The 72,089-nt window shown below is 35.8% G+C and overlaps 3 protein-coding genes and 2 long non-coding RNA genes across 5 annotated transcripts; all 5 read left to right on the forward strand.

The window, feature by feature from the left end:
• Nucleotides 1–8,110: 8,110 nt before the first annotated feature.
• On the forward strand, nucleotides 8,111–9,754 carry LOC138884240 (uncharacterized). Its single transcript, XR_011404419.1, has 3 exons — nucleotides 8,111–8,219; nucleotides 8,888–8,946; nucleotides 9,587–9,754. It is a non-coding gene; the product is annotated as an uncharacterized lncRNA (long non-coding RNA).
• Nucleotides 9,755–12,370: 2,616 nt separating this feature from the next.
• LOC104222215 (B3 domain-containing protein REM6-like) lies at nucleotides 12,371–23,936 on the forward strand. Its single transcript, XM_070163349.1, has 11 exons — nucleotides 12,371–12,706; nucleotides 12,910–12,984; nucleotides 13,410–13,540; nucleotides 13,678–13,906; nucleotides 15,532–15,606; nucleotides 16,398–16,472; nucleotides 16,757–16,887; nucleotides 17,039–17,330; nucleotides 22,658–22,897; nucleotides 23,014–23,562; nucleotides 23,866–23,936. The coding sequence occupies exons 1-11, from the start codon at nucleotides 12,475–12,477 to the stop codon at nucleotides 23,934–23,936; spliced, it is 2,100 nt and encodes a 699-aa protein (XP_070019450.1). The 5' UTR covers nucleotides 12,371–12,474.
• A 3-nt stretch (nucleotides 23,937–23,939) lies between these two features.
• LOC138882727 (uncharacterized) lies at nucleotides 23,940–24,917 on the forward strand. The gene has a single exon (XM_070163350.1). The coding sequence runs from the start codon at nucleotides 23,940–23,942 to the stop codon at nucleotides 24,915–24,917; it is 978 nt and encodes a 325-aa protein (XP_070019451.1).
• Nucleotides 24,918–36,608: 11,691 nt separating this feature from the next.
• Nucleotides 36,609–39,790, forward strand: LOC104239856 (putative B3 domain-containing protein REM15; the record flags this gene model as incomplete). Its single annotated transcript, XM_070163351.1, has 6 exons — nucleotides 36,609–36,686; nucleotides 36,874–37,174; nucleotides 37,373–37,506; nucleotides 37,718–37,947; nucleotides 39,329–39,545; nucleotides 39,653–39,790. Coding segments are annotated over exons 1-6 (1,098 nt in total), but the record flags the coding sequence as incomplete, so codon positions are not given.
• LOC138884241 (uncharacterized) lies at nucleotides 38,207–39,057 on the forward strand. The gene is made up of 3 exons (XR_011404420.1): nucleotides 38,207–38,282; nucleotides 38,410–38,543; nucleotides 38,864–39,057. It is a non-coding gene; the product is annotated as an uncharacterized lncRNA (long non-coding RNA).
• Nucleotides 39,791–72,089: the final 32,299 nt, after the last annotated feature.

A 72,089-nucleotide genomic window follows, 5' to 3' on the forward strand; every position in this document is an offset into this window, starting at 1 on the left:
AGCTACCTTTGGTATAAACACTTATTATAGTTGACTTAAAAATGACTTAGTTTGATAGATGTTTTTGTACATTTTAATAAGAAGCTAGATTATGTCTTACCTTAGGAGTGACAATTACATTTTGACAAAATAAATTCAATGTGATTTGTTTTTTGACTTGTAAAGTAAAATACAGTCAAGCATTTTAGTAAAAATGCAAAAAATTCATTGTCATTTCATAAATGAGCTCAATCTTATTTTACTTCTGCTTCAGTCACCCTTCATTTGATCACATGACATGCACATTATTTTTCAAGATTTTAGTTGTATTCAATGATCATGTAGTTGTAATTTGACCCTTTTAACAGGTTCGTTGCATACTTACATATACTTCCATATTTTTCAAAAGACAAATTGAGGATTTGAAATTTATTTGCAACATTCAAATTAATATATAATAATAATTGAGTTCACTAACATATATTTATCGATATTTAGTAGTTTTTTAATACATATATAAAATTTGGACAAAAGTTATTAAATTCACGCGAACCTATAAATTAAGGGTGAAATTCAAAAATAGCTAGATTTACAAGTGGTAATTGAAAAATAGCTACAGTTTCAAAAGTAATCGAAATTTAACCACTTTTCATGTAGAAATAAATCTGAACGAAAACACTGTTCAAAACCCGAAAAATATTCCAGCATAATATACTGGAGTTCCAGCATTGTATACTGGACTTCCAGCATAATATACTGAAGTTCCAACATAATATACTGGTCCAACATAATATGTTGGACGTTCAGACATAAATACTCCAATCTCAAGTGTTACACCCCAAGTTTTCATACGTAAGAGTACGTCGTAAGTCATTGATGTAAGCTCGGAAATGAGATTCTATTTGGAAGCAAATAAAGTAAGTTAATCATGTTACCTTGGAGGTTACAAATATTTAAGATCATGAATAACGAGTACCAAGAGGGTTGGAAATCTTAGAAGCTAAACCAATTGAAGAAAATAAGTTTCGTCGAAAGTCGACAAGTTTCGAATGTTATAACATGTACTTTGGGGTGAGACTAGGGTTATTAACATGATAAGGAGGTTATTCTATGAGTTATTTTAGTCGTATGATATTCATTTTCTACATTTTGAAGGCAAGCAAGTTGTGGAACAAGAGTTGGCAAAGGTCATCACAAGTTACATTCATAAATTTGCTGAAATTTAGGTCAAATGTATCTGAGAATTTCTCCAAATATACATGGAATCATGGGGTGTTCTACCTACAAAATTGAAGGTCTACGAGTCTAGTTTCTAACGCATTAAACCGTTCGTCAATACGACATTGGAGTAGAGAGATATTCGCGTTTTCGCGAGACCGCGCAAGCAGCTCCCAATGGGACCCACTTAGGCGGTGGTTGACCTACTTCAATTTATAAACGATTTGAACGCCTATTTTTGCTCATTTTTCAACTAAAATTCGTCTCCAAACTTCTCCTAACCCTCCTAAACATATACCACAAGGGTTTGAAGTGATTCCAAAGTGATTACACCATATTTCAACATCAAAACTTAGTTCTAGTGAAGAACAACACCTCTTTGAGGTTGTGTTGTCATTGAGGATTGTTGTGGGCTGTATTTGGATGAAATTCCAAGTTGTTGCTGCTGTCTAAGGTGAGTATAACAACCTACTAATTGTGCTTAAGCTTGCTTGTATGTTGGTTAAGTTGTTAGGATGATAAACTATAAGATAATACTTGGACTAGCTTAAGTCACTTCTATGGTGTTGTATTGCTATTAAGGGTTGTTGTAAAATGAATATAACTTGGATTTTGACTTGAAGTTACTGTAGGAGGTATGTATATTGTGTTCTTGCTTGTGCCTAAGGTTATCTTGATATTGATTAAGTTAAATGGATGGGCTAGACATGAACTAGTGAATAAAGTTGCTAGTTGGGGATAGTTGAAGTTGTGGATTATTTTCGTTGTTATAAATATATGGTATAAGGCTGGAATCATTGATTAATGACTTCATTATCAAGTTAATGATACTTTTATGTTGAAGTAAGAAGTCTATAAGGATTGATAAGGGGTATACGGATTCCAATCGGAGCTTGCCGCTCGTCGTAATGTAGTTGTGACTTGTTGTTGTTATATGGTGTCTTGATATTGATAATTATGTATTGATGGATTGCTCTGGTCATTGTTGTTTGTATATGGTATTGGAGGAGGCCCTTGTTACAAGGGAGATGCTGCCAAAATTTACGTAAACGAGCTACTAGCTTAAGTTATAGACTCAGCCTTTGCTCAGCACTGATTTTGAATCTCCTTATACTATGATAGATTGAGTTGACTTGTTTGAAGAGTTGCTTGGAAGTGCTTAAGGACTCAACGGGTTTAAGGTATGTTAAGGCACTTTCTTCTTTCTTTTGGCATGATCTAAAATGAAATGAACATAAACGATACGCTATTTCATAATGACTCTACTCCTAGCAACTAAGGTTGTCCATGTTGTTCTTTCCTTATAAAATTATTCTAAACAAGTGTGTATGATCCTTAAATCCTACTAAGGTTCATATTGATGGTAGGGATGTCCATAATGTTCTTAAGTCACTCCAAAAGGTTTAGAATGTGATTCCATTAGTCGAGCATGCATTATGTATATGTATCTATTTTACTCTACCGAGCCGCGCTATAGTCGGCCGGGTATGACACCTATTGTGCAACCACTGATCAGTTGGGTTTACCGAGCTCCACGTGGCCGGGTACGATTCTACCGAACCTTATGATGGTCGGGTACGCTTTTACCGAGTCTTCTTTGAGGCCAGGTACGATATGATGATGATGCCCACAGAGGCGAATGTTTTAAAAAGTTTATGTATATATATGTATTATGCATTTCATATCAATAACCCCCAGAGGCACTCAGATGTTACAGGTTGTATCTCCTCTATCTCTCTTTTTACATTACTATTCTTGTTTAAGCTTTCCTGCCTAACATACTCGGTACTTTATTCGTACTGACGTCCCTTTTGCCTGGGGACGCTGCGTTATGCCCGCAGGTCCCGATTGATAGCTTAACAGTCCTTCTAGTAGGCTATCAGCTCAGCGAAGTGTTGGTGCACTCCACTTGCTCCGGAGTTTCCTATTTGGTCAGTATGCTTTGGATATATATTGATTGGTATGGCGGGGCCCTGTCCTGACCTTTATGATTTTATGTACTCTTAGAGGCTTGTAGACATATGTCAGGTGTATGGATAATTGTATGGCCTTGTCGGCCTATGTTTCGAGTTTACTAATGGTCATGTCGGCCTTATAGGCCCGTATGTCACATATATTAGTTTGTATATCATGTTGGGTCTTCATATGTTGACTATTCCCTTATGTTTTATTCTTGTTATCTCAGGACGAGTTTTCTAGCTCATTTACTCATGATAACATGATAAGAAAGATATGTTACGTTGGTACTCGGTTGAGTAAGGCACCGGGTGCCCGTCGCGGCCCTTCGGTTTGGGTCGTGACAGAAGTGGTATCAGAGCAGTTCTGTCCTAGGGAGTCTACAAGCCGTGTCTAGTAGAGTCTTGTTTATGGGTGTGTTGTGCACCACACTTATAAGCAGGAGGCTACAGGGCATTTAGGTCTGTCACTCTTTCTTCTTACTCTAGATCGTGCAGTAGAGCTCAGTTGTAAGAATTCAAACTCCTAAATTCGACTTTAGTCGTAATACAACGATACCTACATCCACAAAGACAGTTGGTAAGAGATTGCATGTGGATGTGGAAGAGTTGAGTCAGAGGAACTCGATTTCACATCATGCTTATGATGAGTAAATATGAGGTCTTCAACAGATCATGTGTGTACTAAGATGTGTATGCTTCTTAATAAGGAGCCTTAAGGCACGGATATCTATTCACGAATATGGTGAAAATCTATGAGGAATTCAGAAGCTAGATACAAGTTTTAACAAGTAAAAGAAGTAAGGTGAAGAGGGGTACGAGGCACCCAGATAATGAAGATTATCAATATTTTCAAATCAGGCAGAGAAATATAAGCATTTTGGTACCTCCATCAATGACAGAGGTAAGTACAATTGGCCACACCCATCTCAGTTATGTTCTATGGGAGCTAACATATATTATTTAAGAGAAAGATGGGATATCAGGATCCAGTTGGAGTTAGAGTAACCCAAAAATTGTGGATAGGTTGTTATCATTAACTAACGTTTCCGAAAGATGGTGCAAATGTGGTAATAGATCTCCTTCTAAGACACCCAGATGGTGAACTCTAGAGTAGTACAATCAGATACGAATACTGGAATATTCAAAAATTTCAGAAGATAGGCAGTGGGATCCTAGAAGGGACAAATATTTACCTTAGTATGACTCTAGCCCCGAGTAAAAAAAGAATGTTAGGCATTCCCAAGAGCCAGTGAGATGAAGCTAGGGGAACTTATAGGGAAAGAACTTTTTGTTGAAGTTTTCAGAATAAAGTGATAGACAAAAGAAATATTATCCGGAGAATAAGAAGAAAATAAATGAAGCATCATGAGTAAGATGTGATATATGGGTAATAACAGTAAATCAAAATATGACACGATGATAGAGTCTATAGTCAAGTGAAGGAAAATACAAGAGGTGACAAGCCTTAAGGCAATAAAAGAGTATAAGACATAAAGTCATATTCTTATTTCGAGAATTGAGTTGGTGACTACAACGTGATTAACAGGAGGAAAGGTTAGACCCCAGAGTAATAAAAATCAGTATGGGCTGGTGAACAAGATAAAACCGAACATGAATTAGGGACTGGAGGATTTGGTAATGGTCGACATCGTGAGAATTTTCAAAGATCGTGCTCCAACAATAATAGAATAGACAACAGACGAATAACCTTTAAAGGTTATTTAGGAAGTCGCTTACCTAAAGCAAGCACTCTGAGCAGAGTTAATCTTAAGAGACTAAGTGTGCCAGTTACCGTAGGTGTCACCTTCGTGCGTAAGAAATTTAGTTATCTCTGGTACAGAAGGTTACCATAAGGTAATTAAGGTTCATTGATAATGTGAAAAGACGCCAAAGATGAAGAGGTAAAACAACTATAGGTAAATCGTCGTAGTACTAAATCTTAGTACTCCCCTGAAGGGGGAATATGGTGTGATATGATATTAAGTCGGAGTTAAGCGGTTCAGTTAACTATGGAATGGTAAAGGAAGAATGTGGTAAAAAAGGAGAAAGGGATGATGTTGCATTTATTCAGTTCCTGCAGATATGTTGCTACTCCAGAACATTATACAAGCACGACACCGGGGAGAGGCAGTAAAAGTTTCCGGCCAGGATGTTATTGATAAATAAGTGTGAATAGACACTTGATACATCAGGATCTAGTGGTGAGAGATAAGTTAAGACAAAGGATATATCCCAAGAGGGATTATGCAGAATATATATATATATATATGAGAATGGACCAACGAGTAATTAATAGTTGATTCAGGAAGAGCCCAGTTATGGCTAGACAAGAGGTCACGAATAAATCAATAGATCATGCAAGATAAATGTAGTGAACCGCGGTATAGTGAATTTAGTCTCGCAGATACGAGATCACAATCATTTGAAAAAAATTTCAGATAGGAGTTGAGGTAATTAAAGGTACCATTTTTAAAGTTTATAAAAATAAGAGAGAGTGCCACTAAGGAGACAATAAAAATTTGAGCTTAGAAAAAACCCTACGAGCACAAAGGCATAAATTTATGTAACTAAGGATTATTATAGGCGAGTAAGAATAACGAAAATTACCTTCGGGTGTACGATATGTCAAGCTCGCAACTTTACAAGAGCCAGAAGGTCTCCTTAAGTACTATAATGAAAGACTAGCTGAGGAAATAAGGAAGAAGGTTTCCACCTAAGCATAGTGAGCTAAAGAGTAAATGATCCTGTAACAACAGTCTCACTACAATATTGTATACACTCCATAAGAAAGTGGCACCTATCATGGCTAATGAATGGTAAAAAAAAAAGCCATCAAAGGTGATGTTTGAGATCATATGAGGTACAGGAAATTATAGTATTCGTGGGCAAAATGACAAGCCAAGAATTCATGCAACAAGTGATAGAACGACCATCAAAAATAATTGCTTACAGTTAAGGACAACTGAGAAGGCACCAAAGGAAATTTATGGTGCTATCAAGTTAAAGGAAGGTTGGGAGTAGTATAAATAGATCGGTGTAGGTCCTAAGGTAAAGTATTGTAGAGCAACAAGGTTTTAGGTAGATAGGAGTAAGGATATGAAAAGATGAGTGAGAAGGTGACGAGAATATGTATGTCCTCGGGATTAAACCCATCAAAACAAGGGAGCTGATGATTTCCATATGAATAAAAAACTCTATACAGCCTGAATGAACCCAGAGGAGTCTAAGACTAGGTGCATTTAGAAGAGATGGAATGTTGCCCTGGCGGTAGAATAAGGGTGTAATTGTGATAGATAAGAGGATGATTCTTAGGCCTTTGATTGAGTAATGATTTAACGAGAAAGGGATTTCATTAATTGCACGGGATTAGAATACCCCCATAAGATGAATCGCGTTGGGATGCAATGAAATACGGTTATTGAAGTATAGTATTATCCCTAGGTGGATCAGGAAAATCACTTCATATGTTCCCCGATAAGATGTGAGCCCTAGTAACAGTGTATTACGTAAGAAGTTGCAAGTTATCAATGATAGATTATAGATCAACATTAAGGTGAATAAACAATAGATGGGTACAAGTTCCAAAGTACGAGATGAGATTTGTTTGTTATTCTTAGATGAATAATAACGAGGAAGCACTAAAGGACTTAGATTTATACATATAGGATAAGCAGCGAGAGAGTAACCTGGAGTTAGGTAGCAAACCTCAGTAATAATAAACCGAAGTAAGTTTTATGGTATAGTATAACCTACCTAGATGTAGTAAATCCATAAGGATAGATATACAAGGCTATGAAACAAGAGATAGAAATAGTCTTAATTTCGTTAAAGTACCAAGCGAAAGACATCAGTACACCTATAGATGCCTAGAGGGAAAGCTTGTCATAATTCTGTATATGTTCATAAAGTGAGGCTTAGAGATTGGCTAAAAGATGGAGGAAAAAGAGAAGACGAGTCGCTAGGCACTCATACAAGGACACAATCGTACATACTGAATGACATGAGGTATCAAATGTTACGATGTTGGAAGAATTCCAACCACATGTCATGGTGTGACAAAGAGGTCTAAAAGGGGGGAATGCCCAAGCGTTTGGATTTATTCACAAAACAGCTGCTTATATGGAAAGATGAGCATTAAAGTATTCGTAATAGCCATAATTTATGAAACTGATAAGCGCATCAGTCAACATTCGAGGACGAATGTTCCAAAGGGGGGAATGATGTTACACCCCAAGTTTTCATACGTGAGAGTACGTCGTAAGTCATTGATGTAAGCTCGGAAATGAGATTCTATTTGGAAGCAAATAAAGTAAGTTAATCATGTTACCTTGGAGGTTACAAATATTTAAGATCATGAATAACGAGTACCAAGAGGGTTGGAAATCTTAGAAGCTAAACCAATTGAAGAAAATAAGTTTCGTCGAAAGTCGACAAGTTTCGAATGTTATAACATGTACTTTGGGGTGAGACTAGGGTTATTAACATGATAAGGAGGTTATTCTATGAGTTATTTTAGTCGTATGATATTCATTTTCTACATTTTGAAGGCAAGCAAGTTGTGGAACAAGAGTTGGCAAAGGTCATCACAAGTTACATTCATAAATTTGCTGAAATTTAGGTCAAATGTATCTGAGAATTTCTCCAAATATACTTGGAATAATGGGGTGTTCTACCTACCAAATTGAAGGTCTACGAGTCTAGTTTCTAACGCATTAAACCGTTCGTCAATACGACATCGGAGTAGAGAGATATTCGCATTTTCGCGAGACCGCGCAAGCAGCTCCCAATGGGACCCACTTAGGCGGTGGTTGACCTACTTCAATTTATAAACGATTTGGACGCCTATTTTTGCTCATTTTTCAACTAAAATTCGTCTCCAAACTTCTCCTAACCCTCCTAAACATATACCACAAGGGTTTGAAGTGATTCCAAAGTGATTACACCATATTTCAACATCAAAACTTAGTTCTAGTGAAGAACAACACCTCTTTGAGGTTGTGTTGTCATTGAGGATTGTTGTGGGCTGTATTTGGATGAAATTCCAAGTTGTTGCTGCTGTCTAAGGTGAGTATAACAACCTACTAATTGTGCTTAAGCTTGCTTGTATGTTGGTTAAGTTGTTAGGATGATAAACTACAAGATAATACTTGGATTAGCTTAAGTCACTTCTATGGTGTTGTATTGCTATTAAGGGTTGTTGTAAAATGAATATAACTTGGATTTTGACTTGAAGTTACTGTAGGAGGTATGTATATTGTGTTCTTGCTTGTGCCTAAGGTTATCTTGATATTGATTAAGTTAAATGGATGGGCTAGACATGAACTAGTGAATAAAGTTGCTAGTTGGGGATAGTTGAAGTTGTGGATTATTTTCGTTGTTATAAATATATGGTATAAGGCTGGAATCATTGATTAATGACTTCATTATCAAGTTAATGATACTTTTATGTTGAAGTAAGAAGTCTATAAGGATTGATAAGGGGTATACGGATTCCAATCGGAGCTTGCCGCTCGTCGTAATGTAGTTGTGACTTGTTGTTGTTATATGGTGTCTTGATATTGATAATTATGTATTGATGGATTGCTCTGGTCATTGTTGTTTGTATATGGTATTGGAGGAGGCCCTTGTTACAAGGGAGATGCTGCCAAAATTTACGTAAACGAGCTACTAGCTTAAGTTATAGACTCAGCCTTTGCTCAGCACTGATTTTGAATCTCCTTATACTATGATAGATTGAGTTGACTTGTTTGAAGAGTTGCTTGGAAGTGCTTAAGGACTCAACGGGTTTAAGGTATGTTAAGGCACTTTCTTCTTTCTTTTGGCATGATCTAAAATGAAATAAACATAAACGATACACTATTTCATAATGACTCTACTCCTAACTAAGGTTGTCGATGTTGTTCTTTCCTTATAAAATTATTCTAAACAAGTGTGTATGATCCTTAAATCCTACTAAGGTTCATATTGATGGTAGGGATGTCCCTAATGTTCTTAAGTCACTCCAAAAGGTTTAGAATGTGATTCCATTAGTCGAGCATGCATTATGTATATGTATCTATTTTACTCTACCGAGCCGCGCTATAGTCGGCCGGGTATGACACCTATTGTGCAACCACTGATCAGTTGGGTTTACCGGGCTCCACGTGGCCGGGTACGATTCTACCGAACCTTATGATGGTCGGGTACGCTTTTACCGAGTCTTCTTTGAGGCCAGGTACGATATGATGATGATGCCCACAGAGGCGAATGTTTTAAAAAGTTTATGTATATATATGTATTATGCATTTCATATCAATAACCCCCAGAGGCACTCAGATGTTACATGTTGTATCTCCTCTATCTCTCTCTTTACATTACTATTCTTGTTTAAGCTTTCCTACCTAACATACTCGGTACTTTATTCGTACTGACGTCCCTTTTGCCTGGGGAAGCTGTGTTTCATGCCCGCAGGTCCCGATTGATAGCTTGACAGTCCTCCTAGTAGGCTATCATCTCAGCGAAGGTGTTGGTGCACTCCACTTGCTCCGGAGTTTCCTATTTGGTCAGTATGCTTTGGATATATATTGATTGGTATGACGGGGCCTTGTCTCGACCTTTATGATTTTATGTACTCTTAGAGGCTTGTAGACAAATATCAGGTGTATGAATACTTGTATGGCCTTGTCGGTCTATGTTTCGAGTTTACTAATGGTCATGTCGGCTTTATAGGCCCGTATGTCACATATATAAGTTTTTATATCATGTTGGGTCTTCATATGCTGAGTATTCCCTTATGTTTTATTCTTGTTATCTCATGACGGATTTTCTGGCTCATTTACTCATGATAATATGATAAGAAAGATATGTTGCGTTGGTACTCGGTTGAGTAAGGCACCGGGTACCTGTCGCGGCCCTTCGGTTTGGGTCGTGACATCAAGTATATTATGTTTGAACTTTCTGTGTGTTGAAGTTCTAGCATAATATGCTGGAAGTTCATACACAAGTGGACCAATCTCCAGTATATAGAGTTGCAGCAAAATAGTGGCTATTTTTTAATGACTTTGTAAATGCTAATTATTTTTCAATTACCAATCCAAAAACTAGCTAGCACGTGCTATTTTCACATAAATTAGTAAAAATAGCATGGGCTAGCCAGTTTTCGGACTGGTCATTCAAAAATAGTCAGCGTTTGCAAAATCAATGAAAAATAACCATTATTTTGCTGCAACAGGGACCGATCCAGCATAATATACTGGAGATCGATGCACCTGTGTATGAATTTCTAGCATATTATACTGGAACTCCAACACGCGGAAAGTTCCAGCATAATATACTGGAGATTGGAGCACCTGTGTATGAACTTCCAGCATATTATACTGGACCGATATATTATACTGGAACTCCAGTATATTATGCTGCAGTGTTTTTCGGAGTTTGAGCAGTATTTTTGTTCAGATTTATCTTTACATCAAAAGTGGCAAAATTTTGATAACTTTAAAATTGTAGCTATTTTTAAATGACCACTTGTAAATCTGGCTATTTTTGAATTTCTCCTCATAAATTACTGGGTGGACTTATAATATGAACCTACTCCGGTAAGCTTTTTGTACATACCGTGTCATCTTGCATTTTGATTTGTATACAGTACATTCTACCATTTTTTCGAAAAGTGCGAAGATTTCATTCTGTCTATTCATAAATGAGCTCAACTTTGAATAACGTTATGAGAAAATGTTCTTTATTTATTCATCTAACATTCTTTCGATATAATCAAAGTTTTAAACTTTCTTGCTTTATACTTGAAAGCACTCCGAAGGAGGTTTTTTTAGCCACAAATGTGCAACACTTGTTTTAGACCATACAACAATAACATATTTGGTGTAATCCATATAATGCGAATTGAGGAGAGAGTATATACGCAAATCTTATTCCTACATTGTGAAAATAGAGACGCTGTTTCTATAATTCCTCGGCTCTAGAAAATATAAGCACAACATTAATAAAAAGAAACACGGTAAGAAACAATGGTAAGAAGCCATAGAAAGAAGCGTTAATAACGAGATAATAGGATGATCTAAATAAAAGAAATAACGTAAAATCAAATACCAATAAAATACTAGAGTACACACTAATACTACTGATATGAATAAAGAGAACACTAGGCTACTTAACCTTCTATCCTAATTTTCGACATTCGCACCTTTCTATTAAAATTTAAAAATCTTTCATTTATTTTTTAAATTTCATTGCAAATCAAATAATGCCACATAAATTAGGACAAAGGAGTACTAAACTTGCGATACTTGAGGCAAAATTGTAAATGATCTTTATCTTTACTGTGAGAATACTGAGAATAGCACATCAACTTAATACTAATGTTTTAGTTCATAGTACTTGTTTACAGAGTCCCCTAACATGAAAAGACCCCTGTACAACTCTATTGTTTCTGCTAAATTCTTTCTTTTTGCATGTAATGGAAAACAAATAGAGCACTTTTTCTCTACATTTCCTTGGCAGCCATGAAAATCTCTCCAAAGAAACCTCACTTTTTCAAACCAATTATGCCATATTTCAAGAATGGCCTTGTAAGTACTACTAATACTTTTCAACTTTTCATCTTTATTTTGTCTGCATGTGTGAGATAGAGGTAGAAAGAAGCTGAAGATCAAAACCATAATCTAAAATGAATCTTCTTTTATTGATTATTTGGGTAGATAATATTATTGTCACAGTAGAAGGTACCAAAGTTTAAACTTGACGAGATCAACCTTTAAGGTTCTTAGTACTGAGCTCATACCCATTCATTTCAATTTACTGTATGTGATAGTACTTTAATTGAGCATGCAGTTTAAGAAAATATGACAAACTTTTGAAATTTATGGTCTAAATCGAACTATAAATGTTTGTGTGGCTTGAAATGGAATAGACTAAAAAGAAATGTGGATCATATAAATTGAGACAGATGGAGTATTTGTTAGATATTTTAGTAAATTTTCACATGTATATATACTTTGTGTCAAAAATGTTAGGTTTGGTTGAACCCAATCAAATGCATACCTTAGCGCCATTGCACTTTTGAAACTATGAGTCTAGAATTATAATATTTATTGTAATATTTTAGTAAATTTTCACATGTATATTTGGATGTTCTGTAAAAAAAAATGATGGGTTCAGTTGAACCGTCAAATCCGCCTCTTGATTGCACCTCTTAAATGAGGATGTCAGTCATTCCGGGACAAGGCTGTTCTAATTTTACATATTTGTTATATTGCAGAAAATTCCTTTAGGTTTCTTGAAGTATCTGAAGGATCACGACCATATTGAACATGCAATACTGAGAATGGGTAGTAAGAAGTGGCTGGTGAAGGTGAACGGCCGACGACTAGAAGAAGGTTGGGAAAACTTTGCAGAGGAGCATGATTTGCAATTGGGAGATATGTTGGTGTTCGGACATGAAGGAGATATGGAGTTTGAAGTTTCCATATTTCATTCAAATCAATGTGAGAGGGAATATGAAGAAGAACAAAAAGTCCATAATGTTGAAGAGACTTCCAAGAAGTTTGAATTCAAAGGTGAACTTCTTTAATGGGATCTTTACACATAGTTGGCCTGTTTCAATCTTTACTTTTCCTTGCCGATATACATAGATTATTCACTGATTTGACATGGTTATATTAAATATTCATCGGCTATTTTTAGTTTAAGCAATTGAATGAGAAAATTTGGTATCATGTTCAGTTTCAGTTCTGATACTGTTGTTTCATTTAAAAACTAGATTTGAGGGGAAATGCATCTCTTCGGCCGGAAGGAAATAAGACTAATTTGGATGCTGAAAGAGTTTCCACTCAAGGTCTGAATTTCAAGAGCAAATCTTGTTTCTGTATCTTTGTCTTTCCTAATTATTCATTCTTTTTTGAATAACAGGTCATAAAATTAAGACCTTAATAGTTAAACCTTAACATATCCTAATGCTAACCCTCCTATCTTTTCTACTATAGTTAACCTTATTCCATCAGTAGCCCTGTTTTGGTAAGTAGTCTGAATTAATTTTAGGTAAGACCTAACCAGATAGTACAAGAGAATTTGAAATTAGTAGATTAATCAAATTTGTAGACTTAAATGGAAGTTGTACTGTACAAAAAATGTACATTTAGTAGGAAAGTTAGCTGTTGAGACAGGTTCTATTAGGTTGAACTATTGATATGTTCTTTTGTTCGTGATGTACTTTTTTCAAATCTTTGACATGACATTTTTTGTAACTAACAAATGCTACAGAAAAACTAAATTCCAACATCACGTCATCACACGAGGTTTTCCCGGATGTAGAAGCAACTAAGGACATGCCTCTGGGTCGCCCTCATTTAATTACTACTGTCAAACCCCATTGGATTTCAAAGCATTTGATGGTAAGTGCAAATCTATATTCTACTTCAATTGTAACACTTGAAAAAAGGAAAAAAAGATGAACTCATTTTGTTATGAACTACTCATTTCCCATATGAACTACTCCTATGTACGTGCAACTGGTTATAAACTGTTTCAGCATGTTCCGAAACTGTTTGCATGCGAAAACGGCCTCAGCAACAGGAAATGTACAATAGCGATAAGAGATGAGCAAAGGTCATGGGAATTTAGGCTGTATTCCTGTGGAGGCAGCACTTTCATTGGAGGTGAATGGCATAAATTTTGCGCAGCTAATTTCTTAAAGGAAGGAGATCAGATAATGTTTGAGATATTTTCCAAGGGAGAGAAACCTATATTGAAATTTTGCGGTAAGTTTCACATCCTAGCCCTTTTCTTATATTTCATCCGCTTTTCCACTATTTATCTGCTTCTTATAAATCAAGATTACAATGAAATGACATTCTGTTTATTTATAAGGATCCTGTCTAGTTATTAAAGCTTCTGTCTGTAACTGTTGCTATGCCATAGTTTCTTTGTAACTGATTTATAAGTTGTATGCTATAGTAGATGGACACCTGTTCCATCATAAATATCTGAATTTGATACTGTTTTATGTGAACTGGATGGATTATCAAGCCATCAATAATAATCTAATACCGTAAAACTAGACTGGATTGGACGCTGGCCATCCTCAGTCACCTGATATTGCTTTCATGCTATCGCAAATGTGTGCGAACTCTACATAGTACTGGTATCTATGCATCTCCATACGGTCTTAGGCATCCTTAACTCATGAGTTAACTTTTGAAATTGAGTTAAGCTCGATGACCATTTCTTATCATGGTATCACTGCCATGCCCATCCCTATTCTTGTTTAATCTGATGTTGGGCCCTCATATTATGTTGTTCATGCTCTAGTACACTATGGTTGGCAGGCATGGGCATACGGGAGTGTTATTAGTCCCACATCATTTGTGGGATAAGCATTGAGACTCTTTATATGATCTTGGGCAATTCTCACCCCATGAGCTAGAGTTAGGCTTAAAGTCCATTTCTTATCGATATATATCATGCACAATCAATTGAACTGTAATATATATCACCACATTCATAGAGTATATGATACATATATCTGAAACTAAAAACTAGTACTCATATACTCTCCATGTATACACTCATCTCCTAATTTATATTTCACGCAAAATTTAATCATACATATATAGCTTCTAGCTATCTGGTATGCTTATCTTTAGGGAAACCTCTTTTTGAGATCTGCAATTACCTTGCATCCAGCTAAGTGTACAGCTTCTCAACTATTTTCGTCTCCAATCTTAATTGAACACCTCCAATCTTGGTAGAAAATAATAGCTTCTCTACTATTTTCTTCTTTACTGGTTTCAAAATACTAGCTAGACATGAGTTTTGTTAGTGAAAAACAATGTCTTCCTTAAACAGACCACACCATGTTTGTCCATTTGTTAGTAGTGTATCTTTTATGTTTTCTCAAGTTTTTATGAAGTCCTTCAAATGCCCAATTCCATCAACTGACATTAACATGTCGAGCTCGTCTTTGGTAGGTTTTTATTTAAAAGTGTCTTGAATCTAGTAATTTTTTAAGCATCTTTGAAAGTAAAGCTTTTCCCATTTCTTGAGAGTAACAATCACTGTGAAATCCTCTTGAGTTCGTCGAAGGCCTTTTCGAGCTACTTATAGTAGCTCTTCAAAAAGTTGTTTCTCCAGTTTTTTATTTCGCTTATTCAAGCACTTTACTGAGTAGTATACCGTGAGATATGTCATCCTCCTAAAAAAAGAGCTATATATATGTTTCTGAGAGTTGAATTAGCTGTTCCGAGATACTAATCTCTCCTTTTCCCCTCAATTTATTTTCTTTCTGTATTGTGACAATACCAGTTCTTTTCTACTTTATTGGTTTTCGATTCATCTTCTCTTTCGATTTAACATTGTTGATTATTTCTGTCGATTTAAAAACTAGATTTGAGAGGAGAAGTGTCACTCCAGCCCGAAGGAAAGAAGACTAATTTGGATACTGAAAGAGTTTCCACTCAAGGTCTGGACTTCAAGAAATCCTTGTTGTATCTAACACATTTTTTTCCTTTTCATTTCTAATGCCAAGACTAAATGTCTAATGGTAAATAGAAAACTTCTGTTGGATGTGTGATAGTAGAGCAGAGCTAATAAGGACATGTTTGAGGTTTCCCAAAGATCCGATGCTCTACTGGTATTACATGATGAAAATATTGTGCTAAGGAATGTTGTACGCAGACCTTACCCCTACCCTGGGAGGTAGAGATGCTGTTTTCGAAAGACCCTCGGCTCGAGAGGAAGAGATATATACAAATAGTACTTGTACAAAAAGTTGTTGCCATGTGACCAAGAGGTCACGAGTTCGAGCCGTGGAAACAACCTCTTGCAGAAATACAGAGTAAGGCTGCGTACGATAGGCCCTTGTGGTCCGGCCCTTTCCCGGACTCCGCGCATAGCGGGAGCTTAGTGCACCGGACTACCCTTTTAGTACTTGTACAAAAAAGAACTTCGGGAAAAGATATCTCGATGCAACAATATGGAATCGAGGCTTGCAATATAGTTGATTAACCAAATTGAGGAATATATGACTTTTTCCGCATATAATAATCATTTGCAATTTAGCAAAACCAGTATCACATAATGCAAAGAACCTGCAAATAGATGATTAATCAACGTAATGGCTCGAAAAGTAGCTTTAATATGCAAAAGATCTGCATATAGTAGGAAAGATAGAAAGCTCCCGAGATAATGTTATTGTGGTTTTAAATCATCTTCATCTTCTGTTCTGATACTGTTGTTTCTTTTCAAAACTAGATTTGAGGGGAAATGCATCTCTCCAGCCGGAAGGAAAAAAGGCTAATTTGCACGCTAAAAGAGTTTCCTCTGAAGGTCTGAATTTCAAGAGCATATCCTTAGCTTGTTGCTGTATCTTTGTCTTTTTCTGTTCATTTCTCTGATTCTAATGCTAACTCTCATATTCAACTTCTATTCCTTTTTCTGAAGTGTAATTTGTCATATTAACTTCATGAAGAACAAAGGTGGGTTGGATGTGTAATTTGTCAAACAACTACGGATCGATTCCTAGTAAATGGGGACCGACTATATGACTTTTCACTGTCTATGCCACATAGTTTAAATCATTCAAGAAACTTAATGTATTCATGATGTAACAGAAAAGCCGAGCCCCAGCATCAAGTCGCCAAACAAGGCTTCTGCCGATGCAAAAGCTGCTGCTCACGAGCCTTTTGGCCATTCTAAATTTGTATGCACTATTAGACCATATTGCCTTACATATGGTTTCTTGGTAAGTCTCAAACCTCATTAATTTCACCCTAACTTTTCAAGAATCATCAGTCCAAAGGAAGCATGTGCCCCATTGTTCTTACTTTTATCTTAGTTAACTGAAAATATGAAGAATACTAACTGTGTGTGTAAATGATTATACCGCATGTCAGAACGTTCCTAAACATTTCGCATGTGCAAATGGTCTCAAGCCCAACAAGAAGTGCATTCTCATCATAAGAGATGAAAGGCAAAGATCGTGGACTTTAAGGCTAAGTGTTTGCAAAACTCAAGTCTATATTGGAGATGGATTACGTAAATTCATTGCTGATAATTGCTTAAAGGAGGGAGATCGTATTATGTTTGAGGTTGTTACTAATGGAGAGACACCAATATGGAAATTTCAGGTTGTTACTAGTGGGAAAGACTCTGATGAGGAAGAATCAAGGCAAGTTTTCTCATCTAGTATGAAAATCGTTTTTCTTTTTAAGTGAGTTCTCTGAGAAATACTAAACTAGCATAAACGCCCAATGCTAGGATGTTTCATGCATTATTTCATTAAAAAGATTGTAATGGTCAATTGAAATAGTGCACTGACAGTGTTAAACTTCAGAAACATATATAGAACGAAAAGTGTGTCAAGTGTTCTTTCTGCACTCACTTTTCATGTGAATATATATCGCCGTGTTTCTTTCACATTCCAAAAATAGTAATCCCTGCAGCAGAAAAACCTAGTGTTTTAATATCAACTAGGAGATACTTATAAGTTTGAACTTGTCAACAACGGCAAAATACCTATAGCCTATGTCCATTATGAGTATTTCTTCATGACCATCCTATGTTAGTATATGTTGTTTTTCTTCTTTTGTCTATGAGAATACTGGAGATGTTTTGGAACCAAGAATTTTTTCACTGAGAATTTTGAAAATGTATGAGCTACACAAAATCTTGTTGTTGGTTAATTATCTTTTGACTTGATCAAAATTTACTTATCCGTGTTAGCTGACATTGACTGGTGAGAGAGTAATTAATCGAAGGGAGTTCAGGATGTAATTTTATGTAACTCGCCTATATCTGATATGAAAGTTCATTCAACTTTGAGTGAAAAAAGATAGAAGGAATTCCAGATAAATTTTATGTTCCCTTTGTTTCATGACCATCCTGTGTTAGTATATGTTGTTTTTCTTCTTTATCTATTAGAATATTGTAGAGGTTTTTGAACCAAGAATCTTCACTGAGAATTTTGAAAATGTATGTAACTTCCCTTGTAGTCTGGCCCAATAGACCCTTGTGGTCCGTCCTCTTCCCCAGACTCCGCGCATAGCGAGAGCTTATTAGTGCAACCGGCTGCCCTTTTTGTATGTAACTTTATAAGCTACACGAAATCTTGTTGTTGGTTAATTTTTGACTTGATCAAAATTTACTTGTCCATGTTAGCTGACACTGAAGGGAGTTTGGGATGTAATTTTATGTTAACTTCTATATCTGATATGAAAGTTCATTGAACTTTGACTGAAAAAAGATAAAAGAAACTCACAAATTCTCTCCACCTCTCCTAATTTCTGTTCCCTACATGTTAAAAACTTTTGTTGATATCTGAGTATTTAGATTGTGAAAGGACTAGATTTATTTTCCCATGAAACATTGTGGGACTTGCAGTCATTTTCTTATTTATCTCTGGCTATAGGGACCCGAAAAGAAAAAAAAAGCTCGGTGCACAAGGCATCCCGTGTTCATGGAGGGTCCTGGGAAGGCCGTAACCCAAAGGGTGTAATGTAGACCGTCTAACCTTATGCACGCATTAGTGGTTGCTTCCACAGTTTGAACTCGTGATCTATAGGTCATACGGAGGCAACATTTACCGTGCTAAAAAGACACAAAAAATCTGTTTAATTTTGTGTCCATAACGTTTTGGTATTTATAAATTATGTGTCAAATTTCCTAACAATTGATTTATTTTTGAAACTTCCCATATAAAAGATCTACCAGCTTAGACTTCTATTATTTTATAATGGTTATTTTATACAATTAAGTCCCGAAATTTCGATTAATAATTGAGGGTATGTTTGTTTTGGAAATAAAATGTAGGTAAATATTGTGGAAAGGGCGCCAAGAATCACAGAAGCCATTGACAATAATGAAGACGGACAAAATGTAATGTTTTTGCATATAGTACATGTTGCTAAATCTAAGAAACCCTACTTTTTGTATGATCTGTTCTCTATGTTTTGAAAATATCCTTTCGTGTATGATTAGCAATTAGATTAAGCTAGCCTTTTGGGTTCTTGCCTATTGTAATTATAGACCCTTGAAATTACTATAAATAGTTTTGATCATCGGCCTGACTTTTAAGTTTCTTTCCCTCAGCAACGTGCTTTCTACTGTGATCAATAATTTTAACACTGAGCATAAATTTATTTGAGTGATTAGTACTCCCTTCGTCCCATTTTAATTATTTCCTAGCTCAAGTAAATTGTCCCAAAATATTGAATTCTAAACGAAGAATTTCAACGAATACAATAGATATAATGGTAAAATTTTAAAGGTTGGACCTCTCATCCATCCAATCAAAATTATGTATCCGCCTCAAATTAAACACCCCAATGTATCCGATCAAAATTTTAATATATGACAAAAAATATCTTGCAAAGTTGCAATAGAAGTGTACAATACTGATTTCTAGACGCACTAATATTCCATTCTATAAATATTTTCTCCTAGTAGTATATTTGAGTAATTAAGATGACTATTTATTTTTATGGCTAATATGATTGAGTTGCACTGTCAATGCTTTATTTTATGGCTCTTAAATGCTTTGAGAGGTTAAATATAGGCTCACAAAAAGGGTTAAGAGGTAAAAATTGCACCAGGCGCCTTATTTGTTCGTCCTCATTTAACCTATACCCATTTTTTTAAAAACTTGTAACTTGTACCCACTTTTTAAACAACTTCGGCTCCCTTTCTCCTCCCCCTTCTCCTCCTTCATTTTCTTTTTTCTTCTTCTACAATGATGATGTTACACCTTGTGTATTCGGCGTTATCATGCTGTAAATGGGATAATTCAATAGGAATATAATTTCTATGAATTATTTAAATGATGCGATAGTTATACGTTAATATTGGAAGTCATTTGAGTTGTGATTAAAAATTCGACAAATAACGCGCGCAAGTTACGGGTTTAAATTTCAGTGGAATTTGGATAAAATGTTGATGATCTTTTCTCTCAATATACTGGGAGTTATGGTGTGTTCTACCTACCGAATCGAAGGTCTATGAGTCTAGTTTCCAACGCAATAAACCGTTCGCTAATACGACTTCGGAGTAGAGAGATATTAATATTTTCGTACAGGGGTGCACACTGTTACGGGAACAGTGTGCCTAGTCGGGTTTAGTCAAACTTTCTTTATTTAAGTCAATATTTAAAACAGAACCCCTGCATTTTATCCTCTCCAAAACAAAACCAAAAACCTAGGGATTTCCTCTCAAACTTCTCCCATCCATCTAGCCAAGCATAACAACAATTTAGTCATCCTCAAGATGGAGAACACCATGGTAGCTTCGGAATCGTGAATTCTTCGATGTTTCACTTTTCATAGCAAGACTCCGCCTTGAAGTAATTTCTATTTTTGAGTAATTCTGGTCACATAAGGTATGATTTAACTTCCTCTTTGATCTTTGTAAACTTCTACCATAAGAACAAAGTTTCTTGCAACATGGGACCTAATCTGCGTCAGATTATCAACTGAATCCATCCGTTTTCTAGTCCCAATAATAGGATTAGTCTTATTACAACTCATCCTTTGAAGACATGATACGTTCTTTAACTATGTTTGTTTACTTGTGCAGATTAATAAATTAGTAAACCACATGTTTCTTTTTGCTCATAAAATTATAAAACTTTCCCCATCTAAGAACTACTTATTAAAATGTTCATACTTGGAATGTACTACTTACTACTGTTTTGTTGGGGCTGTTCTATATGGATTTATTGTGTTGTTTGGATATGTGAAGACATGTATGGAATCATGTCAATGAGGAGATGTAGTAAAGTAAAATTTGGTGGTGTGTTGGGGGAAAATTAATCTACAAAAGAGTCTACAAATTCATGGCCACAAGTTGTTCGCGTAAATGTCTAAATGAAGAATTATTTAAGCTATGAGCTTGAATTTGATTTTGAATGGTTTGTATTATGTAGGAAATCATTCCTAAGGCTTTTGAGGTCTTGGAAACAATATATAACTCCATCGACAAGGTATGTAGGGCTTTCGCTATACTTTTCGGCATGACTAGAATTCAAATAAACGTTTATCGAATTGTCTCGTCGGATTCGAGTTATTTCACCTTCAACTTATAAAGATGCTTAGACCTGATCTTTTCTCATAGATTGCTTACTCTAGAGGATATCTATGAATTCTCGGATTTCCTTGTTCCTTGCTTAAAAAGAACTAGAGCCTTTTTACTCGTTCTCCTTTCGACGTTCATATAAATCATGAATAAGTAACATTTACTTCAAAGGTACTCATAATACACAACTCTCATGTTCTTAGTACTTGTTGGCTCGTAGTTGAAAATTAAATATTTTTAGCCACAACCATGATAGTCGGGGAATAATGATGATAGGCCACTTCGACTCTTCTTAGAATACGTCTTTTAAGGTTGGTTTCGCATTGCACCTATATAATTTATGATTTAGTATATGTATGTATTTACTTTCATTACCGAGCCGCATTATAGATGGCCGGGTATGACACATATTGTGTAACCACTGATCAGTTGGGATTACCGAGCTTCACGTGGCCGGGTACGATTCTACCGAGCCTTTATTATGGCCGGGTATGTTATGGATATTATAGCCCCACAGAGGGATTTATTATTATATAATGTGATATATTATAAGTAGCGATAGTGAACGACGGTGTCACGAGCATACATTTATATCCATGTTGAATTTTAGTTTCCTACCGAGGCTAGTTTCAGAATTCAAATTATCTCTATGTCTCTTCTCTTGTTAATTACATTTTTCATGTTACACTTGTCGCCCTACATATTCAGTACATATTTCGTACTGACGCATTTTTATGCGCTGTGTTCATGCCCACAGGTTCGAATAGACAGAGTGGCGTGCCTCCTCAGTAGGACCCCCAGGATCAGCATTGGGTTTTGCACTCCACTTCTTCGGAGTTGCTGACTTTGAGTCCATAGGTACTATTACAGATGTATATGTGTGGTTTTGGGCATGTCGGGGGCTTTGTCCCGCCGTGTTGAGATTGTCTTACACTCTTAGAGGCTTGCAGACTAGTGGTCATTGTATATATATATATTTTTCGTATCGCCCTATCGGCTTTCTGGATAGCTGTTATACTGTTGTTACAGCCTTGTTGGCCTAGTTTATATATATATATATATATATATATATATATATATATATATATATATATATATATATATATATATATATATATATATATATATATCGTGTTGGGCTCTTCTGCCTGCAGGTTATTATATTTCGGATCATATCTCATGGTTGGTTCGCTCGGGCCTTCGGGCATCGGGTGCCAGCCACACCTCCCAAGGTTGGGGTGTGACAAACTTGGTATCAGAGCAGGTCAGTCCTAGGGAGTCTACAAGTCTTGTCTAGTAGAGTTTTGTTTATGGTGTGTTGTGCACCACACTTATAAACATGAGGCTATTGGGCATTTAGGATTATTACTTTCTTCTTGATCTAGATCGTGCAATAGAGCCTAATCATAAGTGTTCATTCCTAATTCTCTTTTTGTTTACCTTCTCAGTGATGCCTAACACTAGGAGACGACAAGTGGCTATGAAATTTATTCAGAGGTTGGATGAGGAGGCGGGAGAGGGCACAAGTCAGGTGCCACCTGCTAATGTAGATCAACATAAGCCACAGAATGAGGCTGATTCTCAGGCTTCCGGGGCAGTACCCTCACCACCCCCGGAAGGGCGTAGAGGAGCTAACATACCTCCAGTCCCTCTCCCAGTTGTTCCTGATCAGGACCTAGACATGCAAAGTGCTGTACAATTGCTGCTCGAATAGTGGCCTCCCAGGCCCAACACCAGACCTTCGGTATTGCTGATAGGTTTGTGAGTGTAAGAGTTCGAGACTTTATCAACTTGGATCCTCCAGTATTTACAGGGGTTGATCCTAATGCTGACCCACATGATTTTCTGGATCTTATGCAACGGACCTTACAAATTATACATGCCACGAATGTTGAGTCAGTGGAGTTTACTTCTTATAGACTACGTGATGTTGTTGTGACATGGTATGAGACTTGGAAGCAAACTCGGGGGCCTAATGTGCCACCAGTGACATGGAAGGAGTTCTCTGAGGCATTTTTACAGCAATATTTGCCAATCGAGCTTCGAAGAGCCCGACGAGATAGGTTCTTACACTTAGAACAGGGTAATATGAGCGTTCGGGAATATAGCATGCAGTTCAACTCTTTGGCTAGGTATGCTCCTACGATTGTTGCTGATATGAGTGATCGGGTACACCAGTTTGTTAGTGGTTTGGGGGCACACTTGATAAATGAGTGCACTACAGCTTCTCTAAACCAAGGAATGGATATTGCCCGTATTCAAGCATATGCACAGGGTCTAGAAGATCGCAAGAGGAAACAACGAGCCAATCGAGAGCATGATAGAGGGCAGCAGAAGAGGGCGCGGTTCGCAGGTAACATAGGAGAGTTTTGAGGTGGATTTAGGCCATAGTTTCCCCGGCGTCAGTCTTATCCGGCAGCCAGTGCACTGCCACAGTTTCAGGGACAGTGCCAGGATCGGACCACTTATTCTGGTCCAGGTCAGAGTTCACGGACCCCATATCCACAGTTTAGAGGCGAGTTCAGTCAGATGAGGCCTCAGTTTCCTAGATGTGATCGATGTGGCTGAAATCATTTTGGACCATGTCGCCAGGGTTCTGATGCATGTTATACATGTGGACAGCCAGGTCATATTATGAGACATTGTCCGATGACAGGTGGAGGGGGTATGGCCCAGCCGATGGCATCTGCAGAGGCTTCTTCTTCTTCGATACGTCCTCCTAGATAGAGTATGCAGACATCAGCTGGCAGGGGTAGGGGAAGATTTGGAGCTTCTGGTTCAGGAGGTCAGCAGAATCGCATATATGCTTTATCGAGTCGTCAGGATTTAGAGTCATCTCCGGACGTGGTTACAGGTATACTATCCGTCTTTTCTATCGATATGTATGCCTTGATAGATCGTGGTTCTACATTGTCGTATATCTCCCCCTTCGTTGCTAGTAAATGGGACAGAGAGCCTGAATTGTTGCAAAAGTCCTTTGAGGTATCTACGCCAATGGGTGAGTCTGTTGTAGTTAGACGGGTATATCGAAGTTGTGACGTGAAGATTCATGACCGCCATACGTTAGCTGATTTGCATGAGCTAGAAATGGTTGATTTTGATATCATTATGGGTATGGATTGGTTGGCTTCTTGTTATGCCAATGTAGATTGCTGGACAAAGATTGTTCGTTTTAATTTTCCAAGTGAGCCTATTATTGAATGGAAAGGTGATGCTGCAGCGCCTAAGGGAAAGTTTATTTCTTACCTTAAAGCTCGAAGGATGATTTTGAAAGGGTACATCTATCATTTGGTACGAGTGCATGATATGGAGGTGAAATCTCCAACCCTTCAATCGGTTCCCGTCGTGAATGAATTTCCTGATGAACTTCCTGGTCTTCCTCCAGAAAAAGAAATCGACTTTGCTATTGATATGCTTCCAGATACTCAACCAATATCTATTCCTCCATACAGAATGGCTCCTGCCGAGTTAAAAGAATTGAAAGCCCAGTTGAAGGATCTTTTGAATAAGGGCTTTATCAGGCCCAACACATCTCCCTGGGGTGCACCAGTGTTGTTTGTTTGTAAGAAGGATGGTTCGTTAAGAATGTGTATTGAATATCGCCAGCTCAACAAAGTGACTATCAAGAACAAGTACCCTTTACCCAGAATTGATGATTTGTTTGATCAGTTGCAAGGTGCCAAATATTTCTCAAAGATTGACCTTTGATCCGGCTATCACCAATTGCGAGTTAAGGAGAGAGATATTCCGAAAATGGCTTTCCGGACTAGATATGGCCATTATGAATTTCTTGTGATGTCTTTCTGTCTTACTAATGCGCCAACAACTTTTATGGATTTAATGAATCGGGTTTTCAAGCCATTTCTAAATATATTTGTAATTGTTTTCATTGATGATATTCTGGTATATTCTCAATCAGAAGCAGAACATGAGGATCATTTGCTTGTGGTGTTACAGACTTTGAAAAATCAGAAATTATATGCTAAATTCTCCAAATGTGAATTTTGGTTGAATTCAGTGGATTTCCTTGGGCATATCGTTTCCGATAAAGGTATTAAGGTAGATGGTCAGAAAATTGAAGCAGTACAAAACTGGCCTAGACCTACAACTCCTACGGAAGTTCGTAGTTTCTTGGGCTTAGCTGGTTATTATCGGAGATTTGTTGAGAACGTCTCTTCTATTGCTGCTCACATGACAAAATTGACACACAAAGCCGTTAAGTTCCAATGGTCTGATGCATGTGAAAGGAGCTTTCATGAGTTGAAGAAACGCTTAACATCAACACCTGTTCTAGCACTTCCGGAAGGATCTGAAGGTTTTGTGGTATATTGTGATGCATCCAGGGTTGGATTGGGATGTGTTCTAATGCAGCATGGAAAAGTTATTGCATATGCTTCGAGGCAGTTGCGGAAGCACGAATACAATTATCCGACTCACGATATTGAGTTAGCAGCCGTTATATTTGCCTTGAAAATATGGCGTCATTATCTTTATGGTGTTCATGTGGATATCTATACAGATCACAAAAGTTTACAATATATATTTAAGCAGAAAGACTTGAACTTGAGACAAAGAAGATGGCTTGAATTGCTGAAGGACTATGATGTGGATATTTTGTACCATCCGGGCAAAGCGAATGTGGTAGCTGATGCATTGAGTCGCAAATCCATGGGCAACTTGAAGCATGTAGAAGCTGGGAAATTAGAAATGAATAAAGATATATATCAATTGGCTAACGTGAGTGTACGACTGCATGATATAGGTGACCAGGGTGTAGTAGTCCAAAATATTGCGGGGTCATCACTGGTAGCTGAGGTAGAAATGCGTCAATTTGAGGATCCGGAGTTAGTCAAAATTAAAGAGAGTATCCCTTTTCAGAAGAAGCAGTTGTTCGAGCAATCTGATGATGGAATTCTAAAATATAAAGGCCGATGGTGTGTACCTAATGTTGGGGAGCTTCGTAAGCAAATTATGACAGAGATGCACCAGTCTCGGTACTCAGTTCATCCTGGTTCAACCAAAATGTATCATGATCTTCGTCAGCTATACTGGTGGAACGACATGAAGAAAGATATAGCCACATTTGTGGCTCAGTGTCCCAACTGCCAGCAGGTTAAAGCTGAACACCAGAAACCTGGAGGGCTACTTCAAAATATTGAGATTCCAGCTTGGAAATGGGAATCGATTAATATGGATTTCATTACAGGATTGCCCAATTCTCGCCGTAAGTTCAATTCTATTTGGGTCATTGTGGATAGGCTGACGAAATCAGCTCACTTTCTCCCAGTTAGGACCACCTATTCAGCTGAAGACTATGCGAGCCTATATATCCAGGAAATAGTTCGGCTACATGGAGTTCCGTTTTCTATTATATCTGACAGAGGTGCCCAATTTACAACTAATTTTTGGAGGTCTTTTCAAGAAGGTTTGGGTACTCTTGTTAACCTTCGTACAACATTTCGTCCGCAGACCGATGGACAAGCCGAACACACTATTCAGACACTCGAAGATATGTTGCGAGCTTGTGTCTTAGACTTCAAGGGAAGTTGGGAAGATCATTTACCGCTTATTGAGTTTGCCTACAATAACAGTTATCACGCCGGTATTCAGATGGCACCTTATGAGGCACTATATGGGAGGAAATGCAGATCTCCTATTGGCTGGTTCGATGTTGGCGAGACAAAGTTGCTAGGACCTAAATTGGTACATCAAGCTGTAGAAAAGGTAAAGTTGATCCAGGAAAGGTTGCGTACAGCTCAAAGTCGACAGAAATCATATTCAGATAACCGACGTCGAGACTTGGAATTTGCTGTAAGAGACTGGGTATTCTTGAAAGTGTCTCCTATGAAGGGTGTAATGAGATTTGGTAAGAAAGGAAAACTCAGCCCTAGATATGTTGGGCCATATCAGATTGTTCAGAGAATTGGGCGAGTAGCCTACAAACTTGACCTGCCACCAGAATTAGAAGCAATCCATCCGGTATTTCACATTTCCATGCTTCGGAAATTCTTAGGTGATCCTTCTTGCATCAGCCCTATCGAGGATATTGAAGTTTCCGAGAACTTGTCATATGAAGAAATACCTATTGCCATTCTTGACCGTCAAATCCGTAAGCTACGGACTAAAGAGGTAGCCTCAGTAAAAGTACTTTGGAGGAGCAATAATGTAGAGGAAATGACATGGGAGGCCGAGGAGGACATGAAGTCCAGATACCCTCATTTATTTGAGTCTTCAGGTGATATGCCTGAGACAAACATGGCAGGTGTTGCACATATATCAACCAGTGACAGTTAAGGTAATTAAGTTATGGCTAACCTTCTTATTATCATTATTGTATAAGTAAATGGTCGGGTGAGGCCAAGTTGATGTTATTATTATGATGTGTAGCCCTGTGTGGCCTTAGATATGTATGTTTGGGCTGATGACAGGTTTTGGATATTCATATTTATAGGGGAAACTCTGGCAAATTTTTTTTTTTAAAAAAAAATTCAGAAGTTAGGTTAACCGTTAACATTCGAGGACGAATGTTCTTAAGGAGGGGAGAATGTTACACCTTGTGTATTCGGCGTTATCATGCTGTAAATGAGATAATTCAATAGGAAGATAATTTCTATGAGATATTTAAATGATGCGATAGTTATACGTTAAGATTGGAAGTCATTTGATTTGTGAATAAAAATTCGAAAAATATCGCGCGCAAGTTACGGGTTTAAATTTCAGTGGAATTTGGATAAAATGTTGATGACCTTTTCTCTCAATATACTAGGAGTTATGGTGTGTTATACCTACAAAATCGAAGGTCTATGAGTCTAGTTTCCAACACAATAAACCGTTCGCTAATACGACTTTGGAGTAGAGAGATATTAATATTTTCGTACAGGGGTGCACACTATTACGGGAACAGTGTGCCTAGTCGGGTTTAGTCAAAATTTCTTTATTTAAGTCAATTTTTAAAACAGAACCCCTACATTTTATCCTCTCCAAAACAGAACCAAAAACCTAGGGATTTCCTCTCAAACTTCTCCCATCCATCTAGCCAAGCATAACAACTATTTAGTCATCCTCAAGATGGAGAACACCATGGTAGCTTCGGAATCGTGAATTCTTCGGTGTTTCACTTTTCATAGCAAGACTCCGCCTTGAAGTAATTTCGAATTTTGAGTAATTCTGGTCACATAAGGTATGATTTAACTTCCTCTTTGATCTTTGTAAACTTCTACCATAAGAACAAAGTTTCTTGCAACATGGGACCTAATCTGCGTCAGATTATCAACTGAATCTATCCGTTTTCTAGTCCCAATAATAGGATTAGTCTTATTACAACTCATCCTTTGAAGACATGAAACGTTCATTAACTATGTTTGTTTACTTGTGCAGATTAATAAATTAGTAAACCACATGTTTCTTTTTGCTCATAAAATTATAAAACTTTCCCCATCTAAGAACTACTTATTAAAATGTTCATACTTGGAATGTACTACTTACTACTGTTTTGTTGGGGCTGTTCTATATGGATTTATTGTGTTGTTTGGATATGTGAAGACATGTATGGAATCATGTCAATGAGGAGATGTAGTAAAGTAAAATTTGGTGGTGTGTTGGGGGAAAATTAATCTACAAAAGAGTCTACAAATTCATGGCCACAAGTTGTTCGCGTAAATGTCTAAATGAAGAATTATTTAAGCTATGAGCTTGAATTTGATTTTGAATGGTTTGTATTATGTAGGAAATCATTCCTAAGGCTTTTGAGGTCTTGGAAACAGTATATAACTCCATCGACAAGGTATGTAGGGCTTTCGCTATACTTTTCGGCATGACTAGAATTCGAATAAACGTTTATCGAATTGTCTCGTCGGATTCGAGTTATTTCACCTTCAACTTATAAAGATGCTTAGACCTGATCTTTTCTCATAGATTGCTTACTCTAGAGGATATCTATGAATTCTCGGATTTCCTTGTTCCTTGCTTAAAAAGAACTAGAGCCTTTTTACTCGTTCTCCTTTCGACGTTCATATAAATCATGAATAAGTAACATTTACTTCAAAGGTACTCATAATACACAACTCTCATGTTCTTAGTACTTGTTGGCTCGTAGTTGAAAATTAAATATTTTTAGCCACAACCATGATAGTCGGGGAATAATGATGATAGGCCACTTCGACTCTTCTTAGAATACGTCTTTTAAGGTTGGTTTCGCATTGCACCTATATAATTTATGATTTAGTATATGTATGTATTTACTTTCATTACTGAGCCGCATTATAGACGGCCGGGTATGACACATATTGTGTAACCACTGATCAGTTGGGATTACCGAGCTTCACGTGGCCGGGTACGATTCTACCGAGCCTTTATTATGGCCGGGTATGTTATGGATATTATAGCCCCACAGAGGGATTTATTATTATATAATGTGATATATTATAAGTAGCGATAGTGAACGACGGTGTCACGAGCATACATTTATATCCATGTTGAATTTTAGTTTCCTACCGAGGCTAGTTTCAGAATTCAAATTATCTCTATGTCTCTTCTCTTGTTAATTACATTTTTCATGTTACACTTGTCGCCCTACATATTCAGTACATATTTCGTACTGACGCATTTTTATGCGTTGTGTTCATGCCCACAGGTTCGAATAGACAGAGTGGCGTGCCTCCTCAGTAGGACCCCCAGGATCAGCGTTGGGTTTCGCACTCCACTTCTTCGGAGTTGCTGACTTTGAGTCCATAGGTACTATTACAGATGTATATGTGTGGTTTTGGGCATGTCGGGGGCTTTGTCCCGCCCTGTTGAGATTGTCTTACACTCTTAGAGGCTTGCAGACTAGCGGTAATTGTATATATATATTTTTCGTATCGGCCTATCGGCCTTCTGGATAGCTGTTATACTGTTGTTACAGCCTTGTTGGCCTAGTTTATATATATATATATATATATGTCGTGTTGGGCTCTTCTGCCTGCTGGTTATTATATTTCGGATCATATCTCATGGTTGGTTCGCTCGGGCCTTCGGGCATCGGGTGCCAGCCACACCTCCCAAGGTTGGGGTGTGATAGATGACTTCAACATTGCTCTCTTTGATTAATGAAGCTAAAGCAAATATATTGAGGCCTTCCATTTGGATTATATATATATATATATATATATATATATATATATATATATATATATTAAAGTAAGAAAGTTACCATATATAATTGACATTATGGTTAAGCCAAGTGGCAAGCTAATAAATATCAATATATATGGTAACTTTATTCTATATTTGACTATTTCAGTTAAATACAAATATAATATAATATATATATATATATATATATATATATATATATACGGAATTTAAATTAAAAGATAATTTTGAATTTATAGATAAAGGTCTAAAATTCGAATTTAAATTAATAATAAAATTTATCTTTTTTTATCATGTTATCATATTTAATTCGGTTAATGATCATATGCAATCATGTCAGGAACTTTTGTTATTTTTTATAATTATTTAAATACTACTTTGCCTATAGCAAAACAAAAAAATTACTCCTTATAGCTATAAAACTCTTTCACATTTAAAATCCTATAAGTATAGTTCTTTGAAACACTGTAGCTAGATTTGAATAAAATAAAATTCTTTTAAAATAAATATAATATATATGGTACACGTCTATGTTTATTTAAATAACAAAAAAGAGATTACAAAACCAAATAAAAGTTTACTTACATATATAATAAAGTAAACATACATGCTGGAGAAAGAAACAACACAAAATCAGTCAATATTAAAAAAAAAAAGTTGTTTCTTTTTTCTTCTTGAAGAATATTTGTTTGAAGAGTCAATTTGCATAAATGGACGTCAAACAAATAACAAAACTTTGGTTATACAATTGATATCATTAATTTTAATTTAGCACATTCAATGAATTGAAGGGTATAAGCTGAAACCCCTTCATTTAGTTGTAGTCAAGTCAATATTGCAAGGGTATAATCTTTTTTTTGTTGTTGAAGAATATTAGTTTTGAATCATTAGATTATGTGAAAGGTTTTTTTGTACAAACTCAACAAGAGATAAATTGATTTCTAATTGATAGTTGTATAACGACTTTTAAATGTAACAAAGAGTATATATAAAGATAAATTAGTATGACGTGAAACATATATATATATTAAAGCAAGAAAGTTACCATATATAATTGACATTATGATTAAGCCAAGTGGCAAGCTAATAAATATCAATAATATATGGTAACTTTATTCTATATTTGACTTTAGTTAAATACAAATATAATATACATATATATTTGACTATTTTAGTTAAATATAATATAATATAAATATATACGAAATTTGAATTAAAAGATAATTTTGAATTTATAAATAAAGTTCTAAAATTCGAATTTAAATTAATAATAAAATTTATCTTTTTTTATCATGTTATCATATTTAATTCGGTTAATGATCATATGCAATCATGTCAGGAACTTTTGTTATTTTTTATAATTATTTAAATACTACTTTGCCTCTAGCAAAAAAAAAAAAACTACACCTTATAACTATAAAACTCTTTCACATTTAAAATCCTATAAGTATAGTTCTTTGAAACACTGTAGCTAGATTTGAATAAAATGAAATTCTTTTAAAATAAATATAATATATAGGGTACACGTCTATGTTTATCTAAATAACAAAAAAGAGTTTAAAAAACCAAATAAAAGTTTACTTACATATATAATAAAGTAAACATACATGCTGGAGGAAGAAACAACACAAAATCAATCAATATTAAAAAAAAAATTGTTTCTTTTTTCTTCTTGAAGAATATTTTTTTGAAGAGTCAATTTGCATAAATGAACATCAAACAAATAACAAAACTTTGGCTATACAATTGCTATCATTAATTTCAATTTAGCATATTCAAGGAATTGAACGGTATAAGCTGAAACCCCTTCATTTAGCTGTAGTCAAGCCAATATTGCAAGGGTATAATATTTTTTTCGTTGAAGAGTATTAGTTTTGAATCATTAGATTATGTGAAAGTTTTTTTTTGTTCAAACTCAACAAGAGATAAATTGATTTCTAATTGATAGTTTTATAGCGACTTTTAAGTGTAACAAAGAGTATATATAAAGAAAAAAATAGTATGACGTGAAATATTTTTTTTTAAATGTAAACAAATTATTTCAAAAAATCTCATTACTTTTTTTAATTCAAAGATAATAACAAGACAAGATATTTTTGAACATTAGTAGGGAGTTTTAAAATTATTATGATAGAAGTTATATCATGGATAAACTCAAAAAACGAAATCTTATGGAGTATTTACAAAATATTCGGCCATATTTATTGTTTACTTTTTATAGATAATATATCGATAGCACACAATTATACACATATTATATATGGATTATATATAAATTACACATCATTCAATTTTTTAATTTAAGTTATTGGGTAAGCACCTATTTAGCTGATTAGATAAAGCCAAAAGAAAAATATGAAATAATTTCAAGTAAAGACTAAAAATATAATTAAAGTTCATATGTAGACAATTTTTATTATAAATCATCCTTTTATAGTGAAATAAATTAATTTTTTGTAACAACAGAAATAATGACATAAAAATAAGATAAAAGAAAAAATATTGAAAAAAATATTAGAAAGATCTAAAAATGAGAAATAAAAGATGACAGCAAATTTCTTTTTATGTTTCATCTTTGCTGAGTATAAAAAATTGGAAAGTTAATCTCATCGATTTCAAATATTTTTTTTCAACTCAAATACATAGATTATAAGATAAGGATATCTTCGAATATTTTTTTTAAAATTTACATTATGTGTCATTTTTAAAAAATCACTATTACTAACAAACTCATATGATATTTGAATTTGAATTGGAATGCAATTTGAGTAGTTTGCATTGAGGTTAAGCCAAGTATGGTGTCGAAAGATAAACTAATTGACAATTTTAAGACAATATATGCAATGTTTTATAATAATAATCAACTAATTTAACATTTAATGATTCAAAGAACAAAATTTTGTATATATAGGATATTAAAAATTTAAATTTTGGGGCTAGAGATATCGATAAACTTAAAGTGGAGTCATACTGAAATAAATCCGGCCAAAGAATCATTTAAATTTTTAGATAGTCGATTAAAGTGAATTTTAAATTAAAGATAATATCTTCACTTGCATCATTATAAAGATATCTATTATTATAATATATATAACGTTTTAAAAATTGAAATTTCAAAATAGAAATATTTTTTGAAAGATAAAAGCATACCAACTAAGAGTTCAAGTCATAGTATAAGAGTCACGTCGTAATCAAAGAATCGTTTATATCGTGTCAACCTTTGTGCTTTGCCATAAATATGAGTTATTATTTCATTTTGTGGCTATTTTTAAGTTCCAATGACACATATGAGAATAGTGCAAAAATAAAACTATCACTATGAGAATTGAGAAAATGTTAGTCTTTTTTCATGTAGTATTTCTTAATTAATATCTGACGATTATCTATAATTATTTAGAAGGTCTAAATGTTAAGGTTATTTACATATAATTCAAATAACTCAGATATTTAATATGGTTAATGTCAAATATTAAAATGGAGTAAAACAAATAACAAATTCACTAGCTAAAGAATTTTTTATATTTTTAGATAGCCAACTAAAATGAGTTTTGAATTAAGAATAATATTTTCAACTACATTATTATAAAAATAATTATTATTGAAAAATAATGTTTTAGAAACTGAAATTTTAAGAAAGAAATATTTTTTAAGAGATATCAACACACCAAATAAGAGTTCAAGTAGTAGTAAAAGAGTTAAGTCTTATCCAAAGAGTCATTCATTGTCTCAACATTTGATTGTTTTGCCATAAATATAAGTTTATTTTGCTTCCGGACTATTTTTAGGATTCAATGACACCGGCAAGAATGACATCAAAAAAGAAAAATAGAAGAAATTGTTAAATTTTTTCATGTAGTTAATATCCAATGATTATCTATATTTACTGAGAAAGTGTAATTTTAAGATTATTTACATATAATTCAAATAACTTAAATATTTGACATGATTAGTGTTCGCGCATCCGCGCGGGTACTATTACTAGTTATAACATTAAAAACCAGTTTCCTCATTGTCTAGAAACACAACTCCATCATCCATTGCTGGAAATTTACTTGATACCGTGAATGTTTCTGCACAAGGAACCCAGCCTTTAACAGTAAGTTTCAAATTCATTCTTTCTCATGCACGTGGAGTTTGTTCTTCTTTTTCTTTTCTCTTTGGAGTGTTTTTTTTTTGCTATGAAACGTAGCTCTTGATATATTTAAAACATGAAAGTTAACAGAGTACACAGCAGATGGAACTGAAGATGGATCGGGTTACATAAAATCTAATAACGGTAAACTAAAGTTGGGTGAGTTATCAAAAACTAGAACATCTTGATAGTGGGATTCCCCAGTTACAAAGACAAAAACTTCAGCTCTAGAGCTGAAGTTACCCAGTTACAACACAAAAATTACAACACAAAAACTTCAGCTCTAGAGCTGAATTTTCCCAGTTACAAAACAAAAACTTCAGCTCTAGAGCTAAACTTCAGGTCCGACTAGTAGAATGCTAAAGTTTTGCGTGATTGTCTTTGCTACTTCAGCCCCGTGTGCTGAAGTTATGCGAAAAAACGGGTATATTTATAAATGTTTTTGCAAAGCGAACATAAATTAAAATGTGACACAAAAAGTGGGTATATATGTAAATGTCCCGGTTAAGAGTTACTACTAGGCTTGGATCAGAGTTATGTGTAAATATAGGCTCTAGTAGCGTAGATCGGTAATGATTAATTTTGCATGGAGGGGAAGACGGCCAGCAACGCTGTTTCACTTTCCAAGGATTACATTCCAGAAGTAGAAAGTTTACCACCTTGCAAAAATGTGTTAAGTAATTATGTATAATGTAAATTTACAAGAACTAATAACGATACTTGTACATCTCATTATGTCAAAAACATAATACACGATAAATAATCTTGAAATAAAAGTGTACATATACTCAGCGGCGGAGTTCGACTTAGCACAGTAATTACTTTTATCCTAACTCTATATTTGTCTTATAAAATTATTAAATTATACATAAATTATTAATTTAGAACCTAACAACTTAAAAGAATTAGAATATTAATCCCATAAATTTCAAATTCTGGCCCCGTCTATGAATATAATGATACTTCCAAATGAACTAAATATATCTCATATGGTAAAAAATTTCACCGTAGGTTTGACTGTTTGAGTGATTTATAGTCTGTTTGGTCAAGTTTTTTTTTTTGGGCCAAAAATATTTTTTTTATATATAAATTGAGGTGTTTGGCCAAGCTTTTAGAAGGAAAAAATGTAATTTGGGGAGAAGGAAGCAATTTTTCAGAAGAAGAAAAAGTAGTTTTTCTCCAAAAGCACTTTTTTGAGAAACACTTTTGAGTAAAATACATTGAAAATAGTTTTTAAAAGCTTGGTCAAACACTAATTAGTGCTCAAAAGTACTTTTCAAATTAATTACTTTTAAGAAAAGCACTTCTCAAAATAATTAAGCTGATTTTAAAAGCTTGGTCAAACATACTATTAGACAGCTATTGCATGTTTCTTCCATCGTAATTTATATGAGTGGTCCAACATGAATACTTCGTATTACTTTTTTATATTTAGAAAATATTTAATTTCATTTCTCGTTTTATTTTTAATGCGATAATCTATAAGCTCATAAATATTTATGGCCTGTTTTATATCACAAATTTAAAATATATATATATATATATATATATATATATATATATATATATATATATATATATATATTCATGCCGATCAAATACCATCATGTAATTTGAAATGGCTAATATATATGCTTTGAACTATTTTACATATTTATACATTTCTGAAGTGACCTTAAGGGGTCATTTAGTATGATGAATAAGTAAAAATAATTCTAGGATAAAAATTACCGTCTTATTTTTTGTTTGGCAATTAATCCTAAAATAAGTTATCCGAGGATTAAAAATAATATCGGAATAACTTATACCTGGTGGAATAGTAATCTTATGATAAATTATTTCAGCATAAAATAATAAAATTGACAATCCCAAAATTTACTAACATATCAAACAATCAATAAACAATACTATACTAATTTCGGCAGAACTTGTCTTCAAACCAAACGAGGCTTCCTGTGGTTAGTCAATATCCTGATTGAAGTGCAGAGTGCAGACAATTAATGCTTAATTTATTCAATGGTATTTGGTTCCTACTTCCTACATGAAAAGCTGCCTTCATTATTCTCTCAAGTAGTAATTTTCAAGTTTCCTGTGCAACTATGTAGTGTTATTCTACATTAACCACATCTCCTTAAATGACATCCATGAAAAAAGTTCCTCCAAAGAAATCTCATTTTTTCAAACCAATTCTGCCTGGTTTCAAGAATGGCCTTGTGAGTTATTATATGTACTTTTAATTGTTTCATCTTTCTATATTTTACTCTGCTATATCTATGATATAAAGGTGAAGGAAGGGGAATGTGCGAGACCTTGTAATAGTCTACGGTCCCGTCCTAAAAAAAGATGTGAATCATACTTTGTGACATGGCTATTTTAATTATACATATTTTTGTATTGCAGAAAATTCCTGTAGGTTTCTTAAAGTATCTGAAGGGACATGATAATGTACATGCAATACTGAGAAGGGGTGGTAAGAAGTGGGTGATGAAGGTGAACGGCCGTCGAATGGAAGATGGTTGGACAGAGTTTGCAGAAGAGCATGATTTGCAATTGGGAGATATGTTGGTATTTAGACATGAAGGTAATATGGAGTTTAATGTTTCCATATTTGGTTCAAGTTGTTGTGAGAGAGAATACGCGGCGTATATGCAAGAAGACGAGGATGAAGAGGAGGAGACTCCCAAGAAATTTGATTTGGAAGGTGAAGTTCTTTAGGGCTCATTTGTGATATACATTCCTCAACTTTCTTTTTATCTTTCTGTTATATATTATGGAAATTGTTTTCTTGATTCATAATGCAAATTGTAATGGAAATTTTGTTATACATAAACCTAATGATGCTTATTTTTGTGGCGTTATTTTCTTAAGTGATATTGTGTATAATTAACAAATGCAACAGAAAAAGTAAAGGCTAACATCAGGACATCAGGCAAGGCTTTCCCCAATGCAGAAGCTGCTAATAAGGGCATGCATCTCAGTCCCTCTCATCTCATTTGTACAATCAAACCTTATTGCCTTACAAAGTATTTTCTGGTAAGTTCGCGACTACATTAATACTATGATTGTTACACAGAAGAAAACAAAGAAATCAGGAAAAGAAATGAATTCTTTTCCTGTATGTATAAGCTTATGAGAACAATTATCTCTTTGACAATTTGGAGGTGTAAAACATATATTCAACATATGTATATATATATATATACATATTGACTGTTTATTTGCAATTGGTTATAAACTATTTCAGCGCATTCCGAGACAATTTGCACTAGATAACAGACTCAACAACAGGAAATGCACGATAATTATGAGGGACGAGCTAAGGTCATGGACATGTAGTCTGCATACAAACGGAAATACCTACATTGGACGTGGATGGCATGAATTCTGCACTGACAAGTGCTTAAAGGAAGGAGATCGCGTAATGTTTGAGATAGTTTCCAATGGAGAAACACCTATATTTAAATTTCATGGCAAGTTTCTCCTGTTTTCTACTGTTTAATTACTTACATGATGCGACACTAGTTTAACATATATATATATATATATATTGGAAGATCTCTTGATCCAAAACAAAAAAAAAGAAATATGATGTGTCCAAATATCTAGAAAAGGACACTCCTTGCCATCAGAATGAGCAATAACAGATCTTTTCTGCTTCAACTGAATGTTATATTTTTGGTTTAAATTCATTTTCAGTTTAAGTTATGACATTGTTGTTTCAATCTAAAAACTAGATTTGAGAGGAAATCCATCCCACCATCCTGAAGTAAAGAAGAACAATTTTGATGCCAAAAGAATCTCAGATGAAGGTCTGGATATTCAAAGCAAACACTTCTAGTTGTCTGATATAACTTAACTTCATTTTTCATTTCTGATTGTAATGTTTCTTCTTCTATTTTCTTAAGTGATTTTATGTGTAATTAACAAATGCAACAGAAAAACCAAAGGCCAACATCAAGGCATCAGACAAGGCTTTCCCCAATGTAGAAGCTGCTGAAAAGGACAAGCATCTCACTCACTCTCACTTCATTTGTACAATCAGACCTTATTGCCTTTCAAAACATTTTGTGGTAAGTTCACAAGCTGAAAAAAAAACAGAGAAAGAATGGAAAGAAATGAATTCTTTTCCTGTATGTATAGCTTATGAGAACAATTATCTCTTTGACAATTTGAAGGTGTAAAACATACATACATACTCCTTACCTCACAAACCCTCACCTTCGACTCCATATTGAAAAGGCCGGCCATGAAGGGACATCACAACTATATTCCTTTCTGGGAATATCGGGCTTTATATGATCCTGATTAGTGATTAGTATATTTTAATATTCTGGATCCTTACACAAATACATACGTTTATTTGCAGTGGATTAATTATAAACTGTTTCAGGCTGTTCCAAGACAATTCGCGCTGAAAAACAGACTCAACAACAGGAAATGTATGATAATTATAAGGAACGAGCGAAGGTCATGGACATTTAGTCTGTATACAAGCAGCAACAACACCTATTTTGGGCGTGGATGGCGTGAATTCTGCATTGAGAAGTGCTTAAAGGAAGGAGATCGCGTAATGTTTGAGATAATTTCCAATGGTGAAACACCTGTATTTGTATTTCAAGGCAAGTTTCTCTTTCAATCCCTTTGTCTTAAATTTCATCCTGTTTTCTACTGTTTAATTATTTACATAATGCGACACTAGTTGAATATCTAGACTAATTAACTAAGATGAAATGAATTCATAGTTTGGTTTTAATATGAATATATGTTGGAAGAACTCTTGATCCAAAATAAACAATAACAGATATTTTCAGCTTCAACATAATGTTCTATTTTTGGTTTTAAATTCATTTTTCAGTTTCAGTTATGACATTGTTGTTTCAATTAAAAAACTAGATTTGAGAGGAAGTCCATCCCTCCATCCTGAAGTAAAGAAGAACTATTTGGATGCTAAAAGAATTAAGACCATGGACGCGACTTCTCCAAAAGTACAAGTACCTGCTTCAACATCTGCTGATGCTAACCCTCATTTTATATCTACTATTAAACCTTACACCATCAAACATCATGTTTTGGTAAGTGATTTGAACAACTTTCAATAAAAACCTTATCTAATGGAATAGTAGGTTTTTTCATGTGATAACGCGGCATTGATCTATATATTGGGATAAAATTTGAGCAGTATCTTCCATTGGCTTTTGTGAAATCAAATGGCTTGATGAATAGACACTGTGAGATGATTCTTGTCAATGAAAAACGGAGATCATGGTCAGTGCAGCTAGGGCAAATGGGACATCACTTTGGAATTAAAAGGGGATGGCGAGAGTTCGTACGAGCAAATGGTGTTCAAGTAGGAGATATTTATAAGTTTGAACTCATCAACAATGGCACAATACCTATAACGCATTTCCATTGTGAGTATATATATGTTGTTGTTTTTCATTATTTACTTTTTCTAGCCATATACATAGATTATATATTTATTATATATAACTATACACATATAATACATAAATTATGCATATATGGATGTGCGGCTATTTGAGTTAATTCTTCATTAGAATACAGAAGTTGTTATAGAACCAAATTTTTTTTTTTTTTACTGAGATTATAAAATGTTAGTATGTTAACTTTTAAAGATATACACAAAATCTTAAATGTTTCAAATAGTGTCGATTGTACTTTGGTATTTCAAAGATACATATAATATTTTGATATTTTATTGTGTGTCAAATTTCCTAACAATTGCTTTATGATGAAAATTTTCCATATAAAAGATCTACCAGCTTAGACTTCTATGATCCTAGCTATAATGGTTTTATACAATCAACTCCTTGAAATTTCAAATAATAACTAAAGGCAATATTTTGTTTTTAAAAATTGCAGGTAAATATTCTGGTAAGGATGCCAAGAATCACACCCTCAGAAGCCATTGACAAGATACAGAAGCTGTTGGTGATGGGCAAGGAAACAGGCACTGAAGCAAGTGAATACAATGTTTTTGGATTTTGTACATGTTGCTAAATCTTAAAACAACAACTACTTTCTGTATGATGTATTCTACTTTTGTAGTTTTGAAAATATCCTTGCATACATGACTAGCAATTAGATTAAGGTAGCCTTTTTGGATTCTTGCCCGTTGTAACCAAACCAGAAAATTAAGGAACAGAAATTGACTGCCTGTGGTCTCCTCGGGCTTTGGTCTAGGAGTAAGAATGTAACATGTAAATGTGTTGTAGACAAGAGTCTTGTGTTTAAGTGGAGAAAAGTAAAAAAACAGATTTATTATCAGATGAGTTTTGAACTACCATTGACCCTTAGCTGGTAAAAAAAAAAACCGCAATACAGAATTCTTGTGGAGAATTCTTATTTCAAGCTATTTCCCGAAGTATGATTTATTAGTTGATACATGGAATGCAAATTAGCTACCATTTCTGTTCTTTATGCAAAGTTCCAAAAATTAGAAATTTCTACTATCGCAAATAACTTTAATCCTCATTAATGTCTCAAGTTGAGTTATTTGATGGGTGGAATTTGGAAGGGGTATTAATTGGGGGATTAGATTGATGTGTAATCAATATAGGCTCTAGTAATGGTAATGAATATAATGATTGGTTTTGCATGGAAAAGGAAACGCCAGCAATACTGTTTCTCTTTCCAAGAAAAACTTTACCAGAAGTAGAAGTTATATATCTTTCCAAATTAACCAGTCCGTTGCACATGCAGTAACTAGAGTTCCTTGGGGAGTGTTTACTGTATCACAAGTGTTGTCACTTATGTAACTTCTACTACCGTATTTTTAAGACTTAGGGGTCGGTTGGTTTGAGTATAGCAAGATTTAATCTAAAATCTCGCGTAAGATAACATAGTGTTCAATTGAGCCGTTGAGATAGATGAATAATTAATCATGAGATACACTCTTAAAAAATTCTCTCTCTAGAAAATTCCCTCCCCACTGACTGGTTTCTCCAAGCGGCGGTTACGTTTGGCAGGAACGGTGGTTGTCAATGGCGAAGGGCAAAGGTAATGGACCAGGACGGCTAAGGAAGACACTAATACTAGTTCTCGGAAGTTCGCTAACAACAACCAAATCTCCAACAACATAGTTAGTCTCTCAGAAAACACAGGCGGCGGCACCATTGGTAGCTCCAGTGGTGGATCAACAAAATGGAAGGAACGACAGTGGTAATTTCTCTCAATCTGATAATTATCTGACACATCTAGTAGAATTGGACAGTAGATTGCCTAAGAATGATAGTGGAATGAACAAAGTATTGAGTGAATGTGGGGTTTCATCTTCGAATGTATCGACTATGGTGCAACCACAACTAAATGCACATGCAGATGAAAATCCGCAGAAATCGATGGCTAACAAAGATCCAGTAGCTCCGGCGTAGGTTAATTTGTTTGCTAAAAATTGGATGGCGTCAAACGGCCTTGCTCTATCTTACATTCCACCGACGATTGGATAGTAATGTGATTATTCAATTAGATCCCATGGAGACCGCGAAAGAGGTCGATAAGTGGAAGCACTCTCTGATTGTTGCAGTAATAGGCGAAATTTCAGGGTATAATCATATGAAGAGATTCATCAACTAGAATTGGTCAAAAGCCCCATGCTCTGAACTGTTATGGCATGACAAGGGCTATTTCATCGCCAAATTCAAAGAGGAAGACGACCTCAAGGAAATTATGTATGGAGGACCCTATACAATCAAAAATAGACCTATAATCCTGAAGAAATGGTCTCGTGACATAAAATTTGATACAACCTTTCTCAAAGAGATTCCCTTATGGGTCTCTTTCCCTAACTTGCCTATGGTGTATTGGGGAAAAGACTCGTTGAGCAGACTGGGAAGTGCTATTGGAGTGCCACTTTTTGCTGATTAATGTACAGATAATCAATCGAGAATTTTGTTTGCCAGGATGCTGATTGAAGTGAACATAACAAAGCCATTACTAACTGAAGTCAAAATACAGGATCCATCTGGCAAGATGTACCATCAAGCGGTGACGTTTGAATGGCAACCTGAATTTTGTTCAGCTTGGGCATGTATGCAAACGCAATGAGGAAGGTCAAGAGAAACCTCAGAAAATTCAGAAAGTGAATGGCAAATTTCACCAGCAATCAAAGGAATGGAGAAGCATAGGAAATGTGACACAGAATATAAGTAAGCCTCAAGAACTAATTGAGCCAACTGATCTTTCTAAGGTTAAATGTGCTGATATAATAGCTCCTAAAGTGCAAAATGTAGTCCCTATCATAATGGCTAGAAAATCCTTGGAAATTACCGAGGGCACAAAACAGCCTAAAAGGCATGATAATAGTGTATCGAGAGGAAAAATCGGTGTTTCAACTCCCAGAAAATTTGTAGAAGGTATGAATTTTTCAATTGTCACACAAAATACATTTGGAGTACTATCAGGAGGTCAAGGGGATAAGCAGCCACCAGATAGAGGTGGTACATCAATCCCTTCAAAATGACACTCATCATGTGGAATGTGAGAGGGGCAAACTAAAGATATAAACATAAGGAGTTGGCTAAATACTTAAAAGACAATCATATTTCCTTAGCAGGTATAGTGGAGACCAAAATCAAACAACATAAGGCTTCTGTTATTTTCCCCAAGATTGCAAAAAATTGGGACTTAGTACATAACTATGATCATGCGGTTAATGGAAGAATATGGACATTAGTCGACAGAAATATATGGCAAGTGAATGTGGTACAAACAGATACTCAATTTATTCCTTGTACCATTAGTAGCTCTAATGTCAGTTGTGCTATGATTGTGGTATATGGTTATAACAACTTAGAGATGTGAAAGGAGATGTGGCAAAAACTCAAAAACCTTTTACAAACTATAAATCAACCATGGCTATTATGGGGAGATTTTAATGTTATTATCTCTACTCAAGATAGAATGTCAAAGATTGCAATAACACAAGTAGATATTCAAGATTTTGCAAACTTTTGTTCTGATACAATGATGTCTGAAATCCCTTGGAGAGGGGAGTTCTTTACCTGGACAAATGGGCAAATGGGAGAAGACAAGGTAATTAGCAAGATAGACAGAGCATTGGAGAATGATGATTGGATGATGAACCTTGGTCACCTAACAGTTAAAATTAGGGATCCATTTATCTCAGATCACTCGCCACCCACATTGAAGTTTCAGAGAAGAAACAATAACATAAAAGTACTTTTCAGATTTCTAAATGTTTGAGCTGAACATGAAGAATTCCAGAGAATTGTTAATGAAGGATGGCATGGTGCTCAACAGTCTTGCAAGTCAGCTACTATCTAGTACATGATGAAATCTATGAAGCCTGAATTTAAGAACTTAAATACCAGAGACCTCAAGAATATAACAGAGAAAATAGATCAAGCAAGAAAGGACTTGATTGAATGTCAACAAGAAATGAATAGAGGTTACTCAGATCAGCTAAGAATGATGGATAAAGAGGCCAGATTTCGATTAGAGAAATGGCCACTCATTGAAAAGAAGATATTACAACAAAAATCAATAAATCATTGGATTAATATTGGAGATGGAAACAATAAATATTTCTTTGCAATGATGAAAGACAGAGCAAGTAGGAAAAACATTACAGCACTAACAACACTAAATGGTGCAGACCTGACAGATCCTAAGAGTATTAAGAGAGAGGTAGTTATCTTATATAAGTCCTTTATGGGAACTATAGCTGCAACTCTACCTGTTGTCAACATGCAAATTCTGAAAAATGGCCACCAACTGAATCACCAATAAGTAGTGGAACTGGTTAAAGATATATCTAAGCAAGAAGTAGATAAATGTTTGCATGTTATTGGTAATGACAAATCCCCAGACATCGACTGGTATAATGTTGTCTTCTTCAAGAAAGCATGGGGTTATATTAAGGAGGATGTATATGAAGCAATATCTGAGTTCTTTGCTACATGTGTGATGCCTAAGGCCATTAACTGTACTGCAGTTACTCTATTGCCTAAGATCACCAATCCTACTAACATAAAGGACTACAGAACTATATCCTGCTATTTTATATTGTATAAGATCATCTCCAAAATCTTAGCATCAAGACTGCAGAAAGTAATGGGGTTCTTGATTGATGAAGCTTAGGCTGGTTTCATCCTAGGAAGAAAAGGAGCTGACAATATCATCCTAGTACATGAGCTGATTAAGTCCTACTCAAGGAAACATATATCACCTAGATGTATTATTAAGGTAGATCTGCAAAAGGCTTACGACAGTGTAAAATGGAGCTTTGTGATACAAAACATGGAGGGGTTGGGTTTCTCTCATAAATTCAGCCAATGGATATCATCCTGTATTCATAGTGTGAGCTATTCTATATTGATAAATGGAGAGCTAGCAGAGCCTTTTCCTGCTGCTAAAGGCCTCAGGCAGGGTGACCTTGTGTCTCCATTCTTGTTTGCTTTATCTATGGAATATCTAAGTAGGCTTCTTACATGCCTGAAGAATAATAAGCACTTCTACTTTCATCCAAAGTGCAAGAAATTAGGAATTATTCATTTTTTTTAATTAAAACAGAATTTTCAATTCATCAAAAATTGTCTTTACAAAACCAGGCTAATGCTGACCATCAACCTCCTAATTACAATTACAAATTAGACTATACTAATTACACTTCAAATCAGAATTTGAGCCATTCTTCTTTAGTCTACGGATAATGATTCAATCTTTGCAATGTTGGTTGTCATTTGCTCTTTGATCTCCCCTGTATGTGCATGTGTATTGTAATTTCCCTATAGATCATATCCGCCTCATATCTCTCGTTGCTGAATCTGATGGAGTTCCTTTCACGCCAAATGCAGTATAATACCATGGCAAAAGCTGAAGTAGTAATAGCTGACATTCCAGCTTTTCTCTTAGCTAGAGTGCTTACCCATTAAATCTCATTATGCCAGCATCCTATTCTCCTGTTATGCCCCAGCCATTTGAGTATTCTATTCCATACTGTTCTAGTACATGAGCACTCAAAGAATAGATGGCTAAATGTTTCCATGTACCTAGCACAAAAAGCACAATCCAATGGAACTTGGATTCCAAACTTCTGCAATCTATCCATAGTGGCTAACCTCTGATGAACTGCCAGCCATAGATGGAACTTGAATCTTGGATGGATTTGTGGATGCAGGTGTATACTCTTCCAGCCTACCTTTGGGAGTTGGGGTAGCAGTTGAGTGTATGCTTTTTGTATTTGAAGTCTGCCCTGGATCTCCATAAATGTTAGCTTTGCACTAAGGCTGGTTTGCATTGTGTTCATTTGCATCAACCCTTGTTTTGCATCTATAATCTTCCTAACCACCCAAGGAGTTGTCTTAGGTGTATCCATAGTGACAATATCTCTTTGCTTTATGTAGTAGCAATGAGCCCATTTGATCCATATTGTATCTTTTTTCTTTGTCAATGCCCATAGTTGCTTCAAGATTGTTGTTTTGTTCCATAATCCCATGTTGATAGTGTTTAAACCCCTAACAACTTTTGGTTGGCATACCTTATCCCAAGCTCTCAGTGCTTTCCTAGATGTAGCACTTGTACCAGTCCATATGAATGTTCTACAGATAGTCTCAATCAGTTTCATAATTTTCTTGGGCAGTATGAAGATTTGAGCCCAATAAGTTTGCATACCAAAGATCACAGACTTTATGAGTTGCACTCCCCCTGAATATGATAGCATCTTTGCTGGCCAGCAACTAACTCTTTCAGTGATCTTTTCCACCAATGGTAGACATTGTTGAATGTTCAATTTCTTGGCAGACAAGGGAACTCTTAAGTACTGGAAATGTATTGATCCCTCTATATACCCTGTTAGTCCTTTCAATGAGTCGTTAATGTCTTGAGGAACTCTAGCAATGTATATTGAGCTTCTGTCTGCATTTGCCTGAAGGCCAGATGCAGCAGAAAAGCTTTGAAAGGTTTCCTGTAATTTAGTCACTGAATTTATGTCTGTCATGCAAAACATAAGTAAGTCGCCAGGAAAACAAATGTGAGTCACTCCCAACATTTTGCATCTTAGGTGATATTTGAATTTCTTTATCACTGATAGCTGGTTCATCTCTGTCACGACCCCGGTTCGCCCTCCGTGAACCATCGTGATGGCACCTAGTCCTCTATGACTAGGTAAGTCTAAATTGTAGAAGATAACCAAAGTGTGGAATAAGAAAAAATTAAAACAGAATGAAGAGTGATAAAACAGTGTTTAAAAGTATCGCTCGGCATAAACAATATTTAACTCTCAGAAACCAATACATATCTCCAAGACCCGAAAACTAACGAATCACAAGCTAAGATCAATACTACATAGCTCTAACTCCGGAATGTCTAATAAGAACCGAAAAAAATACAGAAGGGCTAAATACTAAAAGCAGGAATAGAAAGGGACTTCTCGGTCTGCGGACGCGGCACATGTACCTCGAAGTCTTTAAAGCAGTTGCCTCCTCAAGGATGATAGGCCTGAGTAGCGGTACCTGGATCTGCATATGAAGAACATGCGCAGAAGAGGCATGAGTACACCACAGCGGTACTCAGTAAGTGCCAAGCCTAACCTCGGTTGGGTAGTGACGAGGAAGGTCAGAGCCCTACTGAGATTAAATAAATATAAAAATGACAGGATAAGATAAGCAGTATAATTAAGAATCTACAGTAAGAATCTACACAGGATAATAAGAGTACAATAACGGAAACAGAGATGAAGGCAAACCACAAGGAAGTACCACTCATAACAAGGATGATAACCGGGGATCTCTTGGTATCCTCAATACATGCTAGGGATCCCTTGGTATCCCGAGGATCTCTTGGTATCCTCAATATATGCTAGAGATCTCTCGGTATCTCGAGGATCTCTTGGTATCCTCAATATATGCTAGGGATCTCTTGATATCCTGAGGATCTCTTAGTATCCTCAATATATATTAGGGATCTCTTGGTATCCCGAGGATCTCTTGGTATCCTCAATGTATGATAGGGATCTCTTGGTATCCCTAGGATCTCTCGGTATCCTCCATATATGCTAGGGATCTCTTGGTATCCCGAGGATCTCTTGGTATCCTCAATATACGTGATGGGGATCTCTCGGTATCCCGCACTTCCGCTCAAATCGTAAATGCGTACAAGGGATCTCACAGGATGTCGTCCTGTAGTCCCAAAGTAAAACACACAACAATGGCACAAGGAATACTCAAATAAACTCAACTTCATAACAAGGTAACACAGACAATTTCTAACCTAGCATGCTTCACATAATACAAATAAGGCAGTTAAAACAAATAAAGCAATTAAGTCAATTAGACATGCTTCTCTAACTAACAGCAGGTTTAAAAGTGCAAGTAGAATAAATAGAAAGGGAAAATACAATTAAAGTTACTTAATGAAAACCGGATTTTTACCAATTAGCACAAGTACGCACTCATCACCTCACATACAAGACATTTCAATTATCACAATACCAAATCCTAAGGGGAAAGTCCCTCCCCCCCAGAAGGTTAGACAAGCCACTTACCTCGAACCGGCTCAAAATCAACCCGAAATCATGCTCTTGCCACGAGTACTCGACTCCAAATGGCCCAAATCTATTCAATTCAATTTCACAATGTAAATAACACTTCAAGTAACTGATTCTACAAAGAAATTCTAAGTTAATATGCAAAATTAGGTAAAATGACCAAAATGCCCCTCGGGCCCACGTCTCAGAATCGGGTAAAATTTATATTTTCAGAATCCTCACACTCTCCCGAGTTCATGCATACCAAAATTATCCAAATCTTGGGTCAAATTCCCAATCAAAAGTGGAATTCTATGTCTAAGAACTTTCTTCCAACTTTTCCTCAATTTTCATCTCCAATCCGAAATTAAATGATGAATTCGTGTTTGGATTAATGGGTTACAAGAAAAAAGGAGTTAAGAATCGTTATCCAATCGATATCTCTAAAAATCCCTCAAACCCTCGCTCAAATTCGAGCTCCCAAGCTTTAGTTTTCACAAAAATGGCTAACCCTCGACTTTGAAATTTTATATTCTGCCAAGACGTGTTCTTCTTCGCGAACGCGAGACTACTATCGCGAACGCGATGCACAAAAAAATCTATTGGCCAACTTCCTCTTTCGCGAACGCGAGGTCCACTCAGGAACGCATAGCTTACATTGGCAGCCACTACGCGAACGCGAGGACCATGTCGTGAACGCGAAGACCAATGGGTCCATACCTTCGTGAACGCGGGACCTCATCTCGAACGCGAAGCATGATTCAGCTGCTTCCCGCAGATGCTCTACGCGAACGCGAGACCCTCTCGCGAACGCGATGAATGTTACCTCTGCAACACAACAACAGAAAATCTGCAATCTTTCCAAGTTCAAAAATGGTCCGTTGAGCATTCGAAACACACCCGAGGCCCCCGGGACCTCAACCAACCCTGCCAACCAATCCTAAAACATCATTCAAACTTGTTACAACCTTTGGAATGCTCAAAACACCTATTGTTTTCATAGAATTCAAGCCTAAGAATTCCAAAAACTCTAAAAATACGCTTTCGATCAAAAAGTCTATCAAACCTCATCCGAATGACTTGAAATTTCGCACACACGTCACATTAAACACTACGGAGCTACTCCAACTTCCGGAATTCCATTCCGACCCTCGGATCAAAATCTCACTATTGAACCGAAAATTTCAAAAATTCAACTTTCGGCATTTCAAGCCTAAATTAGCTACGGACCTCCAAAACACAATCCGAACATGCCCCTAAGCCCAAAATCACCCAACACAGCTAACAGAACCATATGATTTCCATTCCGAGGTTGTCTTCATATTGTTCTGACTACAGTTAACTTTCCAACACTTAAGCTCTCATTTAGGGACTAAGTGTCTCAAAACGCTCCGAAATTCAAAACCAAACATCCCGGCAAATCAAAATAGCAAAAATAAACTTGGGGAAAGCAGTTAATAGGGGATCGGGGCATAAATTCTTAAGACGGCCAGCTGGGTCGTCACATCCTCCTACACTTAAACATTCGTTCGTCCTCGAATGAGCATAGAGACATACCTAAAGTAGTGAAAAGATGAGGGTAACGGCTGCGCATATCCTGCTCGGTCTCCCAGGTCGCCTCCTCGATCGGTTGGCCCTGCCACTGAACCTTTACCGATGTAATGTTCTTTCACCTGAGCTTTCTAACCTTCCTGTCCAATATTGCCACTAGCTCCTCAACATAAGATAGATCCTTGTCCAACTGGACTGAACTGAAATCCAACACGTGTGACGGGTCACTGTGATACCTCTGGAGCATTGAAACATGAAATACCGAATGAACCCCTGCCAAGCTGGGAGGTAAGACAAGCTCATAAGCAACCTCTCCAACACGCCCCAATATCTCAAAAGTGTCAATAAACCTCAGACTCAACTTTCCTTTCTTCCCAAATCTCATAACGTCCTTCATAGGCGAAACCCGAAGCAGAACCTGCTCTCCAACCATATAAGAAACATCACAAACCTTCCGGTCCGCGTAACTCTTCTGTCTGGACTAGGCTGTATGGAGTCTATCCTGAATCACCTTAACCTTCTCCAAAGCATCCTGAACCAAGTCTGTGCCCAACAATCTAGCCTCACTCGGCTCAAACCAACCCGCCGGGGATCTATACCGTCTCCCGTATAAAGCCTCATATGGTGCCATCTGAATACTGGACTGATAGTTGTTGTTGTAAGCAAACTCCGCCAATGGCAAGAACTGATCCCAAGACCCTCCAAACTCAATCACACACGCACGGAGCATATCCTCAAGAATCTGAATAGTGCGCTCAGACTGTCCGTCCGTCGGAGGGTGAAATGTTGTACTCAACTCCACCCGAGTACCCAACTCATACTGAACGGCCCTAAAGAACAGTGATGTGACTGAGTACCTCTATCTGAAATTATGGACACTGGAATACCATGTAGTCGAACATTCTTCCGGATATAAATCTCTGCCAACCGCTCCGAGGAATAAGTAGTACACACAAGAATAAAGTGAGCGGAGTTGGTCAGCCGATCCATAATCACCCAAATACAATTGAACTTTCTCAAAGTCCGTAGGAGCCCAACTATAAAGTCCATGGTGATCCGCTCCCACTTCCACTCCGGAATCTCTATCTGCTGAAGAAACCCACCCGGTCTCTGGTGCTCATACTTCACCTGTTGATAGTTAAGGCACCGAGCTACGAATCCAACTATATCTTTCTTCATCCGCCTCCACCAATAGTGTTGTCTCAAATCCTGATACATTTCATGGCACCCGGATGAATGGAATACCGCGAGCTATGGGCCTCCTCTAGAATCAACTCCCGAAGCCCATTAACATTGGGTACACAAATCCGACCTTGCATCCTCAATACCCCATCATCACCAATAGTCACATCTCTAGCATCACCGTGCTGAACCTTGTCCTTGAGGACAAGAAAATGAGGGTTATCATATTGTCTCTCCCTAATACGATCAAATAAGGAAGACCGAGAAACCACGCAAGCTAGAACCCGACTGGGCTCCGAAAGATCCAATCTCACAAACTGCTGGCTAAGGCCTAAACATCCATCGCCATAGGCCTCTCTGATGCTAGTAAATAAGCCAAACTCCCCAAATTCTCTGCCCGGCGACTTAGAGTATCGGCCACCACATTGGTCTTGCTCGGGTGATACAAAATAGTGATATCATAATACTTCAGCAACTCTAACCATCTCCTCTGGCGCAAATTTAGATCCTTTTACTTGAACAAGTGCTGCAAGCTTCGATGGTTAGTAAAAATCTCACAGGGAACCCCGTATAAATAATAGCGCCAAATCTTCAGAGCGTGAACAATGGAAGCTAACTCAAGGTCGTGAACAGGGTAATTCTTCTCATGTATCTTCAACTGTCTGGACGTATAGGCAATCACCCTACCTTCCTGCATTAACACCGCTCTGAGGCCAACCCTCGAGGCATCACAATGGACCGTATAAGACCCCGAACCTGTAGACAATATCAAAATTGGGGTTGTGGTGAAAGCTGTCTTGAGCTTCTGAAAGCTCGCCTCACACTCATCTGTCTACTGGAACGGAGTACCCTTCTGAGTCAACCTGGTCATGGGGGCTGCAATCGATGAAAACCCCTCCACAAAACGACGGTAGTAACCCACCAAACCAAGGAAACTACGGATCTCTATAGCTGAGGATGGTCTGGACCAACTCTGCATGGCCTCCTTTTTCTTCGGATCCACCTGAATGTCCTCACTCGATACCACGTGGCCTAAGAATGACACTGAATCCAACCAAAACTCACATTTCAAGAACTTAGCATATAACTTCTTCTCTCTCAGAGTCTGAAGCACAGTCTTCAGGTGTTGCTCATAATCTTCCCAACTCCGGGAATACACCAGAATATCATCAATAAAGATAATGACGAACGAGTCAAGATACGGCCGGAACACACTGTGCATCAAATGCATAAAGACTGTTGGGGCATTGGTCAGCCTAAATGACATAACAAGGAACTCGTAATGACCATATCGAGTCCTGAAAGCAGTCTTTGGGATATCTGGCTCCCGAATCTTCATCTGATGGTAACCTGAGCGCAAATCAATCTTAGAAAACACTCGTGCGCCCTGAAGCTAGTCAAACAGATCATCAATACAAGGCAAAGGATAACGGTTCTTAAATGTCACTTTGTTCAACTGGCGATAATCAATACAAATACGCATAGAACCGTCTTTTTTCTTCACAAACAAGACAAGAGCACCCCAAGGTGATACACTGGGCCGAATAAAACCCTTATCAAGCAATTCCTGTAACTGATCCTTCAACTCCTTCAACTTAGGAGGAGTCATACGATACGGAGGAATAGAAATGGGCTGAGTGTCCGGCAATAAATCGATGCCAAAATCAATATCTCCATCAGGCAGCCTGCCTGGAAGATCAACTGGAAACACATCGGGAAAATCCCGTACTACTGGGACTGAATCAATTGAAAGGGTATCAATACTGACATCTCTCACATAAGCTAAGTACGCGTCACACCCCTTCTCAACCATACGCTGAGCTTTAAGAAAAGAAATAACTCTACTGGGAGTATGATCTAAAGTACCCCTTCACTCAACACGCGGTACACCTGGCATAGCCAGCATCACGGTTTTGGCGTGACAATCAAGAATAGCATAATGGGGCAACAAGGACACTCTCTACAATCTCTACATCATTACTTCCTATATAACTTACTTCTGAACCAAACTACCCCTGATGTTAGTGTTGGAAAAATAATGATGATTATGGAGAATAAGATTTAGCTTGAGGCGTGTCAAGGACACTGTCCTTAAGGATATTTCACCCACACAGTGATAAATAAAAGTAGGCGTATCCCCCGGGATTCAACAAGCTCTTCCAGTTATTAAACTGGGAACAAAACTAGCAGAAAAATCAAGAAAGAAATCCAGCACATAGAAGGAAGAAGATGATTCAGAAAGTTGTATTAGAAAGTGTGTCTTTATCTTTTCAAAGACCATGTTTATATAGGTGTTGCTCCAACGGCTAGATAATGGCTAGTTTGACTTTATTAATTGTAAAATAACTTACTAAATAATAAGTAGATGTAAATAATATTTCAAATAGAAAAGTTTTCCCAAACCAAGATGGACATTACCTTTTGAGATATCACTAATTTTTCAACAATCTCCCACATATCTCAAAAGGGATATAAAAAATAGTAAATAAATAAATAAAGAAAGATAATTTTCTGGGTTTCGGGTATTATAAAATTTATCTAATATCTTATAGATTATGAACCAGATATAGATAAAACAAGATTTAACTTACAGAATAATTGGTGAAGTTAATAACTTTTATGAACCAAAAATTCTTATTGTAAGCTAGGGATCTTATTCATCATATTACACCCCCACAATTTCTGTTGTTATCGCGGTTTTGCGCTAATAGGCCATGCACGTGCCTGGTTTTCATGAGTGCTCTAGAAATTTTGCCACAAATTTCATAGGAGCGGCCCCACTCCACATTTATATAGGTCCATGCATCAAGTGTATTCTGCAGCATAATACACCACCTACAATAGGCTATGGATGATTGGATTAAGAGTATAATAACTCAACCTCACATTCCTTGCAGTCTTGCACTATGTATACACACAGACATCATAGGAAGAGACATGTATTAATAGTGCATATTTGATCACTAATGACTTGTTATTACCCATATGAACATACTTCATGGGATCTCCAATCACATAAGTTGGGTTACCATCATTGTTGATACATCTCAAATTGGCAAAAGTCTCAACCCCTTGATGTTTCACTTATAAGTCAAAGGATCGGCCAAATCCTCTTTTGACTATACATAATATGTCTAAAAAATTCTCATATCTAAGCAATTTCTTTATCACATAATGTCTCTAGAGAATGTATCTACTCTTCCCATTGAGAGATTTATTTTCTTACAATGGTTATTGCGCCTTGGCAATCACAATTCATCGACAAAATTATTGTCGGTTTAACTCACTAAGAGGTTGCTTAATCAACCTCACTTCAAGGCAATTTTAATACCACAACACCCGCCAAAAAAGTGATCACATAATCACTATTGAGCTTTTCTCATCTGAATCAGAGATTCAATATCATCATTGTATCCTTCTAATACAGTGAAAAATTCACATACTAAATACTAACTCATAGTACTTCTCAAGTAAGGCATAAAATCATCTCTAAATGAAATAAACTTGACTTTTATACAAGTGCCTTTTGAAACACCTTTCAACATATAAGAATTTATTTTCTTCTTGTATCTTCCATAGTCAAGTACCAAAGAAAATTTTCTAAACATAGAAGCAACTTTAACTTCTACAAAAATATCTTAAATAAGAAATGGGTTATAATTCAATATTTCTTCACCCAAATATTTAAGAAACCCAAGTAAAATATCGTGACCCCCACATTTTCAAAAAATTTAAGGTAGGGAGTAATATTTTTCATAACTTATAAGAAGTATTACCAACTTCTCATATATAAGACATTTCATCTTATAAATAACAACATATAGTTTCGCTCAAACAATTATGTATAGCTACCGACATTATGTTATCATAAACACTTATTATAAGTAAGTACAAGTACTAGCATATTCGATATTTATTTTAAAATTAGTAAGAAACACTAACAAATCATGATTACAATACTCACTGCCCATAAAAAAATTATTTTTATTTGGTGCAACCCATCATTCTCAAAGAAAATTTTCACTCTAACTTTTCCTAATAATTCTAGAGGAACCAAATTTGCCCGAATATTAGAGTTATGGATCGACCAATTAATGCCAATATTTTTCAGAAGTGAGATTAAAAAGAAATTTTCCATTCCGAGAACTTGAGTAGTTCTTGAATCACCAAAATAAATAAATTGTTCTTCTTGTTCCTCAACTTCGGTGTAGGACACAAAATTAACTTTATTAGCAAAAATCTACTTAGTATCACAAAAGTCTAACATCATTAGCCATAAGATTTGCTTGAGAAATGACCACAATAATTATATCATCCGCTTAGTCAAAATTATATTTGACTTTGCAGGATTATTATTTCTCTCGAATCCTCTTCTACATTGATAAATATATAATGGCTTAGTGTGGCCCCACAAAACAATTATTATTTCCAATAAAGCTTGATCTCAAAATAACTCATAGTTATATAAAGAAAAATCAGTAATTATTCAACATTCACCTAAATGACCAAGAGATAAGCAAAGTTTATTTTAAGATCATAAAGTACTTCCACCAAAATACAATATACTTTGGCACTCCAATATATATATTGTCTCCACAAGAATCACAAATTTTGTAAGGCTCTTCCATATTGACATTTTAAAAAAAATTATTTCCGCGAGGCAAGGGCGGAAAAAGCAATGGACAATAATATACATATATGAGTTCTCTTAGATATATGCATAATAACCATTTTGATAAAGTCAGATTTAAAATCATTCAATAGTTCACTTAAGATCTCTAGCAACATAAGTAAACTGTAAAATAGTGATGCATTAGAAAATCAAGTTTTACCACTGCTCAAAACAAATAATATATTGCCTCTTTAAAATTTTAAGAGAGGAAATTCAAAACATTCAAGATAAAGAGAACTACAAAAGCATCTCTTATAAGACTAAAAAAATATGCATTTTCTTTCACAATACAAAAAGCACATACATAATAACACGCTACAAATTTACTACAGCAAATAACGCACAACCTGAAACACTAATAAAATTAGAAGGAGATTATATGTATCATCTTAAGGCCAAAGATATATGCCAATTATATTCTCACGAGAATAAGCATGAAAGAATACATGTTGAGGAGGTATTAGTTCAATTATGCATACCTGTCACTTAGATATAATATTACGCAATATCAAGCAGAAGACATTACCGTATGATCTTTAAAGTCTATCAGAATTGCATAAGTAGCATTCTCCATAAGAATAAAGTAGAAATATCTTTAAGATTGTTGGAAAAATATTGATGATTATGAAGAATAAGATTTAGCTTGAGGCGTGTCAAGGACACTATCCTTAAGGATATTTCGCTCACACAGTGATAAATAAAATTAGGTGTATCCCCAAGGATTCAACAAGTTATTCCAGTTATTAAACTGGAAACATGACTAGCAAAAAACTCAAGAAAGAAACCCAGCACATAGAAGGAAGAAGATGATTCAGAAAGTTGTATTAGGAAGTGCGTCTTTAGCTCTTCAAAGACCATGTTTATATAGGTGTTGCTCCAACGGCTAGATAATGACTAGTTAACGGCTAGTAACGGCTAGTTTGACTCTATTAATTGTAAAATAACTTACTAAATAATAAGCAGATGTAAATAATATTTCAAAAGAAAAAGTTTTCCCAAACCAAGATGGACATTACCTTTTGAGATATCACTAATTTTTCAAACAGTTAGTATTAGTTATTGCTTGATGTAGCGATCCATATTTTCCTATTTTTGAAACTTAATAACAATGAAGAATATCATATCCCAAGTCTATAAGAAGCAAATCTTCTTTGGGTTTCTTCAAAATGTATTTGTCTTGAGATATTGATGGCTAACTTGTTTTGAAACATTTTTCGAATTGGCTCTTGCAATTAAGTAGGCGTTTCGAAATTAAAAAAAATTATAATTTTTGAAGGAATTTAATTTTTTGAATTAAATTAAAAATGGTATTTAAAATTTGAAACTATATTTGAATTTGCATTCACATAAAAAAAGTTGTAGGTTTGTGAGTGGGGAAAATTTTTGGACAACTTGAAAAAGTGGTTTGGTTTTTGAAAAACTAATTTTCGAAAATGTCCAAAAAAATTAAATTTTCATGGACAAACGTATTTTTGAAAAAAAAAATTAAAAAGGAAAAAAAATCATGCACAAACGGATTGTAAATTTATACTAACAACTTATGATACCCAGGGTGGCTCAATAGCATCCGAAGCCTAAAGCAAAGCCTTAATAAAAGGCCTTAAATAAATACATATATATTTAATGAGCATCATTATTTAAAAAATTAGACAAGCATGGAATGAAAAAAAAAATGAGAACTTAGTTTTATAAAGTACAAAATATTAAATGAATTTAACCTTGATTGCATCACAACTAAAATGAAAGAACTTAGAAAACATACTCCCTCCATCCTAATTTGTGTGATACTCTCTTTTTTTGTCTGCCCCAAAAAGAATACCTTTCTATATTTGGTAATAATTCAACAGTAAATTTTTCTCTTTACCCTTAATGAGATGATTTTTAGCTACACAAGTTTTCTATGATTTGTTTAGATCACAAGTTTCAAAAGTCTTTTTTTTAAACTTCATGCCCAATCAAACACCTTCATATAAATTGGGACGGCGGGAGTATAATTTATGTGAGGAAAATAACTGATAAGTTAGATTATTAGATATAGTTACATGACAATAGAGTAAAATAATTCAATAAAAATGTAAAATAAGATTGGCAGAAAATTAATTTGATTATACTAATCATAGGAAGAAATCAACGTTAATATAAAAACAAAAAAATAAATTTATCAATAATAACCGATAATTATATAAATTATATACTATATATAGAGAAATAATAATTTTGGGGCCCTTAAATTCTTGGGGCCTAAAGCAAATGCTTCACTTGCTTAGCCGGCCTTGACCATGAAATCTGCTACTATAATAGATGCTGGGTGTATCTACGTAAGCAGAAATGCTGAATTCATTTTTAGCCTATTCGGCCTGCATAATTTATATATTAATTTGGCTTTCACTAATAATACAAAATACAACCATAGCTAGCTAGCATCTCATGATATAACATAATGTAAAAATTTAACGGCCTTGACTATTGACTTGTGACTTTCAAATGAATAATTCCATCACCTAATCTTGTTTAAACTTAAATTTAGGCAAGAGTTCTTCGTTTGCATATGGTCAAGGGTTAGAGTCAGAAAATTTCGTTAAAGATATTCAACATTTAATATATATACAGAAAAAATAATATAATATATACACAATATATAATTTTTCGGCAAAGAGTGTTCAAGCTTCAATAACGATAGCTCTGCCATGCTAATGGTGTCCTTTGATGATAGCAAAAAGTAACTCAGTGGATCATTTATGGATTTGTGCGGCATTTTAGCAGAGTCGGATCAAAGATTTAAATTTTTATGGATTCAATATTTAAGGTTCTTAGCATTACAATCATTATATTTGTCAAGTTATAAGTTCATATCTACTATTTTTTGTAATTTTATTAATTGTTACGCATAAAATTATGTTCCGTCTCAAAAGTTATGGGTCAATTGAACCCGTCCATAGAATGCCACATCCGCCCCTGCATTTTGGTCATCAGTCAATTTTTCCACATGGGAAAAAGATTCACTGAAAACATTTCTTGATTGTGTGCTAAGCTTTGTTATCTATTCAACAGCAAAAAGGAACTCGATGAAATATTCTTATTGCCTTTATTGGGTTACTTCAACATCAAATGAGAAAAAGAAGTCAAGATAAGGGGACGGAATAACCTGTAAAGCATATATAGCTGATCAAAAAAAAAAGTTCAAAAAGAAGAAAAAGAAGATCTATATATCCATAAAGCATCTAACTTTACTTGTGATAACAGAAGCTAATTGTTAGAACTTTCATGGACAACATGGATAAGATCATAAGAAAAATCTTAACAAGTTAAAATTCAAATGACTTAGTTTAAGTTACAAGTATACACTTTCAGTGTAAAGAAAATTACATTATTAGATCACCCAACAAATATTATAGGTGAGATTTGTAATCTTAAAAATAAGACAAGTTAATTGTGGGAATAGGTAAAGAAGACTTAGAAGGGGAGCCTTAACGTAACTGGTAAAGATGTTGTCGTGTGACCAAGAGGTCACGGGTCGAGCCGTGAAAACAACCTCTTGCAGAATACAGGATAAGGCTGTATACAATAGACCCTTATGATCTGACCCTTCTTCGGACCCCGTGCATAGCGGGAGCTTAGTGCACCGGGTTGCCCTAGATAAAGATACTTAATGGTGTAAAAGTCCCTTACAATGACAGTGCAAACATGGGCGGATTTAATACTTTATTAATGGTGCCAGTGAATCCATGGTCATTCCCCCAAATTAAGTATTTTATGTACATATTTTCTAGAATTGATTTAATATAACTTGTTGGCACTCATGCTCCAAAAATAAAATGAATGATGCACTTGATTGAGTGCTGAATTATTTACCTAACATCTTGTTTGGATGGTTGTTACGCATCGTTTCATAATGTATCGTATCGTATTTTATTGTATTGTACTGTATCGTTTGATGAATACAATGTTTGGATGAATTGTGTCATTTTATCGTCGTTTCATGATATCACGCACCAGTAATATGATTAATAAACTTGCAATATTATAAAAAAAAATTATGATACGGTATATAAAAAGGTAGGGTAAATGATAAAATAAAATTATTTAATACTAATGAAGGGTGAGATTGAGAGAAAAACCCAAAGAAACGACGTGACCACACCAAATCGGTCGTTACATAAAGTGGCACATTTCATCGTTATGTAACGACGGATTTAACGATACGATACAATAAATTTAAGTAACAATCAAAACAAACATTGTATTTAAAGTAACAATACGATACGATGCAATAGGTAACAACCATCCAAACAAGTTGTAAAGGATCAAGGATCAATTCCCATTTAAACTTTTTTTCCTTATTTTTATTAGTGGTGTATCCATATTCCAAAATTCCTAGATCTGCCTTTGGGTGCATATAACTTATTTACCAAAAAAGTTACCTATTTACCAACAACATTAGAATAAACTGCTGCCGCGAAAGAATAATAGAAGAGTTTGAGGTAGAACATCAAACACATATCTAATTAATTTTATCATAATTAACACCAAATTAGAGTACAATATATTTACAGAAGAAATAAAAATGAGACAGAATGATATATGCTTCTCCAGTTTCTAGAGTTGTCCATCAAACAATTAATTCATTCTTGGGGAATATTTTAGAAGGAACAGCAAAACGAGCGGAAAATGATCGAGAAAGTTGCTGAGCGTCAGCCAAAATGACTGAATCTTGATCGAAATTCTGAGAATAAGAATGTGGATCATAAGTAAACCTCATTGATTTGGACTTGGACCGTTCAAAAAATTTCTTCTTCTCTTTTTTCATCTTTCTCCATAGCAATCTCCAAATGGCCGGTGCTTTGCTCGATCTCTTAACGGCAGGCAATTTATACTGTACGAAACGTTTGTACTCTCTGCCGGAGTAGCTCCACCTACAGCAGATGCTAATTCCATTGTCTAAATCATCCATTAGAGTACTGAGTCGACAAAACAGTGTGTTAATTTGTGATCTGAAAGTTGAATTGAGATTTTAGAGTGTGCAAATGCATGGGGGAACATAGGAGCGGACAAAATATATATAGGCCAAAAATCAATGCATATTTTATTATTTTATACTTACTTTACTCTTTTACCATTTTTCAATTCATTTCCCAATATTGTGAATTTATATGGGGTTGGAAACTCAAGTAGTTATTAGTTGGCTGCGGAAATATGTTTGATTCCTTAGTCGAAAAAAGCATATAAAATTTGTATAATTTTTGTATATAACAGATAATATATATATATATATATACCAAAAATAATATTTTTTTGGCTATAATTTTGATAGCGGCTATACAATATCATTTTCCTGGAAAAGAATAGCTATGATTTTAGACAGCTCAAATCACCAACCAGGGGCGGCCCAAGAAGATTGATGGCCTAAAACCAATTTTTAATTTGGGGCCTATCAAAAGGAAAAAAAAAACTCATTCATATTTTTAGTGAAAGTCAATTTTTCTATTTTTTTAAGATGTAAAGTTGTTAATAGTTTCTTTTATAAACAATTTAATCTCTCCTAAGATATTATTGATCTTAGATAATTGAACTAGATTCAAGAAGTTTATAACATGATATCAAAATAATTTTTGATGTTCTAATATACTTGTTGAAATGCTTGAAACCTGAGGGGGGAAAAGGAAAAAAAAGAATGCGCAATATAATTTTATTCAACGGTACTCTTCAACTCTTGTTTTTTATAGAAAAAATAAAACTCTTTTTTTTCTACAGAGAACAATATAACTTATCGAGAACTTAAGCTTTTTTGTAGAAATCAAGAAGAGAATATAAGAATGTAGTACCCGTTTTCTGATGAGAAAGATAAAAAAATAAGACTTGGACTATTGATTGCACGTTTTTAGTGAGAAATGTAAAAGGAAAATAATAATATAGGTACCTCACTAATGATGTCAATCGTCAAATTTAAATAATGAAAAGTTTTATATTCGCGACGGCGGTTTAGGGGGAGTGATTCTCTTTGTCCAATTTTTACTTAAACGGTTACATCAATACTAAATTAAAAGTTATATTTACTTTTTATAAAATAATTTATTTTTTTTAATTTTAACATACCCAATATATTTGGACCCTACCTCTAAAGATTGTTGTGAGATGTATATGATCCAATTTACCTTATATTGGGTTCGAGTCATGTGGTTGAAATAAATCCTATTAAAATGTGTTCTCTCTTTTATTAGGCCTTATGCGATACGAATCTAAATTAGTCGGGGGCTCAATACAAATACGAGTAAAAAACAAAAAGAAAAATTTGGAGCCTTCAAAATTTGGGGGCCTAAAGCCTTTGCTTTGGGCCGCCCCTGATGATACCTTATGTCAAAAACCTAGTTTAATACCGGCTAGTCACAAAAGTATGTATATTCAATTATATACGTTTTGAATATCTTATATTTTCCTACTTTTCTGAAATGACCTTTAGGTTTACTGTGGTCAGATCAAATAGCCTGATTGAATATTGAAGTGCACCATTAATTCTTTGAAAAGCCACTTGCATATTAATTACATTAATAATTAGTACTGTAGCTTTTTAAGTTTCCTTGCGATTCTATAGTTTCCCTTGAATTCTTTCGTTTCTATCTTAGCAAAAACAAGAAGGATACCTTTTCTTGTACAGTAATTTACTAAATCTTCACAATTGGCGGCCATAGAAAAAGTCCCTCCAAATAAACCTCATTTTTTCAAACCAATTTTGTCAGGTTTCAAGAATGGCCTTGTGAGTTATTATACTTTAATTGTTTCATCTTTCTATATATATATATATATATATATATATATATATATATATATATATATATATGTAACAAACCAATTCACAACACAAATACAGACTTGTATATTCTAATCGCTGAACGGAATTACACTCAAGTAGGAAATACTATTAGAATGAACAACAACAATTAGTTGGGAATCGAAGAAACTAGAAATGGCCAAACAAAAAGAGATGAGAAGCTTCAGACAGTAGAAGGATAGAGATGAGGAGCATAAACTTGGCCTAAGCATAATCACAATTCGCACACCCCTCTTCCTTGCACAATCTGATAATTATACAACAATACTTTCCTCTAGCGCAATAACTCTTTGACACGTGTACTTCAACCTGGGTCCCAACGGCAGTCCAATAACCTTGTTTTGGGTTGTTTAATCATTTGACCCCAGCTAAAACCATTCTCAGCCCCAAGTGCCTCATTTTGTTCGCCCACATTCACAACATTACTTTCGCCCTCAATAAGAACCTTGTCCTCAAGGTTTGAGTTAAGAATAGTGTTAGTAGCGCGCACTCTGCCAATTGCCTCTAGACAAAGGTGTTTTGGGTAATAGAATAAGAAGAGTCGATCCATTACAACTTTGGCAATATGACATGAGACGGTTGTCACTGTAGTATTGACAACCTTTAGCACAACATCACCACAAATCATGGATAATTCTCTCGAAACCATAAGGCAGCAAATGAGGAGCTTTGCATGGAGAGGGTCATACTTGACTTGAGCTTCATGGAAAATTCTTTCCCAACCAACATCAAGGGCACTGATGGCTTTAAGAAGAAGGATGATCTTGGGGTGCTGTAAAAGACCTCTTTGTCCACATAGGATCATGGCACCTATATATCTTGATAAAATGAGAGCAACCTCGTGTACATATGACATATGACCACTCCCAAGAATAGGCACATGTTTATGACATACGCTCATTTTGCAAAATTCCACACTCAATAGATATGTTTCAGTGGACTTATTCCCCCTCACTAGTGCACAACATTGTTCTTTAGGAGAACAGTTTACAAGAGCCAAAGCTACTCCCAATTATTGTTGACTACAACCTTTGACAAGAAAGACATCACCATTATGTAGAAATTTGATAATCTCAGAAGTCATACAGCGCACATCATTGGTGTATACTAGTTTTATATTCTCGGCATGGTTTATATTCCCAGCTGCAGTGAAAAACCTAGTTCCAACAAGTACAACTACATTAAAATGGGCATCATAACAAATTTGGAACATCAACTCATTGAAGGTGGATTTAGGTGGACCAAGTGCAAGCATGTCCCCAATTACAGCAACTCGTGTACTTCTGCAGTCGACGTCTCGCAACAACTCAATGTCATCCTTGGCCAAAAATAATTCTCCAGAGGAATCAGTTACAAGAAGGAATACCACCATCTTCAGTGAACAGGGAAGAAAAGGTTGGTTTGTGTCAGCATAAGAAGAGCTATCAGGTAAAGCAAATGCCTGAGGTGCTTGAGACCTCACACAAATCCAATTGGCAATACAACAGTGAGTAGAGCTTGCTGTCACACCTCCTTTTTCGCCCGCGCCCGCAAAGGAGCGCGGAAGGGAGTTTTTCCAATTAAAGGACAGTCGAAACGGGATTATTATTAAAGAATCAGAGTCGCCACTTGGGAGATTTGGTGTCCCAAGTCACCGGCTTTAATCCCGAATCGAGGAAAAGAATGACTTTGTTTAACAGTCCGCGTATCAAAAATCCGAGTAAGGAATTCTGTTAACCCGGGAGAAGGTGTTAGGCATTCCCGAGTTCCGTGGTTCTAGCACGGTCGCTCAACTGTCATATTCGGTTTAATTATATGATTTTTTACAATTATGAACTTATGTACAAATTTTAACTCTTTAAACGCTCTTATTATTATTATTTTACAGAGAATTGCAACGTTGTGAAAATATATCTCGAACCACGTCACAATCAATATACCCGTGGTCGTCGATACACTTCGACTCCGTTGAGATTTGGATTTGGGTTACATCAATGTACACCCGCGTTTAAGAAAGTAAATTATTAAAGGCGCGCCTAAGTGACTAGCGCATTATTATTTTTAGAAGGTCGTGAAATCTTGCTAAAACGGCTCATCCGAAGTTTAATTAATTATTAATCATTTATTGAGGGCCCCGCAGCTTGCGTTTTATTTGACGAGGCTCGTCTCATTTATTTTTAAAGAACAATCCTAAAGTGACTACATTTCTATTTAAGTTTGTCTCTAAAATAAAAGAAAATAATCCTAGTTAATTACATGCTTGAAAAAGGCCATCATTTATTTATCGGATTAAAGCGAGCGCAACTGGAAAACTGCAATCAAACTTGCGTAAAAGGAGATTATTTCATGCCTTATTCTATAAATCAATATTACTGAAATTGAAAATACAGAATTGACAAACAATACATATATTCAAAAAGAAAACTAATTATCCTATAACTAATTTAAACCCACATTGTTAGATGAAATGAACCATTGGAACTAATTGTTTTCAACTACTTGAAACTAAGCCAACCTTAATTACTAATGATTACGAAAGTTTGCTTAAGCTGCTTTGATTAAATGCACAAGAAAGTTATGGCCTCGGTTTTAAATTTTACGACCAGACTTACATACTATTAGGCGCGTTATTGTTTTTTTTGTTAGAGAATATAGGCTAAGATGAAGCGCTATTAACTAAATGAAGCTAACACATACGAAATTTGCTGATTTTTGAAGAAATATGAACATTGGCTAACAGATTATTCCCAACACTACACTCACCCGAGTGTTCATTCAAATTCCTATCTTTCTAAGTTTAAGGTATCACTATGTTCACTCAAGAGTTATCTGTTAACAGAAATCTATTATTTGCTATCGTCACTGTGAATATAAACAACAGGAATGCTGGAAATAAACTACTAACCCAAGTATAGTCCATAGTCTGTTACTAATCTAAATAGTTCAAAATGATAGAGGCGACCCTAATTGACCAATTCTTGACTCAATATAATTCAGACAAACGGAAAATGACAACATAAGACGGACTATCACTATAAATATTCATGTGAACATAGGCTGGAAATACTACTTCATTCCATTCCAATTCGAGGTTACACCAATGAATTCGAGCGTGTACCTGGTATTGAAAATACAAGAATAGGAAGACGGAGTGAGTAGCAGCAGTGGTGACAACAAACCAGCAGCAACCCAGAAATAGATTAAAACCAGCAGAAATCCAGCATACAACCAATGGAACAGTTTTGTTTAAACAACAGCAAACTCAAGACCACAAGTTGAAATTTCAGAAGTACCAAACATCAATATAGATACCCTAGAAACCCAGGAATAAAACCAGAAATACTACCAGCAATCACATGTAGAAACAGAATGTTTTCAGAAATGCGATAGAACAATAGATTTTCTGATTTCTGTTCTTCGGACTCTCAAATAAGAAAATCAGAACTTCAATTAAACAGTAATAAATATTACTACTGATTTTCAATGGTAAAAGAAAGACCTCACTTTCACTCAATACTGGATTCTTAGTCTTAAAAAAATCCAACCTGTTTTTACTCTCAAAGGTAAGACACTCTTAGCATTCAAAATCCATCCTAGAACTGAAAACTAACCAAAAAACTCTCCAAAGTTCCTCTCCCTTGTATTTTTCAGAAGCTCCCTTTCAGTCTTCTTCTCTCTCTTTTTTTCTTGGTCTTTTTCCAAATTCTGACTCTCCAAGGTTTAAAAGTCAGTCAACTTTTAACTTCAATTCTCCTGCTTCAAAATCTAGCCTGAACCCCCTTTTATACAAGTCTGCCCCCGTCCTTTTTTCTTACTACCTTACCCCCCTTTCCCACTAAAATCTGAATCATTCCACTTTAAATCCCACTAAGGAAGCTTTTTCTTAATTTCAGCCCCCAATTCCCTTTTGTTCCCCATTAGTGTATTAATTTAAAAACATTAATATCCCACTAACAATACACTAACATTAAAATTTTATTCTAACTGTTTCATACCCAAATCACCCCAGAAACCCCTTAATATTACTGCTCCCTAATACAATTATTCAACTGTATTAAAACTTTTAATTCTGAAATCTGTTTTCAACTAACAAAGATTTGAAAATTAAACCTGACTAACAGCTATAACCAAACTTATTTCTGATAACTGAATGACTGAGGTTAGAATTCAATTGGAACAAATGAACTGAAATTAAATCAAAACCAGACTTAACACAACATAGAACTCAACAGAATCCTTAAAGCTGAAACTGAATAATAAAATCAGAATCAACATGAATGCAGGATCATTGTCAGCCTATTGATAATGCCCTGAAACTAAGTGTCCACAGATCAGCACACACAACAACCATTTGACGAACTTATTGGTCTATAAACAAGAACGAATTAATCGACGAAAACTAATTAACTGATTGCCTATAACAATTGACACTAAACAATCAGACACAGAAAATCAAGCAATTCAAGGGTAATTTCAGTGTTATTGATAGAAATATAGATTAACTGGAAAATAATTAATCAACGCAACTTATTAATCGATTACACAAATTATTACACATAACAATTATAGCAAACATAAACAAATGATAGAATTGGACCAAATAAAAAGGTCTATTGAAGATGAACAGAATCAATTGACAAAAAGAATGAAAAAACCAATAAAACTAAACTAACAAATAAATAGATATAAACAGATACAAAACGGAACCAACTGGAAAAGACAAGTACCTCAAGAACTCGGACACTAGACAATCCTGACTTGAACTCTGACTCGTACCCTTTTTGAGGTCGAACGGACCTTAATCGAGTGTTCTCAACTGAGAACACTTCGACTAAGGTCCATTGAACACCCAAAACCTCTTTGATTTGGAAAGAATTCCAGGCTTGGGTTTTTTAGGGTTCTTGGGCTTGATTTGGGGCTCGAGTGTTTCTAGCCAGATTCGAACCAAACCAAGCTTGGTTTCGTTACGAATGAGGTCAGGGGAGTAACTGGTGCGAATTAGGGACTAGTTGGGGTAGATCTAAGTTTGGCTCGAATCTTCAAATGAAGATTCGAGAAGTTCCAGGAAGATTCGAGCTAAACGGTAACCGGATTTGGATCGAGGGTGGTCAAGTGGTCTTATGGTGTTGGTTTGGTGACCGGCGACGTTGTTGCCACCGGGTTTTAGGTGGAGGTAACCTAAGGCGGCTAGGGTTTGGGGTCCGTCTCTGAAAGAGACGATGAACAGGGCAAAGGGGGGGGGGGTGTTTTAGTTTGGGGGGGCTGGGGTAGGATATTAAATTTATATAGGGTAGGGGTGGTTTGATCTTGGCCGTTGGATCAATCATGATCCACGGCCTGGATCAATTCACTTAAAGGGGACAACACCGTTTGGTCTCATTCAGAGACTGGGTCGACCTGGGTCGAAATGGATCGGGTTGTGAGGGAAGCTTGGGACCGTTGGATCAATGGAGATGGACGGTTTAGATTGACATGCCTGAAATGGCGCCGTTTCAACTATGCAGGGGTTGAACTGGATCGTTCGATCCAGTTTGATCAACGGCTCAGATTTGAGACGCCAATACGGCATCGTTTGGGGTTATCTGAGATTAACTGGACCGGGCACCATCAAAACGACGTAGCTCTTGTCCTATACTACGTCGTTTGGTGGTCTTTGGGTTGACAAACTTGGTCCGGGTAGGGCGTGTGACTTTTGGGCCTGAATTCTCTTTTAAAAACTGGCCCAGTCCGAATTTTCTTCATTTTTTGAACTCTTTTCCTTTTCCTTCTTTAATTTCTAATTTAAAGACAATTCCTAATTAAATTGTAAAATCAAAAATAAAACTACACAAATTTTAATTAACACTTACAACAATTAACACACAAATTAAAACCTTAAAATAAAAATCACCCAATGACAATAAGTAGAATAAAACACATATTTTTGTGATTTTCCTTTTAGAGCCAAATGATGGTTTAATTAATTCCTAAATGCATAATTAAATCCTAAATATGCATGCAACATGTATTTTTTGTATTTTTCAATTAACTACAACAAGGTAAACATTTACGGACAAAACACAAATAATTATCAAAAATGCCACGCAAATCCTAACAATTGTACACCAAGAGAATTTTGTTTTATTTTTTATTTCTTTTGGAGTAGTTTTCGTGAAGCAAAAATCACGAGCTGCCCCTCTTTGTCTGAAAACACAAAGGGTTTTCGTGCAAAGATAAAGTGAGCGGATATGAGCGATTTTTGCCCGTTAGAATACTCCATGTGAAGCATTTTTTTGAAAAAGATTTAACCGAACCTTTGCTTCAAAAGTTTCCTACATATCCCTGGCTAAAAGGGAATCAGGTTAATGTAGTTCAGGAAGTTTTGGTAGCTGGGACTACCATGGAACTACAATTTTGCCATTACTGCTGCTGCATGCTGTTGCTACTGTTTTCGATCTCCTTATTACACCGTGCCAAAAGAAAATAAGAAGCTAGACTAAACTAGGAATTACAAAATCTTATCTATCTTCCACTTGCTCTGGTTGCCTTGCTTTCTTGTCGGCTTGTGTTTCCTCTGGTGCTTTTCTTTCGAAAACTGCTGGGGATGACACTGGCCTTTTGCTTCTCTGAACACAAATTTTATCATTACGCTCTGTCTGCTGGGGACGCTGCTTCCTATTTAAAGCTTGTTATGCTGGGGATTTTTTTTTTTTTTTGGTAACCCTCCTCATTACTGGCTTCTGATTTGATTTTGAAATATATTCCTCTTTTCTGCAGGCGGGCTCCAACTTGACTTTTGAAAGATGACACAACCTCCATTCTCCAGGCGGGCTCCTGACTTCTCCAACTTTTTAAATGTAACACCTCCATTCTCCAGGCGGGCTCCTGGCCTCAACAGCTTCTTGAAAATAATCTAGCCTCCATTCTCCAGGCGGGCTCCTGACTTCTTTAAATATAACAACCTCCGTTCTACAGGCGGGCTCCTGACCTCAATAATTTCTTGAAAATAATCCAGCCTCCATTCTCCAGGCGGGCTCCTGACTTCTTTAAATATAACAACTTCCGTTCTACAGGCGGGCTCCTGACTTCTCCAACTTAAAATAAACAACCTCCGTTCTACAGGCGGGTTTCTGACTCCAACTTAAAATTTAACAACCTCCGTTCTACAGGCGGGATCCTGACTCCAACTTAAACTTTAACAACCTCCGTTCTACAGGCGGGCTCCTGACTCCAACTTAAAATTTAACAACCTCCGTTCTACAGGCGGGCTCCTGACTTCAACAACTTTCTCCAAATAATTCAGCCTCCATTCTTCAGGCGGGCTCCTAACATCTCCAACTTTTTTAAAAATAATTCAGCCTCCATTCTCCAGGCGGGCTCCTGACTTCGACAACTTTAAAATAATTCGGCCTCCATTCTCCAGGCGGGCTCCTGACTTCAACAACAAAAAAAAATTCAGCTTCCATTCTCCAGGCGGGCTTCTGACTTCAACAACAAGTTAAAAATAATTCGGCCTCCATTCTCCAGGCGGGCTCCTGACTTCAACAACAAAAAATAATTCAGCCTCCATTCTCCAGGCGGGCTCCTGACCTCAACAACTTCTTAAAAATAATTCAGCCTCCATTCTCCAGGCGGGCTCCTGACTTCAACAACAACTTAAAAATAAATCAGCCTCCATTCTCCAGGCGGGCTCCTGACTTCTCCAATTTCTAAATGTAACACCTCCATTCTCCAGGCGGGCTCCTGATTTCAACAACTGTTTCCTTCAAAACTGGTGTTTTATTCCTCTGAAAAACTACTGGGGATAACACCGATATTTTATTTCATCAATATGTCATTTTCCTTCTTCAAAGACTATTTCCTTTAAAGCTGGTGCTTTCACTTCCCTGAAAACTGCCAGGAATAACATTGCTGGGGAATTATCTTCCTCATTTTAACAATGGTGGGGATGATATTGATTCAAAGGTCATTGCTTTTACAACTTTGGGTTATCTTGCTTCTTCCAAGATTGCTTTTCTTTTAAAACTTGTATCTCCCTTCTCGTATACTGCTAGGGATTTTACTTCCTTCAAAAACTTGTGTTATCTTCTCTCTTTCCCAAATGGCTATCTGATTTCAAGAAAATTTTCGTAATGATAGAAAATTTTCTGCCCCAATTTGATAATCTTCTTTGTGACCCTGTCCTTCCGCTGTCAATAATATTTCCTATCCCTGCTTTAAATTAAAGAAAAATTTGTTAGTTTAAAATGGGGCGAGTGGTCATGCCACGTCTGCTGGGGATGGTTTTTCCCTTTTCATTTTCATGCTTTGCTATAAAACTTGCTGGGGATGATATTATTTGTTGGGGCTGATATTCCTGCTGGGGATGGTTTTTCTTTTCTCTTCCTTCCCCGCTTTGTGTTGTCCGACCCTTGTGGAGCTTGGTCGAGAATCTGTCGGAGTTGTTCATGTATCTCGCAAATCTGTTGGGGATCCTCTTGGAATTTGATCCATAACTTTTTAACTGTTGTTCTTTCTGTTTTTCTCCGACTTCTCCTGGAAATTTGGTCCTCTTGGGATCTAGACCCATTCGTCATTTGGTCTTGCGACAAATTCTTTTCGCTTTATCGCCTTATCTTTGGCCTGTCCTATTCGCATTTTGCTTTTCACCATTTTGGCAACTGGTAGTAAGCTCTGAAAATCCTTTTCAAAAACAAACTGCTGGGGAGGTAAAGTCTTTAAACCAAGAAATGAAAAAGTGATGATTTCAAAAAATAGAAAAAGAAGAAGTCTTTCTGAACAAATGCTGGGGAAAGGGAAAGAAAAGAACTTATCTGAATGATATAACCAATCCCAACGATTATGTTGTGCATTCCGGATTGATCAACCCAGTCTATTCGTATCAATCAATCTTTTGGACGGCCTCATCCTGCTGGGGATAAATAAATACTCAACTCTTTGCCAAATGTGGACCCTTTCCGCCAATCTTGCCTTGTCGTCTCATAGTGCCCTTCGAGGGGTTTTCACTAATAAGACTCTCTCATTTCTCTCAACTCCTATCGCCTCATGGTGCCTGTGAAGGTTTTCACCGATAAGACTCTCTCATTTTATTTTATTTTTCAGCTGGGGATTGGAGTGTTGTCGATATGACTCTCTTTGCTGGGGATTCTTTTGGCTATCAATTCATTTCCAGTTTATGATCTTCTTCTTTGTTGGGGATCAGAGTGTTATTCTCTACTTCCATTTGCATTGACTTGGCACTTCTCATATACTGATCGGGAGGTCTTTTTTGGACATCAATATGGGTTTTTGTGTATGGTTAAAAAGGAAAAGGGGTATCAAAAGATCAAAATAATTTTGATGGATAAAACAGTACAACTCTTGGAATCAAACTTTCTTACCAAAATTACAAACGCAAACTTCTGCCCCAGTTTTTCTTGCTTGGGGATTTTTATTTTGTTACACTATGTTACATTATGCACACTATGTTACACTATGACCGAGCCGTGAGGCGCCTACGTATCCTTCTTTGAGGAATCAGGTCAAACGTAGTTCCCAATTCCTTTGTGACTTTTCTTTTGTCTTTATTATCATTATTTTTCTCTTTTTCTTTTTCTTTCATTTTCATTACTGATTCCAAAATAGGGATATGAAAGAATAAATAAGGCTCAAACGGGGAAGCAAAGGTTAAAGTGTTTGGATAGAAGAAAGAATTGCCTTCGTCATTTCATTCTCCGATAAATGCCAACCACAAACAAACAACAATTACAATCAAAAGAGATCATACATAATATCTCTTAACTACGTCGGAATTGATAGCCATGTCGACGTATTTCCCGTCGATATCTGTTAAACATAAAGCGCCATTGGACAATACTCTGGTTATAATGAATGGTCCTTGCCAATTCGGGGCGAACTTGCCTTTTGCTTCGACCTGATGT

The sequence above is a fragment of the Nicotiana sylvestris genome, chromosome 12, assembly GCF_000393655.2.
Source record: "Nicotiana sylvestris chromosome 12, ASM39365v2, whole genome shotgun sequence".
Taxonomy (NCBI): Eukaryota; Viridiplantae; Streptophyta; class Magnoliopsida; order Solanales; family Solanaceae; genus Nicotiana; species Nicotiana sylvestris.

Bases quoted from the DNA above. Each gene is read 5' to 3' on its own strand.
- LOC104222215 (XM_070163349.1), top strand. From the start codon at position 12,475: ATGGGTAGTAAGAAGTGGCTGGTGAAGGTGAACGGCCGACGACTAGAA. The intron at 12,985-13,409 runs GTCTGAATTTCA...CAAATGCTACAG, and splicing joins TGAAAGAGTTTCCACTCAAG to AAAAACTAAATTCCAACATC. The intron at 15,607-16,397 runs GTCTGGACTTCA...TTTCAAAACTAG, and splicing joins TGAAAGAGTTTCCACTCAAG to ATTTGAGGGGAAATGCATCT.
- LOC138882727 (XM_070163350.1), top strand. From the start codon at position 23,940: ATGCAGACATCAGCTGGCAGGGGTAGGGGAAGATTTGGAGCTTCTGGT.